Below are 72,089 nucleotides of genomic sequence, written 5' to 3'. Positions count from 1 at the left end.
CAAAGAACTTAAGAAATCAGACCGCAAGGAGACAAATAACCCTATAAAAATGGGGTTCAGAGCTAAACAAAGAATTCACAGCTGAGGAATGCCGAATGGCTGAGAAACACCTAAAGAAATGTTCAACGTCTTTAGTCATAAGGGAAATGCAAATCAAAACAACCCTGAGATTTCACCTCACACCAGTGAGAATGGCTAAGATCAAAAACTCAGGTGACAGCAGATGCTGGCGAGGATGTGGAGAAAGAGGAACACTCCGCCATTGTTGGTGGGATTGCAGACTGGTACAATCATTCTGGAAATAAGTCTGGAGATTCCTCAGAAAATTGGACATTGAACTGCCTGAGGATCCAGCTATACCTCTCTTGGGCATATACCCAAAAGATGCCCCAACATATCAAAAAGACACGTGCTCCACTATGTTCATAGCAGCCTTATTTATAATAGCCAGAAGCTGGAAAGAACCCAGATGCCCTTCAATAGAGGAATGGATACAGAAAATGTGGTACATCCACAATGGAATATTACTCAGCTATCAAAAACAATGACTTTATGAAATTCGTAGGCAAATTGTTGGAACTAGAAAATATCATCCTGAGTGAGGTAACACAATCACAGAAAAGCACACATGGTATGCACTCATTGATAAGTGGCTATTAGCCCAAATGCTTGAATTACCCTAGATGCCTAGAACACATGAAGCTCAAGACGGATGATCAAAATGTGAATGCTTCACTCCTTCTTTAAAAGGGGAACAAGAATACCCTTGGCAGGGAATAGGGAGGCAAAGATTAAAACAGAGGCAGAAGGAACACTTATTCACAGCCTGCCCCACATGTGGCCCATACATGTACAGCCACCCAATTAGACAAGATGGATGATGCAAAAAAATTCAGGCAGACAGGAGCCGGATGTAGATCTCTCCTGAGAGACACAGTCAGAATACAGCAAATACAGAGGCGAATGCCAGCAGCAAACCACTGAACTGAGAATAGGAACTCCGTTGAAGGAATCAGAGAAAGAACTGGAAGAGCTTGAAGGGGCTTGAGACCCCATATGTACAACAATGCCAAGCAACCAGAGCTTCCAGGCACTAAGCCACTACCTAAAGACTATACATGGACTGACCCTGGACTCTGACCTCATAGGTAGCAATGAATATCCTAGTAAGATCTCCAGTGTAAGGGGAAGCCCTGGGTCCTGCTAAGACTGAACCCCCAGTGAACGTGATTGTTGGGGGGAGGGAGGCAATGGGGGGAGAATGGGGAGGGGAACACCCATAAAGAAGAGGAGGGGGAGGGGTTAGGTGTATGTTGGCCCGTAAACCGGGAAAGGGAATAATACTCGAAATGTAAATAAGAAATACTCAAGTTAAAAAAAAAAGAAAAAAGAAAAAGAAAATGTGGTACATTGAAACAGTGGAATACTATTTGTTTATTAAAAAATGAGGACATTGTGAATTTTGCAGGCAAATGGATGGAACTAAAAAATATCATCCTGAGATAAGTAACCCAGCCCTAAAGGAGATGCATAGTATGTCCTAAGTAACAAGTTGATATTAGCCAAAAAGTCCAGAATATTTAGGAACCAATTCATAGACTTAAAATTTTTTATTTAATTTTACATGGATATTTTATGTATTTACATTTCAAATAAAATTTCCCCTTCTCCAATACCCCCTCCCCTCGCACACTACTTCTATGAGATGATCTCACTCCTACCCAACTCCTCCAAACTGAACACCCTGGCATTACCCTACATTGGGGAAACAAACCTTCACAGGACCAAGGGCTTTTTTCCTCCTATTAATGCTGAATAATGGCATCCTCGGGTACATATGTGGCTGGAGTCATGGGTCCCTCCATGTGTACTCATGCATTGGTGGCTTAGTACCTGGGAACTCTGGTGGGGCCTGATTGGTTGATATTATTCTTCATATGTGGTTGCAACCCTTTCAGTTCCTTCAGTCTTTTCTCTAACTCCTACTATGCGGCCCCTTGTTTAGTCCAGTGATTAGTTGCAACCATCCTCTTCTGTATAAGTAGGATTCTGGCAGAGTCTCTCAGGAGACACCCATATCTGGCACCTGTCACCAAGCATTTCTTAGAATCAGCAGTAGTGACTGGGTTTAGTTGCTATATACGGCATGGATCCCCAGGCAAGGAAGCCTCTGGATGATCTTTACTTCATTCTCCGGTCCACTCTTTGTCCCTGTATTTCCTCCAGTGAGTATTTTGTTCTTGCTCCTAAGTAGGAATGAATCATGCACATTTTGTGATTTTCCTTCTTCTTGAGCTTCATATGATCTGCGAATTTTTTTCCTTAGGTTTCCCAAGCTTTTGAGCTAATATTCACTTATCAGTGAGCGAATGCCATGTGGGTTCTTTTTAACTGGTTTACCTCCCTCAGGGTGACATTTTCTAGGTCTATCCATTTGCCTAAGAATTTCACTAGGTCATTGTTTCTAATAGCTGAGTGGTACTCATTTGGGTAAATGTACCACATTTTCTATATCCATAACTCTGTTGAGGGATATCTGGGTTCTTTCTAGCTTCTGGCTATTATAAACAAGGCTGCTATGAACATAGTGGACCATATGTCCTTGTCGTATGTTGGAGCATCATTTGGGTGTATGCCCAGGAGTGATATACCTGGGTCCTCAACAAGCACTAGGCCCAATTTTCTGAAGAACTCCCAGACTGATTTCCAGAGTGTATAGTTCTTTCAGTTTCTACTTGATGGATTTCAGCTCTCTGTTTGATTATTTTCTGCCCTCTACTCTTCTTGGGTGCATTTGTTACTTTTTGCTCTAGAACTTTTAGGTGTGCTGCCAAGCTGCTGATGTATACTCTCTCCAATTTCTTTTGGGCAATACTCAGAGCTAGGAATTTTCCTCTTAGCACTGATTTCGTTGTATCGCGTAAGCTTGTGTATGTTGTGCCTTCATTTTCATTAAATTCTAAAAAGTCTTTAATTTTTTTCTTTATTTCTTCCTTGACCAAGTTATCAATGAGTAGAGTTTTGTTCAACTTCCATGTGTATTCGGACTTTCCTTTGTTTTGTTGTTATTGAAGACCAGCCTTACTCCATGGTTATCTGATAGAATGCATGGAATGATTCAATCTTCTTGAATCTATTGAGGCCTGTTTTGTAACCAATTAGATGTTCAGTTTTGGAGAAGGCACTATGAGGTGCTAAGAAGTAGGTATATTCTTTTTTTATAGGATGAATTGTTCTATTCATGTCTGATAAATATATTTGGTTCACTACTTCTGTTAGTTTCACTCTGTCCCTGTCTAGTTTCAGTTTCCATGATTTGTCCATTGATCAGAGTCAGGTGTTGAAGTCTCCTACTATTATTTTGTATGGTCCAATGTATGCTTTCCGCTTTAGTAAAGTTTTTTTTTCTTTTTATGAATTTGGGTGCTCTTGCATTTGGAGCATAGATGTTCAGAATTGAGAATTTATCTTGGTAGATTTTTTTTTTGATGAGTATGAAGTGTCCTTTCGCATCTTTTTTGATAACTTTTGGTTGAAAGACTATTTTTTTTCTATTAGAATGGCTACTCCAGATTGTTTCTTGGGATTATTTGCTTGGAAACTTTTTTCCCAGCCTTTTATTCTTAGGTAGTGTCTGTTATTGCTAATGAGGTATCTTTCCTGTATGCAGCAAACTGCTGGGTTCTGTTTACATATCCAGTCTGCTAGTCTATGTCTTTTATTGGAGATTTGAGTACACTGATGTCAAGAAATATTAAGGAATAGTGATTTTTTTCTTTTATTTTTGTTGTTAAATGTGGAATCGTGTTTGAGTGGCTATCCTCTTTGTTCATTGTTTGTTGCAAGATTATTTTCTTGCTTTCTCTAGGATGTAGTTTCCCTCCTTCTGTTGGAGTTATCCATCTATTATCCTTAGTAGGGATGGATTTGTGGAAAGATATTGTGTAAATTTTGTTTTGTCATAAAATATCTTGGTTTCTTCATCTATGGATATTGAGAGTTTTGCTGGATATAGCAGCTTGGGCAGGCATTTTTGTTCTTTTTGTGTCCTTATGACATCTGTCCAGGATCTTCTGGCTTTCATAGTCTCTGCTGAGAAGTCTGGTGTAATTCTTATAGGTCTGCCTTATATGTCACTAGACCTTTTTCCCTTACTACTTTTAATATTCTTTCTTTGTTTTGTGTATTTGGTGTTTTGACTACTATGTGATGGGAGGAGTTTCTTTTCCATTCTAATCTTTTTGGAGTTTTGTAGAATTCTTGTATGTTTGTGAGCATCTCTCTCTTTAGGTTAGGGAAGTTTTCTTCTATAATTTTGTTTAAAATTTACTGGTTCTTTTTTATTCTTTTCTCCATCTTTTTTAAATTGGTTACTTCTTATTTACATTTTAATTGTTATTACCTTTTCTGGTTTCCAAGCAAACATCCCCCAACCCCCCCCCCACTTCTATATGGGCGTTCCCCTCCCCATCCTCCTCCCCTTACAGCCCTTCCCCCAACAATCCTGTTCACTGGGAGTTCAGTCTTCGCAGAACCAAGGGCTTCCCCTTCCACTGGTGCTCTTACTAGGATATTCATTGCTACCTATGCAGTTGGAGCCCAGGGTCAGTCCATGTATAGTCTTTGGGTAGTGGCTTAGTCCCTGGAAGCTCTTGTTGGTTGGCATTGTTGTTCATATGGGGTCTCAAGCCACTTCAAGCTCTTTCAGTCCTTTCTCTGATTCCTTCAATGGGAGTCCTATTTTCAGTTCAGTGGTTTGCTGCTGGCTCCTTAAGTTAGGAATCCTCATTCCCTTCTATACCTATTATTCTTAGGTTTGGTGTTGACATTTTGTTCTGGATTTCCTGGATGTTTTGGACTAGGAGTTTTTTTTTTGTTTGTTTGTTTGGTTTTTTTTGCACTCCTTTGACTACTGTGTCAATGTTTTCTATGGTGTCATCTTGAGATTCTCTCTTTCAGTCACTTTTATTCCTTGTGATACTTGTGTCTATGAGTTCCGATCTCTTTCCTAGGGTTTCTATCTCCAGGTTTGTCTCCCTTTGTGATTTCTTTATTGTTAGATTCTAGATGTTTTTGCTCAATTCCTTCACCTGTTTAGTTGTGTTTTCCTATAATTCTTTAAGGAATTTCTGTATTCCCTCTTTAAGGGCTTCTACCTGTTTACCTGTGTTGTCCTATATTTCTTTTTTTTTCTCTCCATCTTCGTTAACTTGGGTATTTTCTTTTTTTTCATTTTTCCTTTTTTCATCTTTATTAACTTGGGTATTTCTTATTTATATTTCAATTGTTATTCCCTTTCCCTGTTTCCTGGCCAACATCCCCCTAACCCCTCCCAATTGGAATGGGGATTATCCAGAAAGCTGTTGCCTGTCCATAGGATATGTTCTAGCTGGGCTGCCTTGTTTGGTCTCAGTGACAAAGGATTCACGAAGATCCCAACAGACTTGATGTAGATTGATTGGGGAATGCCATTGGGGGAGGTGCTACCTTCTCAGAGGAGAAAGAGATTGGTGAAGAATTGTGAGAAGGGGTAATTGGGAGGACACAGTGAGCAGAATGTGAAGTGAATAAATAAATACAAAAAGTGATATTTTAAATAGAAAAGGAAAATATTTCTATAACTTAGTGACAAGCCAAGGAAATTATAAAAACATTGTCCTCCCTATTCTTTGTATACTCGACTAAGTAACCCTAAAGGTTACTAAAGAAATGAAATTTGACAGATGGTTGTCTTTCATTTTGTATTGTTTGAAAAATTAAATTTATATGTATCATATAGTTGATATTTCTTCTGCATATTAGAGGTTCTCTGTTTCGAGTTTTCTGAAGAACAACTATGTAATCATACTTTTAGTAGAAATGATTCTTATCTTAGGGATACATTTACAGATTATAACATAATGCTCTACCAGTGCAAGGGGAAGCCCTAGGTCCTGCTAAGACTGAACCCCCAGAGGTCCCCTGGGCTCCGGACACTGCCGGGACCTGAAAGGACCGGATCAAGAGTTCTCTGCACCCAAATCCCTTAGGAGGGAGAGCTAAACCTTCAGAGAGACAGACACACCTGGGAAGCCATAAGAGACTACACTCTGCCCACATTTCTGAATCCAGAGGAAAACACCTAATGCCATCTGGGACCCCAGTGCATGGGGGCTCCTGAAAAAGGCAGTGCAGGCCCTCCTTGTTGCCGCCCTCACGGAGAGCTCAAAAGCAACACCCCACGAGTAAACTTAAGCCAGGGGACCACAGGTAAGATCAACTTTTCTGCTCCAAGCAAGCTGCCTAGTGAACTCAGGACACAGGCCCACAGGAACAGTGGAAGACCAGTAGATAGGAAAAACTACAGGCCCCAAACCAAAACACTCTGTTCCCATAACTGGGTGAAAGAAAACAGAAAAAAAGGTCTACAGCATGCCTGACACACAGGCCTATAGGACAGTCTAGCCACTGTCAGAAATAGCAGAACAAAGTAACACCAGAGATAATCTGTTGGTGAGAGACAAGCACAGAAACCCAAGCAACAAAAACCAAGACTACATGGCAACATTGGAGCCCAATTCTCCCACCAAAGCAAACACTGAATATCCAAACACACCAGAAAAGCAAGATCTAGATTTAAAATCATATTTGATCATGATGCTGGAGGACTTCAACAAAGACATGAATAACTCCATTAGAGAAACGCAGGAAAGCATGAATAAAAAAGTAGAAGCCTATGGAGAGGAATCACAAAAAAATCCCTGAAAGAATTCCAGGAAAACACAATCAAACAGTTGAAGGAATTAAAAATGGAAATAGAAGCAATGAAGAAAGAACACAGGGAAACAACCCAGTATATAGAAAACCAAAGGGAGAGACAAGGAGCCTTAGATACAATTATCACCAACAGAATACAAGAGATGGAAGAGAGAATCTCAGGAGCAGAAAATTCCATAGAAATCATCGACACAACTGTCAAAGATAATGTAAAACAAAAAAGGCTATTGGTCCAAAACATACAGGAAATCCAGGACTCAATGAGAAGATCAAATCTAAGGATAATAGGCATAGAAGAGAGTGAAGACTCCCAGCTCAAAGGACCAGTAAATATCTTCAACAAAATCATAGAAGAAAACTTCCCTAACCTAAAGAAAGTGATGCCCATAAACATAGAAGAAGCCTATGGAACTCCAAATAGATTGGACCAGAAAAGAAACTCCTCCAATCATATAATAGTCAAATCACCAAATGCATGAAATAAAGAAAGAATATTAAAAGCAGTAAGGGAAAAATGTCAAGTAACATATAAAGGCAGACCTATCAGAATTACACCAGACTTCTCGACAGAGACTATGAAAGCCAGAAGATCCTGGAGAGATGCCATACAGACCCTAAGAGAACACAAATGCCAGCACAGGTTACTGTATCCTACAAAACTCTCAATTAACATAGATGGAGAAACCAAGATTTTCCATGATAAAACCAAATTTACACAATATCTTTCTACAAATCCAGCGCTACAACGGATAATAAATGGTAAAGCCCAACATAAGGAGGCAAGCTACACCCTAGAAAAAGCAAGAAACTAATCGTCTTGGCAACAAAAAAAGAGAAGAAAAACACACAAACATAACCTCACATCCAAAATGAATATAACAGGAAGCAATAATCACTATTCCTTAATATCTCTCAACATCAATGGTCTCAACTCCCGAATAAAAGACATACATTAACAAACTGGATACGCAATGAGGACCCGGCATTCTGCTGCCTACAGGAAATACACCTCAGAGACAAAGACAGACACTACCTCAGAATGAAAGGCTGGAAAACAACTTTCCAAGCAAATGGTCAGAAGAAGCAAGCTGTAGTACCCATTCTAATATTGAATAAAATCAATTTTCAACTAAAAGTCATCAAAAAAGATAAGGAAGGACACTTCCTATTCATCAAAGGAAAAATCCACCAAGATGAACACTCAATCCTAAATATCTATGCTCCAAATACAAGGGCACCTACATACATAAAAGAAACCTTACTAAAGCTCAAAACACACATTGCACATCACATAATAATAGTAGGAGATTTCAACACCCCACTCTCATCAATGGACAGATCATGGAAACAGAAATTAAACAGAGACTTATACAGACTAAGAGAAGTCATGAACCAAATGGACTTAACAAATATTTATAGAATATTCTATTCTAAAGCAAAAGGATATACATTTTCTCACCACCTCATAGTACTTTCTCCAAAATTGACCATATACTTGGTCAAAAAACAGGATTCAATAGATGCAGAAAGATAGAAATAATCCTATGCGTCCTATCAGACCACCACAGGCTAAAGCTAGTCTTCAATATCAATGAGAAACAACAACCACATATACATGGAAGTTGACCAATGCTCTACTCAATGATAACGTGGTCAAGGAAGAAATAAAGAAAGAAATTAAAGAATTCTTATAATTTAAGGAAAATGAAGGTACAATATGTCCAAACTTATGGGAGACAGTGAAAGCTGTGCTAAGAGGAAAACTCATAGCTCTGAGTGCCTGCAGAAAGAAACAGGAGAGAGCATGTGTCAGCAGCTTGACAGCACATCTAAAAGCTCTAGAACAAAAAGAAGCAAATACACCCAGAAGGAGTAGAAGGCAGGAAATAATCAAACTCAGAGCTGAAATCAACCAAGTAGAAACAAAAAGGACCATACAAAGAATCAACAGAACCAAAAGTTAGTTCATTGAGAAAATCAACAAGATAGATAAACCCTTAGCCAGACTAATGAGAGGGCACACAGAGTGTGTACAAATTAACAAAATCAGAAATGAAAAGGGAGACATAACTACAGATTCAGAGGAAATTCAAAAAATCATCAGATCTTACTACAAAAGCCTATATTCAACAAAACTTGAAAAACTGCAGGAAATGGACAATTTCCTGGACAGATACGAGGTACCGAAGTTAAATTAGGAACAGAAAAACCATTTTATAAACTCTATAGCTGCTAATGAAATAGAAGCAGTCATTAAAGGTCTCCCAACCAAAAAGAGCCCAGGTCCAGATGGGTTCAGTGCAGAATACTGTCAGACCTTCATAGAAGACCTCATACCAATACTATCAAAATATTCCACAAAATTGAAATAGATGGAGTGCTAGTTAATTCCTTCTATGAAGCCACAATTGCTCTTATTCCTAAAAAACACAAAGACCCAAAAAAGAAATAGAACTTCAGACAAATTTCCCTTATGAATATCGACACAAAAATACTCAATAAAATTCTGGCAAACCGAATCCAAGAGCACATCAAAACAATCATCCACATGATCAAGTAGGCTTCATCCCAGACATGCAGGGATGATTTAATATATGGAAAACCATCATAGTGATCCATTATATAAACAAACTGAAAGAACAAAACCACAGGATCATTGCATTAGATGCCGAGAAAACATTTGACAAAATTCAACACACCTTCATGATAAAAGTTCTGGAAAGAATAGGAATTCAAGGCCCATACCTAAACATAGTAAAAGCCATATACAGCAAACCAGTCGCTAACATTAAACTAAATGGAGAGAAGCTTGAAGCAATCCCACTAAAATCAGGGACTAGACAAGGCTGCCCACTCTCTCCCTACTTATTCAATATAGTTCTTGAAGTTCTAGCCAGAGCAATCAGACAACAAAAGGAGGTCAAGGGGATACAGACTGGAAAAGAAGAAGTCAAAATATCACTATTTGCAGATGATATGATAGTATATTTAAGTGATACCAAAAGTTCAACCAGAGAACTACTAAACCTGATAAACACCTTCAGCAAAATGGCTGTGTATAAAATTAACTCAAATAAATCATTAGCCTTCATCTCCCCAAAGGGAAACAAGCCAAGAAAGAAATTAGGGAAACGACACCCTTCATAATAGACCCAAATAATATAAAATACCTCGGTGTGACTTTAACCAAGCAAGTAAAAGATCTGTACAATAAGAACTTCAAGACACTGAAGAAAGAAATTGAAGAAGACCTCAGAAGATGGAAAGATCTCCCATGCTCATGGATTGGCAGGATTAATATAGTAAAAATGGCCATTTTACCAAAAGCGATCTACAGATTCAATGCAATCCCCATCAAAATATCAAACCAATTCTTCAAAGAGTTAAACAGAACAATTTGCAAATTCATCTGGAATAACAAAAAACCCAGGATAGCTAAAACTATCCTCAACAATAAAAGGACTTCTGGGGAATCACTGTCCCTGAACTCAAGCAGTATTACAGGGCAATAGTGATAAAAACTGCATGGTATTGGTAGAGAGACAGACAGATAGACCAATGGAATAGAATTGAAGACCCAAAAATGAACCCACACACCTATGGTCACTTGATTTATGACAAAGGAGCCAAAAACATCCAATCGAAAAAAGATACCATTTTCAGCAAATGGTGCTGGTTCAACTGGAGGTCAACATGTAGAAGAATGCAGATCGATCCATTCTTATCATCCTGTACAAAGCTTAAGTGCAAGTGGATCAAGGACCTCCACTTCAAACCAGATCCACTCAAACTAATAGAAGAAAACGAGGGGAAGCATCTCAAACACATGGACACTGGAGAAAATTTCCTGAACAAAACACCAATGGCTTATGCTCTAAGATCAAGAATCGACAAATGGGATCTCATAAAACTGCAAAGCTTCTGTAAGGCAAAGGACACTGTGGTTAGGACAAAACGGCAACCAACAGATTGGGGAAAGATCTTTACCAATCCCACAACTGATAGAGGGCTTATATCCAAAATATACAAAGAACTCAAGAAGTTAGACCTCAGGGAGACAAATAACCCTATTAAAAATGGGGTTCAGAGCTAAACAAAGAATTCACAACTGAGGAATGCCGAATGGCTGAGAAACACCTAAAGAAATGTTCAACATCTTTAGTCAAAAGGGAAATCCAAATCAAAACAACCTTGAAATTTCACCTCACACCAATGAGAATGACTAAGATCAAAAACTCAGATGACAGCAGATGCTGGCGAGGATGGGGAGAAAGAGGAACACTCCTCCATTGCTGGTGCGATTGCAGACTGGTACAACCATTCTGGAAATAAGTCTGGAGATTCCTCAGAAAATTGGATATTGAACTACCTGAGGACCCAGCTATACCCCTCTTGGACATATACCCAAAGATGCCCCAACATATAACAAAGACATGTGCTCCACTATGTTCATAGCAGCCTTATTTATAATAGTCAGAATCTGGAACGAACCCAGAAGAATGGATACAGAAAATGTGGTAAATCTACACAGTGGAATATTACTCAGTTATCAAAAACAATGACTTTATGAAATTCATAGGCAAATGGATGAAACTGAAAAATATCATCCTGAGTAAGGTAACCCAATCACAGAAAAACACACGTGGCATGCACTCATTGATAAGTGGCTATTAGCCCAAATGCTTGAATTGCCCTAGATGCACAGAACACATGAAACTCAAGACGGATGATCAAAATGTGAATGCTTCACTCCTTCTTTAAAAGGGGAACAAGAATACCCTTGGCAGGGAATATGGAGACAAAATTTAGAACAGAGGCAGAAGGAACACCCATTCAGAGCCTGCTGCACATGTGGCCCTCACATATACAGCCACCCAATTAGACAAGTTGGATGAAGCAATGTAGTGCAGGCCAACAGTTACCGGATGTAGATCTCTCCTGAGAGACACAGCCAGAATACAGCAAATACATAGGTGAATGCCAGCAGCAAACCACTGAACTGAGAATGGGACCCCTGTTGAAGGAATCAGAGAAAGGACTGGAAGAGCTTGAAGGGGCTTCAGACCCCATATGATCAACAATGCCAACCAACCAGAGCTTCCAGGACTAAGCCACTACCCAAAGACTATACATGGACTGACCCTGGGCTCCAACTGCAGAGATAGCAATGAATAGTCTAGTAAGAGCACCAGTGGAAGGGAAAGCCCTTGGTCCTGCTAAGACTGTACCCCCAGTGAACATGATTGTTGGGGGGAGGGCGATAATTGGGGGAGGGTAGGGAGGGGAACACCCATATCGAATGGGAGGGGGAGGGGTTAGGGGAATGTTAGACTGGAAACCGGGAAAGGGAATAACAATATAAATGTAAATAAGAAATACTCAAGTTAATAAAGAAATAAAAATAAATGAAATGTAAGAACTCAAAAAAACATAATGCTCTGACATAAGTATCCAGTAAAATACAATAATTCCATAGATATTATAATATAAAGCATGTTATTGATGTACCTTACAATCGTGCAGATCTAGCAGTTGTAGAAATATCTAAATGTACTTTATAAAATATGCTTCTAAAACATAATAGTGTTAATGATGTCCCAGAAATAGATTTAAAAAATTGACATTAAATTTGTAAATGTCATTGAAACTGGCAGCATAACTACTGAAAAGTACTGGATTTTAGAAATGACTGTTGAATTAAATCAAGCCATATAAGGATGTTGCAACTACAAAATGAATGCCAGTAATTGTGTGGCATCATGGGAGATTATTTGTTCTTGTTTCAACTGGAGGTGAAAAGTTGTGGATTCCTTCAAAATTAATAGACTATTGTGACAAAGGAAATACACCTGAATATCTTAATTCAAGACATGGAAGAAAAGACTCAGAAGAACAACAAAACAAGTGATAGAAAAACTGATCCACTTACATAGGAACAGCTCAGGAAACTAGTTGAGACATTCCTGCTGAAACCAGTATATCTTGTTGGCTATCTAGTCCTCAGGACAGTCCAAAAGGACCAGTAAACCTTTATTCATTTCTCTCCTCAAATATAGAGCAGAGAATCATATCATCTTTATTTGATATGTGCACACTGAACATTCTGCACTTATGTTAATGTAAAAAATACATGTTATCTTTTTTATCTTTTTTCCTCCATCTTTATTAAATTGGATATTTCTTATTTACATTTCAAATGTTATTCTTATTCCCTTTCTCTAAAAGTTTATGTGTACTCCTCCTCTCACACATTTAGTAAGACAATGGTCTTGAAAGTACCAAACGTAAAATTTTTCCTAAACTTTAACTTCTGTTTCTAGTCTTTATCTACCACTTTGTCCTGTTAATAGTGTTCTTTGGCTTGAAAAAGCTTTTCAAATTCATGAGTTCATATTTACTAATTGTTGATCTTAGTGCCAGAGCTCTTGCTGTTTCTGTTCAAGAGTTTGTTTCCCATGCTAATGATTTTAAGGCAGTTCCCAATTTATATTCAATTAGATTTAGTGTGTTAGGATTTAGGTAGAACCTGTTCATGCAGTCACTCTATTAGCATGTGGGGTTTTATCAGTAAATTGATTCCATTGATACTGAGAGACATAAATGACTAATAATTGCTAGTTCCTTTAATTTTTATGTTGGTGGTATTAGTGTGTGTGTGTGTGTGTGTGTGTGTGTGTGTGTGTGCACGTGTCTGTATATTGAGAGAAACAGGGAGAGAGATTCTTTTCTTCTGACTTTGCTGTAAGATTATAAATTTCTTCAGTGTAATTATCTTTCTTGTGTTGAAGTTTTCCTTGTAGTATCCTCTGTAGGGCTAGACTAGTGGAAAGACATTCTTTGTTTCTCCATCTTTATTAAATTGTGTATTTATTTACATTTCAAATGTTATTCCCTTTCCCGGTTTCCAGGCCAACATCCCCATAACCCCTCTCCCTCCCCTTCTATGTGGGTGTTCCCCCTACCCATGTGCCCCCCATTACCTCCCTCCCCCGAACAATCCTGTTCACTGGGGGTCCAGCCTTGGCATGGCCAAGGGCTTCCCCTTCCACTGGTGCCCCTACTAGGCTATTCTTTGCTACCTATGCAGTTGGAGCCCAGGGTCAGTCCATGTATAGTCTTTGTGTAGTGGCTTAGTCCCTGGTAGCTCTGGTTGGTTGGCATTGTTGTTCATATGGGGTCTCCAGCCCCTTCAAGCTCTTCCAGTCCTTTCTCTGATTCCTTCAACGGGGGTCTTGTTCTCAGTTCAGTGGTTTGTTGCTGGCATTCGCTTATGTATTTGCCATATTCTAGCTGTGTCTCTCAGGAGAGATATACATCCAGTTCATATTGGCCTGCACTTCTTTGCTTCATCCATCTTATCTAGTTTGGTGGCTGTATATGTATGAGCCACATGTGGGGCAGGCTCTGAATGGGTATTCCTTCTTAAATTTGTTTCTGTCAGTGCATATCTTGTTTTTTCATCTATAATGACTGAAAGTTTTGCTGTTTACAATAGTTTGGGCTGACATCCGTGTTCTCTAAGGATCTGAAATACTACTGTTTAGGCCCTTTTCATTTTTTAGAACCTCTATTGAGAATCACGTGTTATTCTGATGGGTCTTGTCCTTGTCCTTTATGTTCCTTGTCCTTTTTCCCTTGCACCTTCTAATATTCACTCCTTTTCTGTACATGTGTTGTTTTAACTGTTATGTGGCAGGCTGACTTTTCCTTTCTAGTCCAATCAATGTGGTGTACTTTACGCTACTTTAACCTTTATAACAATCTTTTCTTTTAGGTTAGGAAAAATTCCCTCTATGATTTTGTTAAAGATAATTCCTGGCCTTTAATACAGGACTCTTCTCCTTCTCTTCCTGTTATTATTAGGTTTGGTCTTTTCAAACTGTCACAAAGTTCCTGGATGTTTTATGCTAGAAATTTTTATATTTCACATTTTTTGATTGATTTATCAGTGCTTTCTTTTTTGTTGGTGCTCTTACTCATATTGTTCCTGTTTTCTTCCTAGGTTTTCTACCTCCAGGGTTGTCTCTGTATTTTCCTAATGTTACTATTTACATATTCATGTGTTAAACAGTTTTATTCTTTTCCTTCACCTGCTTTTATTTATTCATATCCTGTTTAAAGACCTGTACCTTTATTATTATGTTTCCTGTATTTCTTTTTAAAGGATTTATTTATTTGTTCTTTAAAGCCTCTATAATTTTCCTTAGATGAGATTTAAGGTAATTGTCTTGCTCTTCAGGTATTTTAGGATATCCAAGGCTTGCCATAGTAGGAGATTTCAGTTCTGATGGAGAGATTTTGCACTGGCTTTTAGACATCTGGTTGTCTCTGGTGCTAGATAGCCTCAGAGTCCCTGGTGGTATCAGTCTTCTTGGACTATGATGTTGGATAGCTAGTAGTCCCTAATAGCAATAGACACCTTTTCTAAAAATATGTTTTTATTGGATATATTTTTTATTTACATTTCAAATGTTATTCCCTTTCTTGGTTTCCTGGACATAAGGATCCTATCCAACCCTCTACCCTTATTCTATAAGGGTGTTTCCCTCCCCATCCACTCCATCTTCCCACCCCCATGACATTCCCCTACACTAGGGGTCCAAAGGCTTCTCCTTCTATTGATACTCTAAAGGGCCATCCTTTGCTACATATGCAGTTGGAACCATGGGTCTTTCCATGTGTAGTCTTTGGGTAGTGGTTTAGTCCCTGGGAGCTCTTGTTGGTTGGCATTGTTGTTCTTATGGGGTTGCAAGCCCCTTCATCTCTTTCAATCATTTGTCTAATTCCTCCAACAGGGGTCCCATTCTCAGTTCAGTGGTTTGATGTTAGCATTTGCCTCTGTATTTGAAGTGTTCTCGCTGTGTCTCTCAGGAGACATCTATATCCTGTCAGCATTCATTTTTAGCTTCATCTATCTTATCTAGTTTTGTTGGCTGTATATATATGGACTACATGTGGGGCAGGCTCTGGATGGCTGTTCCTTCAGTCTCTGCTCCAAACGTTGCCTCCATATCCCCTCCAATGAATATTTTTCTTCCCCGTTTTAAGAAGGAGTGAAGTATCAGCATTTTGGTCATCCTTTTTCTTGAGCTTCATGTGGTTTGTGGATTGTTTCTTGAATAATTGGAGCTTTGGGCTAATATTCATTTGTCAGTGAGTGCAGACAATGTGTATTTTTCTGTGATTGGGTTACCTCACTCAAGACAATATTTTCTAGTTTCAATCCATTTTCCTATGAATTTCATGAAGTCATTGTTTTTGATAGCTGACTAGAACTCCATTGTGAAATGGACCAAATTTTTTGTACTCATTCCCCTGATGAAAGGCATCTAGGTTCTTTCCAGCTTCTGGCTATTATTAATAAGGCTGCTATGAACATAGTGCAGCATGTTTCTTTGTTGTATGTTGGAGCATATTTTGGGTATATGCCCAAGAGAGGATAGCTGGGTCCTCAGGTAATATGATGTCCAATTATCTGAGGAACATCCAGACTGATTTCCAAAGAGCTTGTAACAGGTTGCAATCCCACCAACAATGGAGGAATGCTCCTCTTCCTCCACATACTCTACATTATCTGTTGTCCTCTGAGTTTTTATTTTAGCCATTGTGACTGGTGTGAGGTGGAAACTCAGGGTTTTTTCGATTTGCATTTCCCTGATGACTAAGGATGTTGAGCATTTCTTTAGGTAATTCTCAGTCATTCAATATTCCTCAGCTGAGAATTGTTTGTTTAGGTCTATACTCCATTTTTAATAGGGTTATATGGCTCTCTAGAGTCTAATTTCTTGAGTTCTTTGTATATTTTGGATATTAGCCCTCTATCAGATGTAGGATTGGTAAAGTTCTTTTCCCAATCTGTTGGTTGCTGTTTCATCCTAATGACAGTGCCCTTTGCCTTACAGAAGCTTTTCAATTTTATGAGGTCCCATTTGTCAATTCTTGATCTTAGAGCATAAGCCACCGATGTTTTGTCTAGGAAATTTTCCGCAGTGCCCAGGTGATAAAGACCCTTCCCCACTTTTTCTTCTATTAGATTGAGTATATCTAGTTTGATGTGCAGGCTCTTGATCCACTTGGAATTAAGCTTTGAACAGGGAATAAAAAGGGATCAATTTGCATTCTTCTACATGATGACCTCCAGTTGAACCAGCACCAATTGTTGAAAATGCTATTTTTTTTTCCATTGGATGGTTTTAGCTCCTTTGTCAAAGAGCAAGTGACCATAGGTATGGGGGTTCCTTTCTTCTCAGTGTGCCCTGGCTTTCTTGGATATTCTGGGCTAGGAGCTTTTTATGTTTTACATTATCTTTGATGGTTATGTCAATGCTTTCTATGGTATCTTCTGCCTCTGAGAATCTTTCTTCTATCTCTTATATTCTGTTTATGATGCTTACATCTATGACTCCTAATCTCTAGGTTTTTCTATCTCCAGGGTTATCTTCTTTTGCGATTTCTTTATTGTTTCTATTTCCATTTTTTTTTCCAGAGCTGAGGACCGAACCCAGGGCCTTGCGCTTGCTAGGCAAGCGCTCTACCACTGAGCCAAATCCCCAACCCCTCTATTTCCATTTTTAAATCCTGGTTGGCTGTGTTCAATTCCTTTACCTGTTGCTTGTGTTTTTCAGTAATTCTTTAAGGTGTTGTTCTGTATTTCTTTAAGGGTGTCATTTAGGTCCATCTTAAAGTCCTCCATCATCATCATAAAATGTGATTTTATATCTACATCTTGCTTTTGGATATCCCATGTGTTTGGATATCCAGTATTTGCTTTGGTGGGAGAGCTGGGCTCTCATGATGCCTTGTAGTCTTGGTTTCTGTTGCTTAGGTTCCTGCACTTGTTTCTTGCCATCAGGTTATCTCTGGTGTTAGCTTGTCCTGCTGTGTCTGACAGTGGCTTGAAACCTCCTGAAGGTTTGTGTCTCAGCACTTCTGTATATCTGTTTTCTTTCAGCCATATCTGGAAATATAGAGCTCTGCTCTTAGGTGTGTAGGCATTCCTGGTGACTGGCTTTCAGCTCTCAGTGCAGGCAGAAACCCAAAGGGTCCTGCCCCTAACTGCTCATAGGTCCCTGTGCCCAGGGATCACAGATGGCACTAGGCAATTTCCTCAATGGTCAGGAAAATGGCCAGAGAGTAGGCTCCTCTGAGTTCTCAGGAGTGTATGCACTTCTGAGGGTTCAGCTATCTCCCTCTCGGGATTTAGGTGAAGGGAGCTGTGCAGTTCAGTTCAGTTCAGTTCTGGGCAAAGGCCTGACCCAAACAATAGACATTTTGTTGTCCTCAGTGGCAGCAGGCCTCCGGGAAGGCTAGATGAGCTGATTGTTTTGTGTAGGAATAGTCCTCCAAGTATTTAGGCTGAGCTTTGGCCCAAGGAGTAGAGTACAGATTCACTATTACAGGTAGAGGTATGGACCAGAAAGATAGATTATAGAAGGGATGTGGTGTACCTCACAGAATCTGAGCAGGTTTATATGGAAAGTGCTCTTAGGTGGGCAAGTTCACTGGTCCCAAAGACCAAGGTAAGTTTTATACATTAACTAAGGAAGAAGGTTCAAATTAAAGGTTGTGATTAGAGAGTCAAACACTAAACACTAGACCACCAACGAAGGATGTGTAAATCTCACTCTTAAGACTAAACAAGAGGAAAAAAATAATCCTGAGAGGAGTATGACTAGAGAGAACTAGGTGGATGATAGAATGAGGAGGGGAAAGGGAATGGGAATTGGTGTAGGGGGAGGTGTTGTAGAAATGGGTTGTGAGTGAGAATGGAAATTGATGGGATACATCTCTGTAGCTGGGGACCTTGGACTGGGGATGTTTTAGGGAACCTATGGTGATGACTCCATCTGGGATTTCTACAAGTTTTGGATATGAAAACTGAAGTGGCCACCTCCTTTAGCTAGGTGGGACTTCCAGTGGAGGGAGGGGACATCATTCCACTCACAAAACCTTCAAAGCAAAATTTGTCCTGCCTACAAAATACACAGGGGGAAAGTGGGGACAGATATTGAGGGAATAATGAATGTCCCAATTTTAATCAGATCCCATGTAAGATAGCCAATCCCTGACATTTTATTTATTTACATACTTATTAACTTACCTATAGACTTTACAAGACAGTATCAGCCCTTCCTCTTCTCCTAGTATCCCTTCATGAAAGTCCTCCCCTCATTTTACATTCTTCTTCTGTTTTGAGAATGGACATACCCTTTCTAGGTGTCACTCCCTACTTTGTTGATCTTCCTGTTCAGAACTTTTCCTCTTCAGGTTCCCCAGTTTTTCTCCCAACTCTTCCATAAGACTGTCCAAGCTCCATTTAGTGTTCTCAGAAGATATACCTGAAGATCCAGCTATAACACTTATGGACACAGATCCAAAAGATGTTCTGCCATGCCACAAGGACACTTGAAAAACTATGTTGATAGAAGTTTTATTTGTAATAGTCAAAACACCCTAGATGTCCCTCAACTGAAGGATGTGGTTATATGAAGGAATGCTTCCCTGACTCTATTGACAAAACTCTGTTGTGCTTACAGATAGAAACCTAGCTTAATTGTCTTATAAAATGATTCATCCATGAAGGGATAGAAACAGTTCTTGAGACCCACAGCCAAGCATGAGACAGAGCTCAAGTAGTCTTGTGGAAAACTGAAGGATAGAAATGAACCAGGTAGAGGTTTAAGGACACCATAAGAAGACCTACAGAGTGAACTAACAAGGATCCATAGGAGACTACAGAGATTCTTCAACCAAGCCCTGGATCTAGGCCCCCTACACATTGTAACAGATGTGCAGCCTAGACTTTATATAGGTACCCTGACAAGTAGGGCGGCCTCCAAATTGGAGAATCTTGGAGAGTTCATGCAGCTTGACCATACAGGCCATACCAGTTCCCCAGGCTACTAATCAGCTCCTCTCCCAGACTTCTGGAGAAAACATAGTATGCTTAACCTTCCTAGTTTCCCCTAGTACTTATCTGCAAGCAGAAGTAACTGCATGTCTCCTACATCTCTCCCATTTTAATTTTTCCAAAAGAAAATTATAGCTTTAATAGAGACCAATATTTAATGCTCACTACATGGCTAGTCTATTAGAGATATTCATAGGACAATTGCAAGAACAATTAATACCCTCTATCTGATGTAGATATGGTAAACATCTTTCTCGATCTGTGGGGTGCCATTTTGTTCTATTGACAGTTTCCTTACAGAGCCTTCCCAATTTTAGGGGGTTCTATTTATCAACTGTTGATCTTAGAGCACAAGCCACTAATTTTCTGTTCAGTAAATTTTCCACTGTGCTGATATGTTCGAGGCTCTTCCTCACTTTCTATTCTATTAAATTCAGCATATTTGCTTTTATGTGGAAATTCTTGATCAACTTGGACTCGAGCTTTGTACAAGGAGATAAGAATGGATCAATTTGCACAGTTCTACATGCTGACTGCCTGTTGAACTAGCACCATTTGTTGAAAATACTCTTTTTTTCCAATAGCTGGTTTGGCTTTTTTGTCAATGATCTGATGACCATAGGTGTGTGTGTGCGTGTGTGTGTGTGTGTGTGTGTGTGTGTGTGTGTGTGTGTGTGTGTGGTTTATTTCTGGGTCTTCAATTCAATTTCATTGATCTACCTGCCATTCTCTGTACACTCTTTACCAAATCTGCATTCAATAGAAGGCTAAAAATTTCAAAATATACAAACAACTCAAGAAGTTAGACTCCAGAGAACCAAATAACCCTATTAATACTTGGGATATAGACGACATCGGGCATGTTCAGAAGGAAAAGCTGGGGGAAGCTAAGAAGGAGGGCAACCTCTTAGGAGGAACAGCAATCTCAATTACCCTGGACCCCTGAGATCTTTTAGACACTGGATCATCAACCAAGCAGCGTACACCAGCTGAGATGAGGCCTCCAACACATAAATAGCAGAGAACTCTGGGTCTGGCCTCTGTCAGAGAAGACCCATATAACCCTCAAGAAACTGGAGGCCCCAGGAAGTTTAGAGTCTGGTGGGGTGGGTGGGGTAAGGACATCTTTGTGGAGATGTGGAAGGTGTAAGAGGGAGGTATGGGATGTGGAACTCTTGGGAGGTAGACCAGGGGCAGAATAGAATTTGGAGTATAAAATGAAAGAAAAAGGAAAGAAAGAAAGAAAGAAAGAAAAGAAGGAAGGAGAGAAAGAAAGAAAGAGAAAGGAAAGGAAAGAAAAGAAAAGAAAAAGAAAACAAAAGAAAAGAGAAGAGAAGAAAAATGGGTATAGAGCTAAAAAATAAATTCTCAACTGAGGAATCTCCAATAACTGAGAAGCATTTAAAGAAACGTTCACTTCAAAAGAGGAATGGATACAGAAAATGTGGTACATCTACACAATGGAATACTACTCAGCTATAAAAAACAATGACTTTATGAAATTCATAGGCAAGTGGATGGAACTGGAAAATATCATCCTGAGTAAGGTAGCCCAATCACAGAAAAATACACATGTTATGCACTCATTGATAAATGGATATTAGCCCAAATGTTCAAATTACCCTAGATCCACAGAACACATCAAACTCAAGGATTGCCAAAATGTAAATGTTTCGTTCATTCTTAAAAAGGGGAACAATAATACCCTTGGGAGGGAATAGGGAGGCAAAGTTTAGAACAGAGGCAGAAGGAACACCCATTCAGAGACTGCCCCACATCTGGGCCACACATATACAGACACCAAACTAGATAAGATAGATGAAACAAAGAAGTGCAGGCTGACAGGAACTGGATGTATATCTCTCCTGAGAGACACAGCCAGAATGTGACAAATACATAGGTGAATGCCAGCAGCAAACCACTGAAATGAGAACGGGACCCCCATTGAAGGAATCAGAGAAAGGACAGGAAGAGCTTGAAGGGGCTTGAGACCCCATATGAACAACAATGCCAACCAACCAGAGCTTCCAGGGACTAAGCCACTACCCAAAGACTATACATGGACTGACCCTGGGCTCCAACTGCATAGGTAGCAATGAATAGTCTAGTAAGAGCACCAGTGGAGGGGGAAGCCCTTGGTCCTGACAAGACTGAACCCCCAGTGAACGTGATTGTTGCGGGGTGGGCGGTAATGGGGGGAGGATGAGGAGGGGAACACCCATATAGAAGGGGAGGGGGAGGAGCTAGGGGGATGTTGGCCTGGAAATGCGAGGAAGGGGAATAACAATTGAAATGTAAATAAGAAATATCCAATTTAATAAAGATGGAGGAAAAAAGAAAAAAGAAAAAAAATGTTCAACATCCTTAGTCATCAGAGAAATGCAAATCAAAACAACCCTGAGATTCCTCCTCATGCAAATCAGAATGGCTAAGAACAGAAAACAAAGGTGTCAGCAGATGCTGGTGAGAATGTGGAGAAAGAGGAACATCCCTCCATTGCTGGTGGGATTGTAAACTGGTATAATCACTTTTGAAATCAATCTTGGGATTCCTCAAAATCACTGGAAATATTTCTAACTAAAGACCTATGTATACTCCTCTTGGGCATATATCCAAAAGACACTCCAACATATCAAAAGGACACATGCTCCACTATTTTCATAGCAGCTTTATTTATCATAGACAGACGCTGGAAACAATATGTTCCTCAAGAGAAGAATGGATAAGCTTTTAGGTATCCATTTACAATGTGTCCCTCAACAAAAGAATGGATATATTTACACAATTTGATACACTTATATAATGGAGAACTACTCAGTTATTAAAAACAATGACTTCTTGAAATTCTTAGGCAAATGGATGGTACTAGAAAATATCATCCAGAGTAAGGTAACCCAGACACAGTACAACATATAAATATGTACTCAATGGTAAATGGATATTGGCCAACAAGCTCAGAATATCCATGATATGCCATACAAACCATTTGGAACTTAAGAAGAAGAAAGACCAAAGTATAGATGCTTCAATCCTACCAAAAAAAAACAAAACAAAACAAAAAAAAAGAAACAAGGTAAAACGTTAATCATAGGAGGTAAAGGAAGTGAGGTACCTGGGAGGGAAAGAAGAAGGGGAGGGAAATATGGGTCAGGATCAGGAATTGGAAGGGATAGAAAAGAAGTGCAGAGGGCAGGAAATGAAATAGAAATATGTAGTATTGTGAGATGGGGAACTGGTAATAGTCACTAGAAAGTCCCTGATGGCAGGAAAGCTGGAGGCTTCCAGGACACAGTGGGGATGACTATAACCAAAATATCTGATGAAGAGGAGATAGAACTTGTATATACCACTTCCAGTAGATAGGCACGGCCAATAGTTGAGGGATAGAACCACACCTATCTCAAAACTGTTTACCCAAATAATGTTCCTGTTCATGGAAAAGACAAGGACAAAAAATGGAACAGAGACTGAAGGAAAGGCCATCCAGAGACTGCCCTACTTAGGGATCCATTCCATCTGCAGACACCAAACCAAGTACTATTGCTGGTGCCAAAAAGTGCTTGCTGACATGAGCCTTGTAGGGGTGTTCCTTAAAAGGTTCTACCAGCACTGACCAATACAAATATTACAGCCAATCATTGGACTGAGCCCGGGGACCACAATGGAAGAGCTACAGGAAGGACAGAAAGATCTGAAGGGCATTACAACCCCAAAGGAAGAACATTGTAAAATAACTGGACCAACCAGAGTTCCCAGAATAAACCACCAACCAATGAGTATACCTGGAGGGATCAATAGATCCAGATATATATGTAGCAAAGGATAGACTTATCTTACATTAATGGGAGGGGAGAAACTTGGTCCTGTGGGGGGCCTGATGCCCCAGCATAGGTGGATGCTAGAAGAGTGAGGCAGGAGTTTTTGAGTGGGTGGAGAAGTACCCTCATAGCGGAGGGGAGGAGAGTAGGGACTGAATGGGTTGTGTGTGGAGGAGAAGGGAGATATCATTTGAAATGTAAACAAATAAAATTAATAAGAAAGAGAAAAAGAATAGTTAATAGAGGACCAAGGAAAAGGGAAAGTCATTTTATTTTGTTCTCACTGTTTCTTCAAGGTCTTGGTTTAATGAGCTAAAATCTTAATGTCTCTCCAAGTTATAAGCTTTGTCTTCTTTATTAAAACATCTCCTCTATATGAGCTTGTTGTACACATTTCTATGATTCATTTGTATCATGGTCTCTGGAATGTTTTCTTGGTTGGAGGCATTGATGCAGGTGCCATTTGGGATTTTGTTCATTTTCTGGAAAGACAAAAGTATAAACTTAAACTGAAGTTTCTAAAACAGGAGACACTTTCTATTGATTGGTTTTTAGAGCTCTTCACTTAACTTAAAGGTGTGTCTCCTTTGCAAAAAAATGCTTTGGACAGCAGAAAATATATTATCCTTTAAAGTGAAAACAAAGTTAACATAGATAAATATAGCATAGTATATAGGGATTTAGGTGGGTGTACGGATATACTTTTTATTTTTAAAACATGCTGTTAAGTGTTTGATGGTACCATTCCACAATAGTTTGATCCTGTGAAATGTAAGGGGTTTCAGTAACATGAGTAGAATTTTGTATATTGTAAAATGTTTTAGAGCATTTGTTAGTATAAGCAGAATCATTATCTGCATGTAGTTATAATGAGAGCCTTAGAACATTCATACATAAAGAGCTATTTGGCAAAATTAAGTTTCACATGTGACACAATGGTATTCTCCTGAAGCCTCCAGTACTGCATATTATGCCTGGAACAATAATATGCATTTGATTATTTAGGAGGTGGCACTATGCATGCCTCAAGTGCATTCCAAGCACAGGTCTCTACACATCTGACAGTAGGGAAGTCCCCAGATATAGAGAGCTATAGTTCCAGATATTATGTGAGAACCACCCATTAATTATGAGTTATGCACGAAAAACTTGAAACCCTTTGTAAAATATGCCTTAGATATAGAATAGGCTCTTGTGACTATCCTTTAACTTTCTACTTTGCCAACATCTTATTTGTTCTTGTCAGAGATAGGGAAAGCACAAAAGTAAAATAAATAAATAAATAAATAAATCGTCCTAATTAGCAAATTAATCAGCATTAATTTCTTTCTTTTTTTTTATTAACTTGAGTATTTCTTATGTACATTTCGATTGTTATTCCCTTTCCCGGTTTCCGACAAACATCCCCTCCACCTCCCTTCCTTATGGGTGTTCCCCTCCCAACCCCCCATTGCCGCCCCTCCCCCACAGTCTAGTTCACTGGGGTTCCCAGTCTTAACAGGACAGGGCTTCCCCTTCCACTGTGCTCTTACTAGGATATTCATTTGCTACATATGAGGTCAGGTCCAGGGTCAGTCCATGTATATAGTCTTTAGGTAGTGGCTTAGTCCGTGGAAGCTCTGGTTGCTTAGCAAGCATTAATTTCTAAAGAGCTAAGTCTAAGCTTTTATATAACACTTACGACTTTTAAAATTTAAGGAAACTTAATTTTGAGCTTAAGAATATTTCCTTCAAGGTAAAAGAATATTCAAAAATACCTGAGAAATAATCCCAGAAACTCCTGAAAGATTGGGTTCTTTTTTTATACAAGCATGAAAGTAAATTTTCACCTTATACTGTAAATCAGCCTTTTTCAACCTGCCCAATGCATTATTGAATATGCTCAAAATCTGCTCTGCATTAGTGTTCTTTTAATGTAGTTTAAGTAGGAGTCTCCAGAAAGCAATTTAAAAAGTTGTGCCAAATCCTCAGTAATTATAGGCAAATAAGAATGAACCCAATTGACAAGGACCAATTTTTCTGTTAATACTTGAGGGTACATTGTTTGTAAAGTTTTAAGTTCAGAGGATAATGAAGAATTTGGTTTTTTTTTTTTAGTAGTAATAAAACCTAAGTAATTATAAAGTTATAGCTTTGGCATTTATTCTGGAGCTATATTTAAATTTTCTCTTTTAGTTTACTTACCAAAAAAAGCTAAACAGTTATTTAAGTATTGATTGAACAACCAGGAGAGGAGAATGCTATTCAACACCTCAAGAAATTCATTCAGCACTGGCTTAAATACTTTATATATATATATATAATATTGACAGATATGTGTGCTATTTTCCTTCTTCTATTTTAAAACTTTCAATTGATATTAGGTCATTGGTTGTCGATTTTTTAAAGAGGGAACACAGAATGAAAAAATATTCCTTACCCACAGAATGTGAAGAAATAGAGAAAAAGTCTTTTAATTTGAATACAATAATATAATGTCCTTGAGGAGTCATAATAGGAACAGAGAGCCTGCCCAGATTTTCCCCATTGTTTCCATACAAGTATTTATGTCCCTCAAACCATGTAATAAGGCAAAACTTATTCTTTATCTTTTTATTAATTACAAAAATAGGAAATTTCATGAACTAACTGAAGGTTCTTTATGTCCTAGTTGCAATTATTCCTGTAATAAAATAAATTATGTTTCAATTTTTTTGATATTGGGACCTTTGATCAATATATTCCAGAACATTCCAGCTGTGTGGGAAAACACAAAGCTAAGCACAGAGTCAGCTAAGCTCTGAAACTCAAGTGTAGGTTTTGGAGCCCCACCCACCATTCCCTAGAACTCAAGTGTTGTAACAGATGCTGATCTGGCTGGACCTTAACAGTTAGAAGAAAGAATGAGGCTATCAAGACTTGTCAAGATATATCTGAAAGTAAATTTTCTTTCTCATCTATCTTTTAAAATGATCCTTCTGAGAAGATCCAAGCAATACATTACTGTACTCCAGTTTACAAAGTAATTGACAGGAATTTTATCTCACTTTTCATGAGTTCTCTTCACATTGCCTCTATTTTGCTTCAAATTATCAACAACTATGGTTCCTTGTTTAGGAAACCAATGATTGAATTTAATAGTAACTTGTACAGAGTTGCAGAACTGTTGCTCTGATAATTTTGCTCCTATGAATCTTAACAGACATTTTGATAACTGTATAAAGTGCTTGTTTCAATGTACTGAGGAAAAACGATGTTTATTTTGTTTTCTTACTTATAGTTTTGATCTCTTGGGTGAAAAGAACTCCTACCCACTGTTTCTATTTAATGTCATTTACTTATCTCCTCTGAAGGTCCAGGTCCTCACACTGGGTAACAGATGTGTGTTGGGGTGTCTTGACTAACACTGTTGATGTGTATCAGATAAGAAGTTGCTTTGGTTCAATACAACTGAGTACTTGATGTTGGATCAATCTGAAACCATTTAGTTTATTTAATGCATGTGTAAGAACAGCTCAATTTGGAAAATGTCTTCTGGAGATAATGTGTCCCATGTGCACAACAGAGCCTAAGACATAATTACATCAAAATTCTTGCAATGTACAGAAGACATTTTCTATGAAGATGGACTATATTACTTAAACTAGGAAGTATGGTCTGGGGGATGATAGTGGTATGGATTGCCTGAGATAAACAGGCACAAGAAAAGAACTTTGAAAAGCTGGTGCTAAAACTATCATAGTTTTATATTTTAAAACCACATACATACTCTTAAAGGCCAGAACAGCAATATTTATAAATTTGTGTCTAGGAAGGCTTTATCTTTGGGGATGACTTTAGCTATGACTCACAGCATTAGGGCTATCAATCCTGTAGCTAGGTAGAAACCCTACTGGAGTGATGGGAACACCAAACTACCCACAAAACTTTCAAGCCAAAATTTATCCTGTCTACAAGAAATGCAAGATCAGGGAATGGAGCAAAGCCTGAAGGAATGACCAACCAATGACCAGCTCGATTTGAGACCCATTCCATGGGCAAGTACCAATCCCTGGCACTATTAATGATGCTCTTGTTATGCTTGAAGACAGGAGTCTAGCATGGTTGTCCTCTGAGAAGCTCTACCAGGCAGTATCTCAGATAGGTGCAAACACCTATAGCCATACAGAAGAGGGAGTTCAGGGACTCTTATGGAAGGATAGGGGATAGGATTGCAGGCCTAAGAGGATAGGAACTCAGCAGGAAGGCCAATATAGTCAACTACCTTGGATCTTTGGGGCTCTTAGAAAATATAGCACCAACCAAAGAACATACATAGGGGAGACCTAGGTTTCCCCACAGATGTGTAACAGATGTGCAGCTTGGTCTAAATTTTTTAAAATTAATGTTTGTAGCCTTTAAATTTTTAATCTAAACTGTAATTGGTTAAATCTTTTAAAAATTATAAATTTCTTGCAAAAGCTCAATATACAGAGGCTTTCCAGGATGTGTAGATAAAATAACTGCCTACCTATATATGAGTGTTACCATAATTGTATATTAAGAGCTGAGATAGTCATTAATCTAAGAGACATTCACACCAATACCAGTAAAAGTCCTAATATTTCCAAAATGAAAATTACAATCTACCAGCCTTTATTCAACACAGTTTTTCATTTAGTTTTTCTTATAATTACTAGTGAAAAGGGATGAGAATTGTCACCCTCTAGACATCTGTGCATTAGTCCCATGAAACAGATTTTCTAAGTTGCTACCATCACCATCATATTTACCTTCTAATCTGAAGTAAATAAATGAAATGAGCTTGATGATAAACACTATCAGCACACACAGGATCACACTAATATCTTCAAGCCACAAAGTGTTCAATTCAAAGTGTTGATCTGAAACTTGGGCTGAGAAAAGAGTAAAGACTCAGGATAGTTGCAAACAATAGAGGAACAATAGATTACATATTGAAGGTAGGCTTGCTTTCTGGTCCCATTGCTCGATACTTCCTATATATACAAGAACAATAGAGAAGAAATTGGCCTACATGTTTTTGAGATGAGCCTGTTTGTGTCAAGCCTAATAGAGGCTATGAGAAGGAAGGTACCCTTTCTCCTCAAGAAATATGACTCTTGCTTTACTAATCTATCTGAAGATCACATAGGTATATTATTTGTTTACTTGTTTTATGAATTTTGACCCATGTAGAATCTAGTTAAACAGAACATTCTTAGATGATCAAGATGAAATGGAAGAGGTCTTCTACTGCTCAAGCATCATATTCCCTGTGAAATATTCTCTCTCCATCCTCATTTGTTTTGACAAAAGTCAAGACAAGATGAGAAATGATGGTTTTCCCAGTTATCTTTTGAGAGAAAACATAAAATATTCTAGATTTCTTCTGTTTATCAATGTGTTTATAAATAATTTTTTCTAGCCTATAATTTTAGTTTTCATGTGTATAACAGACCCATTGTAAAGCTGAAATATATTGTTTTTATTAGTTTATTAATTTTATGATAAAGCTATCTGATATTAAATTACCACTATAGCCATTTTCTACTTTATAGTTTTATGACATTAAATACATTCATATTATACAACTCCCATCACCATTCATCTCTGTAAATGCTTTTAGCTCCCCAAATTAAATTCTGTATTCATCAAACAAAAATTCTACCTCTTTTTCTACCTCTAGCTCTTGCAAATTTCTATTCCTCTCTCTCTCTCTCTCTCTCTCTCTCTCTCTCTCATATATATATATATATATATATATATATGGATGGTCTGGAATATTCAAGGGCTCTATATAAGTTAAAATTACATCTCATTCATTTTAAGGCTGTTGGTATGTTAATTTCACAGGAGGAAATGAATTAAAAACTTCTCTAAAATGTTCGATTCAGCCTTGTGATTCTACAGTGTGACTGGGGATATAGATCTGGCTTAAAATAATGAAGCAGTTCTCAACTCTTGGGGCATGACCATCAGAAAACATATATCTCAAATGATTTAGGAACACATAATCATAAATTTATTTTTGTTTCTACTTCATAACAGTACTTTTGGCACTTAGTGACATCTCAATCCCTGAGTCCATGGGAAATATGTGTGATCCAATGGTCATGACTCATAAGTTGAGAACCTCTACAGTGAATAGGATTACTTCATCTCATTGATCTAAAATTCTAAAATAAATATTTGAACTTAAAATGATCTTTTTGCAATGAAGATTTGTTATAAAATTTATGTTTGAATCATAACTCATTAAACTATTTAACTTTGAAAATTATTATGTGTACTTATTTTGCTTTTGTGAATATATTTTATTTTCACTTTAGTTTTGAAAATTCAGTTTTAATTGAATATACATCTTTTCTTATAATATATTCTGAATGCAAGTTTTTTGTCCTCCCCCAACAGTTTTCAGCTTCTCATCTGACTACCAAATCTAAGCCTTCTTTATTCTCTCGTTTTACAAAAGTTCATATTTGATACAATCTATAATGATCATCCCCTTGCCCCCTACTTCAACATCCTCTGAGTTCTTGAACATTCTCTGAGTTCTCCAACATATCTCCCTCCCAAAATCATGTCCTCGCTGTTTTGATTGATTGATTAGTAAACCACTGAACTTATAATATTGCCCATTTGTAAGGTTTCAGGTCATAAACTGAGGTATAGGCAACCTACCAATGATACCTGATACCCCCCTACCACACCACAACATCTCTTAACTCCTTAACTAGAGTTTCAGCTCAAGAAGCTCTTGTTCTTTTAATGCTAGGATTTTTAAAGGTTTGATCTAGACTTTAAGCCCTTAAGATACCGGAGTTAGAGAGATGTCTCAGCAGTTGAGAGGATGGACTGCTCATTTTGAGTACAAATAATTCACATGGTGGATAATAACCGTCTTGAGGAATCTAACACCATCTTTTGGCTTTAACTGGGACTATACATAAAGACAAAAAACCCTATGCACCTAAATAATATTTTAAAAGATAAGAAGCTTAATGTATGAACTATTGTCTCTTTTACATTAAATGTATAAAATATTCAGAACAATTTACTAGGTAATGACGAATGCTGAATTTGTGACAAAACACTATGAATTTGAAAGATTTCTTTCTCTGGAATAGAATAATTAGCTAAATCTACTATTATGCTTACAAAATTCAGGGCTCTGGAATCTAGACATTGTGGCTATTCTTTAATGGCTTATTAATGCTAAGGTTCAAGAAACAATCATTTCTTCTTTTACTAAATGTCTTACTGGGAAGTTGGGATAATATTTTAACATGATGGCATCTGCCTGTATCATACATACCTCTTTGATCTCGGTGCAAAAATAGCATGACTACTGTAACTGCAAGCACTGAAAACATGAGTACCATTGCACACTTTAACCAATAGCATATTTCCTCAGAGAAGCTACCTACAGAAAAAAAAAGTTACATTCACATGATAGTTGTATGGAGTTACTCTACATTGAAAAAATACAACAAGAAATCAAGATCTTGTGTGTGTGTGTGTGTGTGTGTGTGTATGCATTTGTGTGTGTGTGTGTGTGTGTGTGTGTGTGTACAGTACCTCATCAGTGTACAGGTGTAAGGGCTACCTTTTCATGCTGTCTTCTTATATTTATAGAATGAGAGATTTAATGTTAAAATAAAAGAGGATAGGAATAAAAGGAATAAAATTTTTAGGGTGTTGCATATTGGAGTTGAGACAAAGCTGGCCAAGTGGAAAGAACCTAATGGTATCTTTACTCCATCTCACTTGTCATTAGTATGCATTATTAAAAGCAAAAGATACAATCATTTCTTACTGGTTATCATTTTTCTCAGGTTTAAGGATACAGAAAAGAGGATAGTTCTGAAGACCTCTAAACTGTGCGATAGACTCTAATTTACATAATGTGAGTATTTACTGCCACAGGTAGTTTCCATTCTTCTGCAAGAAAGTTTTAGTCACTGTGGTTGTTTGAAGGAAAATGGCCCCTATAGGCTCATATTTATTGGTCTTCAGTTGGAATTTGGGGGGAAGTATCAAAAGGTGTGTTGTTGTGTGAGGAGATATATCACTGGCCTTTGAGATTCCAAAAGATTCCCTCCATTTTCTCTCTGTCTCTATCTCTACCCCTGTCTCTCTGTCTCTGTCTCTGTCACTGTCTCAGTCTCGATCTGTGTATCTGTATATGTGTGTCTGTCTGTCTCTTAATTGCAAGTACGTATATAAAAATCATGGATAATATCAATAAAAAGAAAACTCCTGAAACTTGTGAAATTGTGGCTTACAAAAGTGTGAAGACACACTATATCCCACAGGGGATGTTGAAAATGTCACCTGTTTCAGTCATATAGCAGTGTTCAGAAGAGGAGTTAAAGGAAGAATCAAAACTTCAGAGAACTGCAGAAGCATTCATTTCTAGATGATTAGGAGGTGGCCATACTCCATTCATTGTAGGAGATCTAAAGGGTGTGAATGTGTTCTAGAAAGATAGAACTGTGGCAAAAATATACATGAGTTTGAGAATACTAATTTTATTGGCACATATCCATCCCCACATATCATCACCTACAGTGGTGAGTTTATTTGACATATTTTCATTCAGATATGTATTAATCATTTGCTATATTGTCACCCCCATAGAATCTTTTGTCTTCTCCGTGATTCCTTTACCTCTCAGAGAATTTTGCTTTAGCATTAATATCATGCATATTTTAATAGTTTTTGTATCTATATAAACTCTACCATCTACAAATGAGCAAAAGGGTGATAACTGTATTTCTGAATTTATTAGTTAAAATATTAATATCCTGGTTACATTCATTTTATACTTTACAAATGACAATTTTATTCTTGATAACTAAATAAAATTTTACCATCAACATATATCACATTCTAATATATTTTTTATGCTCCTTTGTTTACAGACAAAATCTGATCTCACAGTTGATTGACTATTTTAAGAAGTGCCCTAATAAATCAGTATGAGCAATTATCTTGTGTATACTGACTTGGAATCTTTGGGAGAATCCACCAAGTACTAGTAACATTAGATACATCAAAGTTCTAATTTTAGATTTCTGACAGACATTGCTATATGTTTTGTCACAGGGATATATGAACAAATAATCCCATATACAACATCTATAATATAACTAAAAAAGAATTCCATCCAAATCCAATTTGGTGGACCAATAAGTTTCTTGGAGTTACTTGGAAAAACATGCATGACTCAAGGACAACATTATAACTAAAAGATCATTTACAGGGTAGATGATGAACCATGAAAATTGCTTCATAGGAGATCTGTGCTCAACATGCAACTTCCGCTGAAATAATCTTTTCCTCAAAAGTATTTGTACTGATTTTATAAACAGTATTGAGAATAAGAATAATGAGTTACATAAGTTGCATGATCTACTTGATCCTTTCAAGTTTCATTAGCTTCCTCAAGTTTATGAGTCTTCCTTCAATCTCTAAGAAGGACTGTGTCTATTTAAAGGAAAGAACTACATAATCTTTCACCCTTTCACCCATATTTATATTCTTTGAATCATTTTGAAAACATTTTTGAATGTTGGAGATAGTTGTATAAATGTATACTACTTTTACTTTATAGGTAACAATTGAGTCACTATTTTTATAACAAAAGTCACTTTTGTTCAGGAGCTTGAAAGGATAGCTAAATTCACATAGATTGAAGAAGTCAGAATTCCCTCTACATTCTGGTAGGTGAACTATGCTATGAGTAGAAACACAAGTGTTTTAAATGTGATTTGATGGGCACTCTAAAACTATTTATTGCATCTCTGGCACTATGAAAGTAAGAATTATACCAGACTTCTCAACAGAGGCTGTGGAAACTAAAGATTCTGGGTAGATGTCACACAGACCTGAATAGAACACAAATACAAGCCCAGGATAGTATACTAAGCAAAACTCACAATTACCATAAATGGAGAAAACAAGATATTCCATCACAAAACCAAATTTATACAATATCTTTTCACAAATTCAGCCCTACAAAGGATAATATATGTAAAACATCAACACAAGGAGGAAAACCACACCCACAAAAAAGCAAGAAATTATACTTCTGTCAACAAACTCAAAAGATAGCCACATAAACATAATTCCATCTCTCACAACAAAAGTAGCAGGAAATAACAATCACTATTCTTTAATATCTCTTAACATCAATGGACTCAATTCCCCTAAAAAGTTTGTAGACTGTATACAAAAACAGGACCCAGAATTTTGGTGTATACAGTAAATGCACGTCAATAACAACAACAGACACTACTTCAGAGTAAAAGGATGGAAATTTTTTCCAAGTAAATGGTCCCAAGAAACCAGCTGGAGTACCCATACAAATAGGAAATAAAATAGACTTTCAACCAAAACTTATCAAAAAGATAAGGAAGGACACTTCATATTTATCAAAGGAAAAATATACCAAGATGAACTCTCAATTCTGAACATCTATGCTCCAAATATAATAGCACCCACATTTGTAAAAGAAACTTTACTGAAGCTCAAAGCATACACTGCACTACACACAATAATAGTGGGAGAATTCAAAACCCTACTCTCATCAATGGACAGATCACAGAAACAGAACCTAAATAGAGAAACGGTGAGATTAACAGAAGTTATGAACCAAATGTACTTAAAGGATATCTATAGAACATTACATCCTAAAATGAAAGAATAAACTTTTTCTTAACACTTCACGGTACCTTCTCTAAAATTTGCCATATTAATTGGTCACAACACAGGCCTCAACTGAAACAAGAAGATTGCAATAATTCCATGCATCTGAAGAGATCACCACACACCAAGGCTGGTCTTCAATAATAACAAAAACAACAGAAAGTCCACACACACATGGAAGTTGAACAATGCTCTACTCAATGACAACATGGTTAAGGAAGAAATAAAGAAAGAAATTAAAGGATTTTTAGAATTTAATGCAAATGAAGGCATATCATACCCAAACTTTGGGATACAATGAAAGCAGTTCTAAGAGGAAAACTCATAGCTTTTAGTGCCTCGAAAAAGAAGCTGGAGAGAACATACACTAACAGCACAGCAGCACACCTAAATTCTCTAGAACAAAAAGAAGCAAGTACACCCAGGAGGAGTAGAGGTCAGGAAATAACCAAACTCAGAGCTGAAATCAACCATGTAGAAACAAAAAGAACTATAGAATCAAAAAATCAGGACTTGCCTCTTTGAGAAAATCAATAAGATAGATAAACCCTTAGCCAGACTAACCAGAGGACACAGAGATAGGATCCAAATTAACAATAACAGAAAGGAAAAGGGTGACATAACAACATAAACTAGGACATGCAGAAAGTCATCAGATAATACAAAAACAGCCTGTACTCAACAAAACTGGAAACTCTGGAGGAAATGGCCAATTATCTAGACAGATACCAGGTGCCAAAGTTAAATCAGAATCAGATAACTGACCTAATAAGTCCCATGACACCTAAAGAAATAGAAGCACTCATTAAAAGTCTCCCAAGGAAACATAGCCCAGAACCAGACAGGTTTATTGCAGAATTCTATCAGACTTTCACAGAAGAATAAATACCAATATTCTTCAAACTATTTCACAAAATAGAAACAGAAGGAACATGACCAAACTTGTACTTTGAAGCACCGATTATGCTTACACCTAAACCATACAAAGACTGTGCAAAGGAAGAGAACTTCAGACAAATTCCTCTCCTGAATATTGATAGAAAAGTATCCAACAAAATTCTCCCAAACCTAATCCAAAGATCACATCCTAATAAACATTGAATGTGATCAAGTAGGCTTCATCCCAGCAATGCAAGGGATGGTTCAATATATGAAAATCCATCAACATAATCTACTATATAAACAAACTCAAAGAACAAAACCACATGATCATCTCATAGGTGCTGAGAAGTCATTTGACAAAATTCAACAACCCTGTACAATACAAGTATTGAAAAGATCAGGAATTCAACCATACTTAAACATATTAAAGCAGTATACAGCAAAGCAGTAGCCAACCTCAAGCTATATGAAGAAAAACTTGAAGCAATCCCACAAAAACAAGGCCTGAACAAGTCAGCACACTCTTCCTCTCTATTGATTATAGTACTTGAAGTCCTAGGCAAAACAATTAGACAACAAAAGGACGTCAAAGGAATACAAATCAGAAAGAAGTAAAACAAAATATAACTATTTGCAGACAATATGATCATATAATTAAGTGATCCCAAAAATTCCACCAGAGAACTCCTAAACCTGATATACAACTTCAGAAAAGTGGTAGGATATAAATTAATTCACACGAATCAGTAGCCTTCCTCTAGTCAAAGAATAAACAGACTGAGAAAGAAATTAGGGAAACAACACCCATCACAATAGTCATAAATATTATAAACTACCTTTGTGTGACTCTAAGCAAGCAAGTATATGACAAGTACTTCAAGTCTCTGAAGAAAGAAATGAAAGACGATCTCAGAAGATGGAAAGATCTCCCAACCTCACATATTGACAACATTAATATGGTAAAAATGGTCATTATGCAGAAAGCAATCTACAGACTCAATGCAATCCTCATCAAAGTTCCAACTCACTTCTTTGTATAGATAGAAAGAGCAATTTGCAAATTCATTTGGAAAAACAAAAACCCAGGATAGTGAAAATTATTTTCAACAATGAAAGAATTTCTGGGGGAATCTCCATCCCTGACCTCAAACTGTATTATAGAGTAATCACGATAGAAACTGCATGGTAATGGTACAGAGACAGACAGGTAGATCAATGAAATAAAATTAAAGACACAGAAATGGACCCCCATGTCTATGGTCAATCGATCTCTGACAAAGGAACTAAAACCAACCAATGGAAAAAAGAAAGCATCTTCACCAAATGGTGCTAGATCAACTGGAGGTCAGCATGTAGAAGAATGCAAACCAATTCATTCTAATCACTTGTACTAAGCTCAAGTACAAGTGGATCAAGGACTTCCACATAAAACCAGACACTCTGAATCTAATAGAAAAGCAAGTGGGAAAGAATCTTGAACACGTAGGCACAGGGGAAATTTTCCTGAACAAAATACCAATGGCTTATATTATAAGATCAAGAGTCGACAAATAGGATTTCATAAAATTGCAAAGCTTTTGTAAGGCTAAGAACACAGTCAATAGGACAGAATGGCAATGAACAGATTTTGAAAATATCTTTAACAATCCTACATCTGATAGAGTGCTAACGACAAATATATACAAACACCTCAAGAAGATAGACTTCAGAGAATCAAATTACCTTATTAAAAAATGGGGTACAGAGCTAAACAAAGAATTCTCAATTGAGGATTATTGAATGGCCAAGAAGCACCTAAAAATGTTCAACATCTTTAGTCATCAGAGAAATGCAAATCAAAACAACCCTGAAATTCCACCTCAGACCAGTCAGAATGGCAAGACCAAAACCTCAAGTGACAGCAGGTGTGAGGATGTGTAGAAAGGGGAATACTCCTCCATTGCAGGAGGGATTTTAAGCTTGAGCAACCACTCTAGAAATCAGTCTGGTGGTTTCTCAGAAAATTGGACATAGTACTACCTGAGGACCCAACTATACCATACCTAGGCATATACCAAAAAGATGCTCAAACATATAACAAGGACACATGCTCCACTTTATTCATAGGAGCCTTATTTGCATTAGCCAAAAGCTGGAAACAACAAAAATGTCTCTCAACAGAAGAATGGATATAGAAAAATGTGGTACATTTAAACTATGGAGTACAAGTCAGCAACAAAAATCAATGAAAAAAAATCATGAAATATACAAGCAAATGGATGGATCTTGAAAATATCATCCTATAGCAGATACAGGATTAGTAAAGATTTCTTCCCAATCTTTTGGTTGCCATTTTGTCCTAATGACAGTGTCCTTTGCCTTATAGAGGCTTTGCAATTTTATGAAGTCCCACTTGTCTATTCTGGATCTTAAAGCATAAGCCACTGGTGTTCTCTTCAGGAAATTTTCCCCAGTAACCATGTGTCTGATGCTCTTCTGCACTTTATCTTCTATTAGTTTCAGTGTATGTCGTTTTTGTGGAGGTCCATGATCCACTTTGATTTGAGATTCATACATGCCAATAAGAAATGATTGATTTGCATTCTTCTACATGCTGACCTTCAGGTGAACAGCACCATGTGTTGAAAATGATATCTTTTTTCCACTAGGTAGTTTTAGCTCCTTTGTCAAAGGTCAAATGACCATAGGTGTATGGGTTTATTTCTGGGTCTTCAATTCTATTCCACTGATCTACCTGTCTATCTCTGTACAAATACCATACAATTTTTATGACTATTGCTCTATAATACAACTTGAGGTTGTATTACAGGGATGGTGGTTCACCCAGAAGTTCTTTTATTGTTGGGGATAGCTTTTGCTCTCCTGGGTTTTTTTTTTAATTTGGAAAATAAATTTGCAAATTGCTCTAACTCTGTGTAAAATTAAGTTGGAATTTTGATGGGGATTGTATTGAGTGTGCAAGATTTCTTTTGGTAAGATATCCATTTTTAAAATATTAATTCTGCCAATTCAAGAACATGGGAGATCTTTCCATCTTCTGAGAACTTCTTCAATTTCTTCTTCAGCGACTTGAAGTTGTTTTCATAAAGATCTTTCATTTGCTTCACTTGAGTCACATGGAGCTTTTTTGTATTATTTATGACTATTGTGAAGGGTGTTGTTACTCTAATTTCTTTCTCAGCCTGTCGATCCTTCGATTAGAGGATGGCAAATGATTTGTGTGAGTTAATTTTATATCCAGCCACTTTTCTGAAGTTGTTTATAACTTTTAGGAGTTCTCTGGTGGAACTTTTGGGTTCACTTAAGTATACTACCATAACATCTACTAATGGTGATTTTTTTACTTCTTTCCAATTTGTTTCCCTTTGACCTCCTTTTGTCACCTGATTCTCTAAGACTTCAAACACTATATTGAATAGGTATGGAGAAAGTGAGCAACCTTGACTACTCCATGATTTTAGTGGGATTGCTTCAAGTTTCTCTCATTTAGTTTGGTGGTGGCTATTGGTTTGCTGTATGTTACTTTTACTATGTTTAGTTATGAGTCTTGAATTCCTGATATTTAGAAGACTTTTAACCTTAAAACATCTTAAATTCTTTAAATTTATTTTTTACATCTTTTTTAACTTGAGTATTTCTTATTTACATTTCGAGTGTTATTCCCCTTTCCCGTTTCCAAGCGAACATCCACCCTAACCCTTCCCCCTCCCCTTCTATATGGGCTTCCCCTTCCCATCCTCCCCCCATTACCACCCTCCCCCAACAATCACGTTCACTGGGGGTTCAGTCTTGGCAGAACCAAGGGCTTCCCCTTCCACTGGTGCTCTTACTAGGCTATTCATTCCTACCTATGCGTTTGGAGCCCAGGGTCAGTCCATGAATAGTCTTTGGGTAGTGGCTTAGTCCTGGAAGCTCTGGTTGGTTGGCATTGTTGTTCATATGGGTCTCAAGCCCCTTCAAGCTCTTCCAGTCCTTTCTCTGATTCCTTCAACGGGGGTCCCGTTCTCAGTTCAGTGGTTTAATGATGGCATTTGCCTATGTATTTGCTGTATTCTGGCTGTGTCTCTCAGGAGAGATCTACATCCAGTTCCTGTTGGCCTGCACTTCTTTGCTTCATCCATCTTATCTAGTTTGGTGGCTGTATATGTATGGGCCACATGTGGGGCAAGTTCTGAATGGATGTTCCTTCTGCCTCTGTTCTAAACTTTGTCTCCCTATTCCCTCCCAAGGGTATTCTTGTTCCCCTTTTAAAGAAGGAATGAAACATGCACATTTTGGTCATCCTTCTTGAGTTTCATGTGTTAGGTGCATCTCGGGTAATTCGAGCATTTGGGCTAATACCCACTTATAAATGAGGGCATACCATGTGTGTTTTTCTGTGATTGAGTTACCTCACTCAAATTGATTTTTTCCAGTTCCATCCATTTGCCTATGAATTTCATAAAGTCATTGTTTTTGATACCTAAGTAATATTCCATTGTGTAGATGTACCACATTTTCTGTATCCATTCCACTGTTGAAGGGCATCTGGGTTCTTTCCAACTTCTGGCTATTATAAATAAGGCTGCTATGAACATAGTGGAGCACGTGTCTTTTTTATATGTTGGGGAATCTTCTGGGTATATGCCCAAGAGAGGTATAGCTGGGTCCTCAGGCAGTTCAATGTCCAATTTTCTGAGGAATCTCCAGACTGATTTCCAGAATGGTTGTATCAGTCTGCAATCCCACCAACAATGGAGGAGTGTTCCTCTTTCTCCACATCCTTGTCAGCATTTGCTGTCACCTGAGTTTTTGATCTTAGCCATTCTCACTGGTGTGAGGTGAAATCTCAGGGTTGTTTTGATTTGCATTTCCCTTATGACTAAAGATGTAGAACATTTTTTAGGTGTTTCTCAGCCATTCAGCATTCCTCAGCTGTGAATTCTTTGTTTAGCTCTGAACCCCATTTTTAATAGGGTTATTTGTCTCCCTGTGGTCTAACTTCTTGAGTTCTTTGTATATTTTGGATATAAGCACTCTATCAGTTGTAGGATTGGTAAAGATCTTTTCCCAATCTGTTGGTTGTCACTTTGTCCTAACAACAGTGTCTTTTGCCTTACAGAAGCTTTGCAGTTTTATGAGATCCCATTTGTTGATTCTTGATCTTAGAGCAGAAGCCATTGGTGTTCTGTTCAGGAAATTTTCTCCAGGCCCCATGTATTCGAGATGCTTCCCCACTTTTTCTTCTCTTAGTTTAAGTGTATCTGGTTTGATGTGGAGATCTTTGATCTACTTGCACTTAAGCTTTGTACAGAGTGATAAGCGTGGATTGATCTGCATTCTTCTACATGCTGACCTTCAGTAGAACCCGCACCATTTGCTGAAAATGCTTTTTTCTATTGGATGGTTTTGGCTCCTTTGTCAAAAATCAAGTGCCCATAGGTGTGTGGGTTCATTTCTGCGTCTTCAATTCTGTTCCATTGGTCTATCTGTCTGTCTCTATTCCAATACTATGCAGTTTTTATCACTATTGCTCTGTAATACTTCTTGAGTTCAGGGATAGTGATTCCCCCAGAAGTACTTTTATTGTTGAGGATAGTTTTAGCTATCCTGGGTTTTTTCTTATTCCAGATGAATTTGCAAATTGTTCTGTCTAACTCTCTGAACAATTGGATTGGTATTTTGATGGAGATTGCATTGAATCTGTAGATAGATTTCCTGTATGTTTTGGACTTGTAGCTTTTCCCATTTTACATTATCTTTGACAGTTGTGTCGATGATTTCTATGGAATCTTCTGCTCCTGAGATTCTCTTCTCTATCTCTTGTATTCTGTTGGTGATGCTTGTACCTAAGGCTCCTTGTCTCTCCCTTTGGTTTTCTATATCCAGGGTTGTCTCCCTTTGTGCTTTTTCTATTGCTTCTATTTCCATTTTTAATTCCTTCACCTGTTTGATTGTGTTTTCCTGGAATTCTTTTAGGGATTTTTGTGATTCCTCTCTATAGGCTTCTATTTGTTTATTTATATTTTCCTCCATTTCTCTAAGGGAGTTCTTGATGTCTTTCTTGAAGTCCTTCATCATCATGATCAAATGTGAATTTAAATCTAGATCTTGCTTTTCTGGTGTGTTTGGATATTCAGTGTTTGCTTTGGTGGGAGAATTTGCCATGTAGTCTTGGTTTCTGTTGCTTGTGTTCCTGCACTTGCCTTTTGCCATCGGGTTGTTTCTGGTGTTACCTTGTTCTGCTATTTCTGCCAGTGGCTAGACTGTCCTATAGGCCTGTGTGTCAGGAGTCTTGTAGACCTGTTTTCCTGTTTTCTTTCAGCCAGTTATGGGAACAGAGTGTTCTGCTTTCAGGCGTGTAGTCCTTCCTGTCTACTGGTCTTCAGCTGTTCCTGTGGGCCTGTGTCCTGAGTCCACCAGGCAGGTCTCCTGGAGCAGAAATGTCGGTCTTACCTGTGGTCCCACAGCTGAAGTTGCTCGTGGGGGACTGCTTTTGAGCTCTCCGTGATGGCGCAAACCAGGAAGGCCTGCGCTGCCTTTTCACAGTGCCCCCATGTACCGGGGTCCCAGATGGAGTTAGGTGTTTTCTTCTGGAGTTAGAAATGTGGGCAGAGTGTAGTCTCTTCTGGCTTTCCAGGCATGTCTGCCCCTTAAATTTTATCAAATGATTTCTCAGCATCTAATGAGATGGTCATGTGGTTTTTATTTGAGTTGGTTTAAATGGTGGATTATGTTGGTGGATTTCCATATATTGAACCATCCCTGCATCCCTGGGATAAATCCTCCTTTATCATGATGGCTTTTAGTTTTGATGCTTTCTTGGATTTGGTTTGCAAGAATTTTATTGAGTATTTTTATGTCAATATTCATAAGGTAAATTGGTTTGATTCTCTTTTTCTCTGAAGGGTCTATGTGTGGTTTAGGTTAACAATAATTGTGTCTTCATAGAAGGAATTGGGTAATGTATTTTCTGTTTGTTTTTCATTTGTTTGTTTTTTTGTTGGGAGACTTTCAATAACTGCTTCTATTTCTTTAGGTGTTATGAGACTATGGGACTCTTTAGATGTTTTATCTGATTCTGATTTAGCTTTCTTACCTGGTATTTGTCTAGAAAATTTTCCACTTCCTCCAGATTTTCCAGATTTCTTGATTATAGCCTTTTGTAGTAGGATCTGATGATTTTTTAAAAAAATTCCTCAATTTCTGTTGCTATGTCTCCCTTTTCCTTTCTGATTTTGTTAATTTAGATACTCTCTGTGTGTTCTCCAGTTATCCTGGCTATGGGTTCATCTATCTTATTTATTTTCTCAAAGAACAATGTCCCAGTTTTATTAATTCTTTTTATAGTTCTTTTTGTTTCTACTTGGTTGATTTCAGTCCTGAGTTTGATTTCCTGCCCTAACCCTCATGCATCCAATAGAGGGATAAAATACAATATATACAAAACAATTTTTAAAAAGGTTAGAATCCAGAGAGTTAAAACTGGGGTAGAGATCTAAACAAAGATTCCTCAACTGAGGAATATCAAATGGCTGAGGAATACTTAATATATGTTCAACATCCTTATTCATCAGGGATATATATGCAGATCAAAACTACTCTGAAATTCCACCTCACACCAGTCAGAATGGCTAACATCTAAATCTCAGGTGACAACAGACACTGGAGAGGATGTGGAGACAGAGGAACACCCCTCCATTTTTGTGGAAATACAAGCTGGTACAATCATTCTGGAAATCAGTCTGGAGGTTCCTCTGAAAATTGGATATACTGCTACCTGAGGACCCAGCTATACCATTCCTGGGCATATACCCAAAAGATGCTCCAACATATAACAAGGACACATGCTCCATTATGTTCATAGCTGCTTCATTTATAAAAGCCAGAAGCTGGAAAGAACCCAGATGTCCTTCCACAGAGAACTGCATACAGAAAATGTGGTACATCCACACAATGGATTAGTCAGCTATTAAAAGCAATGACTTCATGAAATTCATAGGCAAATGTTTAGAACTAGAAAATATCATCCTGAATGAGGTAACGCAATCACACTAACACAAAAAACCCCCATGATATGCACTCACTGATAAGTGGATATTAGAAAAAACTTCAGATCACACAAGATACAATCCACAGACCACATGAAGCTCAAGAAGAAGGGCCACCAAAGTGTGGATACTTCAATCCTTGTTAGAAGTGGGAATAAAAATAATCATAGCAAGAAACACAGACACAAAGTTTGGAGAAGAGACTTGAGAAAAAGCCATTCACAGACTGCCCCACCTGGGAATCCAGCTCATATACATACAGTCAGCAAATCCAGACAATATTGCTGATGACAAGAAGTGCATGCTGACAGAAGCCTGATATAGCTGTTTTCTGAGAGGCTCTGCCAGAGCATCACCAACACATAGAGGAATGCTCACAGACAACCATTGATCTGAGAATGGGGTCTCCATTGGAGGAGTTAGAGAAAGGATCGAAGGAGCTTAAAGTGTTTGCAACCCCATAAGACCAACAATATCAGCCAACCAGAGCTGCTACTAGGGACTAAATCACCTTCCAAAAAATACACATGGACAGTCCCATGGCTCCAGCTGCATATGTAGCAGAGGATGACCTTGTTGGGAGGAGAAGACATTGGTCCTATCAAGGATCAACCATGCATTGTAGGGAATTGTCAGGACAGAGACAGGAAGGAGTGAGTGGATGGGTTGGAGAAGACCCTCATAGAAGAAGTGGGAAAGTGTATGGGATGCGGTTTTATGAATGGGAAACTGGGAAAGGGGATAACATTTGAAATGTGAATTTAAAAATATGCAATAAAACCAATTTAAAAAAATAATCTGAGTGAGGTAACCTACTAATGAAAAAAACACATATGATATGTACTCAATAATAAGTAGATATTATCCCCAAAGCTCAGAATACTCCAGAATCAATGCAGAGGCCATATGAAGCTCAAGAAGGAAGACCAAAATGTAGATGCTTCAGTCCTTCTTTCAAGGGGAAATAAAATTCACATGCTAGGATATACAGGGAGAAACAGTGGAACAAGGAGTGAAGGAAAGGTTATCCAGAGACTGCCCCACCTGGGGATCCATCCCATATGCAGCCACCTATCCCAGACACTATTGCTGAGGCCATGAAGTACTTGATGACAGGAGTTTGATGTGGATGTCTTTCAAGAGGCTCTGTCAGTGCTTTACTGATACGGATGAGAATGCTTGCAGCATCAGACTGAGCATGGGGACCCCAATGCAGAAGTTAGAGAAAGGACTGAAGGAACTGAAAGGGTTTTCACCCCCATAGGAAGAACAACAGTATCAACCAACTAGATCCCCAGAGCTCCCTTGGTTAGAGCATCAACCAAAGAGTACACATGAAGGGACCCATGGCTCCAAGTGCAAATGTAGTAGAGGGTAGCTTTGTCTGTCATCAACAGAAGGTGAAGCCCTGGTCCTGTGAAGGCTTCTTTCCCCAGTCTAGGGAAATACCAGGGTGTTGAGATGGGAATGGGTGGGTGGAAGTGGGAGCATCTCCTTAGAATCAGGGTCAGTTTTGGAGGAGGGATGAAAGAGCACAGAAAGGTGATAACATTTGAAATGTAAATACATAAAATATCCAATAACAAAAAATAAAAAACAAAAAAAAAGAAAGCCAACACTTAGGCAAGGAACTTCCATTTTTCTCCTATCCTGATTTTTTTCATATTATATAGCCAAAGGTTGCAATGTACTTGGTAACATGCATTTATCATCAAGTTTTGGCACAACCAACAGTAGCAGAAATAGTCTTGTGGTTTGTGAAATCTTTCGGGCATCTTTGGCCTCAGAGACATTCTAGAGAGTTAGTTCCCCCATTCATTAAGAATTTCATCTACCATCCTTTTAGATCCTTTCAATGTCTTTCTTGCTTGTTTTTGCTTACATGTGTTGGCTTGACATACACTCCCTAATTGTTTTCACAGACACAAATCTATTAGACACTTATGAATTAGCCTTACATAATGAACTACATTTTGCATGGGGTGAACAGGATCTTTAAATGCTCACTAATATTCACTTTAAGCAAGAGTCAATTGGTTTTGGAGGGGTAAAAGACTAGTAATAGAGAAACATGAACAAGAATGAATACTGCATGAAAAATCTCATTCTTTATATCAATTATTGATTAGAATAATCCATATTTGTACAAGTGCATGAATGTAAGAGACTAATCATATAGCCATCTACAATCCAATCATATTCCATATTCCATTTGGCTTCCACATTCTGAGATGCCACTATGTCCCTCACTATGTCACTATGTTCCTTATCCTAAGGAAGAGTAGGGTAATATTTAGCCTGTTGTGTTTACCACTTCACCTGGCTCTGTGGTTCTAACCAGCTCTGAGCCAACACTAAAACCTCTTTACTTCTTTAAGCCATATCTGGTTATTGAAAGATGATAGGTGAAAATATTTACTTCTCGTTTACTTATTTGCAGGGAAGAAACACATATACTCTTCTAGGGGATAACTACCTATCTCTATAAAAAGCTCAATAATTTCTCTTTGTTGTTTTTAATCATTTATGGATTCAATGAACTGTTTCTAAGGGGTAAAATCCTGCTAGAAACTTACTGATATATAACATTTTATATTTTGGTGAAAAGGTCCCCTAGCATCCCAGTTGTCACATTTGTCTTTGAGTTAACTTAGCAGACCCTTTTATCTACTTTGCCCCTATTTGTCCAATCTTGATTTCATTTGATTTTAAACAACCCAATCTAAATAACAATGTAAGTCACTCAAATCTATCAAAGCCTCTTCTATTTCACAAAGTTCTCATCCCACCATGAGGCTCAGGAGAGCTACAACTGTGCCATACCAGGAATTTATGTAGTATTGTGTGTTTGTGTGTGTATAGGTGTAGGTGTACATGTATGTATATGTATATGTATATGTATATGTATGTGTATGTGTATGTGTATGTGTATGTGTATATGTATATGTATATGTATATATAACTTAGAACAGTGGGTTCTAAGTTTTCTATTATAAGGGAGATCTCTTTACTTAAGATTCAACTAGTTCCTCCCCACCAGCTGTGGGAAATTGCAAGCTAAGATATCCTTTTCATCTTCCTTTTGTTTCTCTTTTCCTGTCAAATCTGAGTGTAGCGTGAAGGATATCAACTTCCCTGTCTTTTTATATCATTACTCATGTGAGAAAATTCTTTCTAGATAAGCAGATAAGCCTCAGTTTCATGGCATCATCACCAAAAGAATAGACAAGTGACTGCTTACAGAGCTTTCTTATAATTTTCCATAATATCCGATATTTTTAGAGATTGCAGTATATAGTCACCCAGGCATTTGGAATTCATCTCCATAAACCCAGGAAACACATCATAATTACCAATGAAGCATTCCACTTGATGCACTGTAAGGAAAAATTTCCATTCTAAGGCTGTCATTCTCAAATGATAATCTACTCTCAGATAACTCAATCTCTTTCCAAAGCACATCATCATTCCAGATTTCAGAGGGAAAGTGTAGATATGGTGTTTGACTTGGACAGCTGCGGTATCCTCAGATTGATTGATCAGACTCACATTGACCATCCCATAGTGTAGGTAGCCCCTCCTCCCCAATTTTTTGGTTAGACAAAACAAAACAAAACAAAAAAATCCAAAGCCAAAACAAACAAACAAACAAAAGAAGTTTATTAATTCAGCAATGTAACCATGAAAAAGAATCAATGATTCTATCTAGGTCTATATTAGTGAACAAATGAGCTTATTTGGGATTACTTACAATAAACTGAGTGACAGGTTAATTATTTTTATCCTTTATAATTCAAAGATAAGGAACCGAACAGGTGAAACAGCTCCCTGCACTAAAATTCTGTGGGGGTGGGAGGAGGTGGAACCTCAAAAGTGTGGACACTCCTGAGAAGTCAGAGGAGACTACCCTCTGCCCACATTCCAGACCCAAGAGGGAATCACCTAGTGCCAATTGTGCCCCCTGGGTGCAGGGACCTAGGAGCAATTGGAGGCAGAGACTTCTGATTCCTGTCCTTGCCTATAACTGGAAGACAGTATCCAGGATTGCCTACACACATGAGAACAGAGAAAAGACCCACTTTTCCACTACCAAATGAACTTCCTGATGGATTCAGAACACATAGAGGCAGGGACCTTGCGGTCACGGCACTTCCCATTTCTGGCTCTACCCAGAAGTGAACTGATACCATCCCACAGTTCCCTGCACCCAAATCCCATGGGGAAGTAAGCTGAACACCCAGACATCCTGAGACTGCAGGACAGACTGCCACTTCTGCACGCCTCTGGCCACATCCATGGTCCAAGGGGAAACTGCACAGTGCCTCTGCACACAGTAATATGGGAACAGACAGCCACCAGTACCTGCAGTTCTGGTCTGCATCCAGGACTGAGCTGAACCAGCCAAGCAGCTCCCTGTACCCAAATCCCATGGGGGAGAGAGCTGGACCCTCAGAAGTGTGGACACTCCTGAGAAGTCAGAGGAGACCAACCTCTACCCACATTCCAGACCCAAGAGGGAATTGCCTAGAGCCAAAAGTGACCCCTAGGTTCAAGGACCTAGGAGCAATCAGGGGCAGGACCTTTCTGATTCCTGATGGTGCCTAGAGCTAAAAGACAGTCACCAGGAATGCCTACACACCTGAAATCAAAACACCTGTTCTCAGAAAAAGCTGAAAGAAAACAGGAAAGCCATTCTACAAGAGTGCTGACACAGAGGCCTACAGGAGGGTAAAGACATTCTCAGAAGCAGCAAGACAACAAACACCAGAGACAACCCAATGGCTAGAGGCAAGCACAGGAATCTAAGCAACAGAAACCAGGACTACTTGGCATAATCCAAGACCACTTCTCCCACCAAAGAAAATACTGGATATCCAAACACATTGGAAAAGCAAGATTTAGATTTAAAATCACGTTTAATGATAATGATGGAGGACTTTAAGAAGGACATAAAGAACTCCCTTAAGGAAATGCAGGAAAACACAAGTAAACAAGTAGAAGCCCTTAAAGAGGAAACACAAAAATCCCTGAAAGAATTATAGGAAAACACATCCAAATAGGTGAAGGAATTGAACAAAACCATTCAGGATTTAAAAATTGAAATAGAAACAAACAAACAAAAAAAACACAAAGGGAGACAACTCTGGATATAGAAAACCTAAGGAAGAGAAAAGGAGTTGAAGAAACAAACATCACCAACAGAATACAAGAGATCGAAGAAAGAATCTCAGGGGCAGAAGATACCATAGAAAACATCAAAGAGAATGTAAAATGCAAAGGATCCTAGCCCAAAACATCCAGGAAATCCAGGACACAATGAGAACATCAAACCTAAGGATAATGGGTATAGAAGAAAGTGAAGGCTCTCAACTTAAAGGGCCAGTAAATATATTCAACAAAATTATAGAAGAAAACTTCGCTAACCTAAAGAAAGAGATGCCTATAAACATGCAAGAAACATACAGAACTCCAAATAGATTGGACAAGAAGAGAAATTCCTCCTGTCACATTGTAGTTAAAAATCCAATGCACAAAACAAAGAAAGAATATTAAAAGCAGTAAGGGAAAAAGGTCAAATGACACATAAAGGCTGACCTATAAGAATTACACCAGACTTCTCGCCAGAGACTATGAAAGCCAGAAGATCCTGGACTGATGTCATATGGACTACTAAGAGAACACAAATGCCAGCCCAAGCTACTGTATCCAGCAAAACTCTCAAGTAACCTAGATGACTAAACCAAGATATTCCATGACAAAACCAAATTTACACAATATCTTTCTACAAATCCAGCCCTAAAAAGGATAATAGATAGAAAACTTGAACACAAAGAGAGAAACTACAACATACAAAAATCAAGAATTTAATTTCCTTGTAATGAAACCAAAAGAGAGACACACAAACATAATCCCACCTCTAACGATGAAAATAACAGGAAGCGACAATCACTATTCCTTAATATCTCTCAACACCAATGGACACAATTCCCCAATAAAAAGACATAGACTAACAGACTGCATATGTAAAGAGGACCCAGCATTTTGCTGCATACAGGAAATACACCTGAGATTTAAAGGCAGACACTACCTCAGGGTAAATGGCTGGAAAAAATCTTTCCACACAAATTGCCCAAAGAAATAAGCTGGAGATGCTATTCTAATATCAAATAAAACTGACTTTCAACTAAAAGTCATTAAAAAGATCAGAAAGGACACTTCATTTTCATCAAAGGAAAAATCCACAAAGATGAACTTTCAATCTTAAATATCTATGCCCCAAAATCAAGGGCATCTACATTTATAAAAGAAACCTCACTAAAGCTCAAGGCACACATTACACCTCACACAATAATAGTAGGAAATTTCAGCACCCCACTCTCATGAATAGACAGATCATGGAAACAGAAATTAAACAGAGACATAGAGAAACTAACAGAAGTTATGAATCAAATGAACCTAACAGATATTTATAGAACATTCCATCCTAAAACAAAAGGAATGTATACATTCTTCTCTGCACCTCATGGTACCTTCTCCAAAATTGACCATATAATCTGGAACAAAACAGGCCTCAACAGATACAGGAAGATAGAAATAATCCCATGAATCCTGTCAGATCACCACAGCCTAAGACTGGTATTCAATAACAATAATGACAGAAAGCCCACATATACATGGAAGTTGAACAACAATCTACTCAATGACAACTTGGTCAGGAGAAATAAAGAAAGAAATCAATGACTTCTTAGAATTTAATGAAAATTAAGATACAACATACCCAAACATGTGGTACACAATGAAAGCTGTGCTGAAGAGGAAAACTCATAGCTCTGAGTACCTCCAAAAATAAACAGGAGAAAGCATATGTCAGCAGCTTGACATCACACTTAAAAGCTCTAGAACAAAAAGAAATATGTAAACCCAAAATGAGTAGAAGGCAGGAAATAATCAAACTCAGGGCTGAAATCAACCGAGTAGAAATGAAAAGGACCATACAAAGAATAAAACAGCCAGGAGCTGGTTCTATGAGAAAATCAACAAGATAGATAAACATTTAGCCAGACTAACGGGAGGTCACAGAGAGTGTATCCAAATTAACAAAATCAGAAGTGAAAAGGGAGACATAATATCAGATTCTGAGAAAATAAAAAAAAAATCAGATCCTACTACAAAAGCTTATATTCAACAAAACTGAAAAATCTGGAGGAAATGGTCAATTTTCTAGACAGATTCCAGGTACCAAAGTTAAATCAGGAACAAATAAACCATCTAAACAACCCCATAACTCCTAAAGAAATAGAAGCAGTTTTTAAAAGTCTCCCAAAAAAAAGAGCCCAGGATTAAATGGGTTTAGTGTAGAATTCTAGCAGACCTCCATAGAAGAGCTCATACCAATACTGTCTAAACTATTCCACTAAATAGAGCAGTACCAAATTCCTTCTATGAAGCCACAATTACTCTTATACCTAAACCACACAAAGACCCAACAAAGAAAAGGATCTTCAGACCAATTTCCCTTATGAATATTGACAAAAAATACTCAATAAAATTCTTCTAAACTGAATCCAAGAACACATCAAAATGATCATCGATCATGATCAAGTAGGCTTCATCCCAGGGATGTGTCCCAGGAGTTTTGAACTTCCTAAAAGAAATATGGCTTGGGAAGTAATGATTGATTAGCTTTAGCAACTTCCTTCCACTTATGCTTCCCACTCTCAAGCCCACTTACCATTTATGACATGACGCTGAACACAATAAATCATGCAGAAGACTATCAGCATGCATCCTGTTGTAGTCAGAATCATTATCCAAACAGTTTTCCATGAAAAGAGTTTACCTAAAACAGTGAAGATGATATGATAAGTATATATAAATGACCCAAAAAAATCAATGCAAGAAATCTTACAGCTGATAAGCAACCTCAGCAAAGTAGCTGGATAAAAATTAATTCAAACAAATCAGTGGCTTCTCTCTGCTATAAGGACAAATGGGTTGAGAATGAAATTAGGGAAATGATGCACTTTATAGTAGTCACAAATAATACAAAATATGTAGGAGTGATGCTAACCAAGCAAGTAAAAATCTGTATGACAAGAACTTCAAGTCTCCGGAGAAAAAAATCAAATATGTCAGAAGATGGAAAGATCTCTCATGCTCATGGATGGGCAGGATTAATATAGTAAAACTGGCCATTGTGCAGAAAGCAATCTACAGTTTCAATGCAATCCCCATCAAAATTCCAACTCAATTCTTCAGAGATAGAGCAAATTTCAAATTTATCTGGAATAACAAAAAAATCCAGGATGTCAAAAACCATTCTCAAAAATAAAAGAACATCTTGGGGAAAAACAATCACTGACCTCAAGCTATATTACAGAGAAATAGTGAAAAGACTATGGTACTGGTACAGAGACAAACAGGTAGATCAGTGGAATAGAATTGAATATTGGGAAATAAACCCACACACCTATGGTCACTTGATCTTTGACAAAGGAGCCAAAACCATCCAGTTGGAAAAAGACAGCATTTTCAACAAATGCTGGTTCAACTTCAGTCAGCATGTAAAAGAATGCAAATTGACCCATTCTAATCTCCTTGTACAAAGCTCATGTCTAAGTGGATCAAGGGCCTCCACATAAAACCAGATAAACTGAAACTAATAGAAAAGAAAGTTGAGATGAGGCTTGAACACATTGGCAAAGGAGAAAATTTCCTGAACAGAACATCAATGGCTTATGCTCTAAGATCAAGATTTGACAATTGGGACTTCTTAAAATTGAAAAGCTATGTAAGGAGAAGAACACTGTCAATAGAACAAAATGGAAACCAACAGATTTGGAAAAGGTCATTATCAATCCTACATCTGATAGAGGGCTAATATCCAAAATATAGAAAGACTTCAAGAACTCCATAGAACCAAATAATCCTATTGAAAATGGGGTGTAGAGCTAAACAAATATTTCTAAACTGAGTAGCATCAAACGGCTGAGAATCACTTAAAAAGTGCTCAACATCCTTGGTCATAAGGAAAACGCAAATCGAAACAACCCTGAGATTCCACCTCACACCAGTCAGAATGTCAAAGATCAAAAACCCAGGTGACAGCAGATGCTGGCAAAGATGTGCTGAAAGGCAAAGACATTGCTGGTGGGATTGCTAGCTTGTGCAACCACTCTAGAAATCAGTCTGGCAGTTCCTCAGAAAATTGGATATAGTACTACCTAAGGACCCAACTCCTGGGCATATACACAAAAGATGCTCCAACATATAACGAGGATATGAGCTTCTCTATAGCAGCCTTATTTATATTAGCCAAAAGCTGGGAGGAATCCAGGGGTCTCTCAACAGAGGAATGGATACAGAAAAATGTGGTATGTTTAAACTATGGAGTACAACACAGCTATAATTGATGATTTCGTGAAATTAGCAGGCAAATGGAGGGAACTTGAAAATACCATCCCGAATGAGGTAACCCAGTAACAAAAGAACACACAGGGTATATACTCAATGCTAAGTGGATATTAGCCTAAACGAGGCTCAGAATTTCCAAGATACATCTCACAGACTCAATAATAAAGAAGATCACACCAAAGTAGGATTGCTACAGTCCTACTCATTAAAGGGAAGCAAATAATCTATGGGAAGGAGTGGGAGTGAATTATCTGGGAAGGAGAGAGGACAGGGACAGGAAAAGGGGGACCAGTTCAGATATGAGAGGAGGTGGGGGGGCAGTAAAGAGGGTCAGAATAATCTCACCCTTTCTAATTTTTGTTTGCTTGCTTGTTTGTTCGTTTCCTTTTTAATTCTGGCTGGCTGATTTAATTCAATTGTTGTGCTCAAAACTTCTCTACAAGCTGATTGTTTCAAACTGTCTTCTCTCAGTTTCCTACTGAACTGATCTGATTCAAAAAACTGCCTCTGAATTACATGATCTGAACTTCAGTGACAGCAAATACTGGATGATACTGAATGGAACTGCAGGAAATCAATAGAACTTACTCTCTTCCTATGTGCTGCTTTTTAAGTCACCTCTTTTCAATGTCTCTTCTCATGAGAGTTGGGACTCATTCTCTCAAATCTTTCTCTGATAGATTACTTTGTTTCCTCCTGAATTAGCAAACCTGGCTACTTCTTTCTACAAACTAATTTTACCTCCATTGTTTGGGATTGTGCTTAGGGAGCATCTATATTTTAGAAAGAAGGATTAAAACTGTGTCGTTTTAGTCAGATCATGCATATCTAGAAGGTCTTTGGATGTGAACTCTTGCCAGAGCAGCCATATTCCTGGATTAAAATCCCTCTACAATATGTGACTAAACATGAATCATTGCTATCACCAGTGTCTGGGAACCTAACTCATACATCTGTCTTAATACTCCAGTAACACCAAGAATCTGTAAGTGTTGTAAAGTTAGACTTAGCATTATTTCTCAGTATATGTGAATATGATAAAAATGGAAGTCAAGTATGACTTTAATGGTTTGGTTATGAGAAACTGACAATATGAAATTTTACCGTAAAGCATAAGCATTAAGCTAGCTTGGAGTTAACCAAAAGTTATTGATATACTTATTTTATGATAATTATTAGACTTTTGGATTGACTTTTGAGTTTTTGGATGAGAGAGAAGAGAGGAGTTATAACTCAAGCAAACCTTAGAATTCTGGTGATCTTTAAACCCATGAGTTAAAAAGAAATCAATTAGAAGAGAATAAGATCTCAAAAGTTTAGCCTTGTAAATTTTAAAGACAGAGTTCCAGTTAATTTTCCTGACTTGACACAAACACGAGTTATCTTAGGAAAAAGAAAACTGAACTGAGGAATTGCCTTCATCACATTGGCCTGTGGCCAAGTATGGAGAGCATATTTTGATTGATGATTATTTTGGTAGTGGCCAGGTCACTGGGGGTATGTGGTACCACCACTTGGGCAGGTGATCCTGAGTTCTTTCAGAAAGCAAGCTGAAAAATCCACAGAGAGAAAGCCAGTGTTCCTCTGAGGTCTCTTTTAGTTTCTGCCTCCAAGTTTCTACTTTGAGCTCTTGTTCTGGTTTCCTTTGGTGGTGAACAATGATGTAGTAGTATATTCCAAATAGACTCTTCTCCTAACCCAACTTGTTTATGATCGTAATGTTTTATTACAATGACAGAAATATGAACTACAATAGTCAAGGATATAGAGTGGGAAAATAATTACACCAAAAAAGTCAGAGACAACAAACCAAGTGAGGAGTGAGGTCTTGAGAAAGAACCAAGTCAAAGAAGAAGCTAATAATAAGTATATGTGACAATGATTGTTACAGAAGAACTAACACAAGATTTACCTGATAGGACAATGCTTATGTTTTCTTCTTGGTGAGTTAGACGGTTTTGAAGATAGCAAGTGACATTCCTGTAAGAGCTGGCTTCAATAAGAAGGGTCATTGTCATGTTGAACAATTTGTTTTCATCCTGTGAATGGGATTTCGATGCAGCTGGAATGACCTTTCCCTTGCTGTCTCTCCATTCCATATGAGGCTGTGGGAACCAACCTCCTGAATGACACTCCAACACCACACCTTTGATATTAGGGGGATGCATGAGAATCTGGATGTCTGAACTTGTGGCTGGTTAAAAACCAAAGAGGATAGTGATATTATTAGGTGTAAGTGGAAGAGAAAGCAACAGAATCATAAAAGCCCTTCTAAGTTTTAATCATAGTTTCAAAGGCAAATTAATAGTCAAAAACGTATGAGACCCTGGTTGCCATAAGAAAGTCACAAAAATATCATGAACCAGGTGGAAATTTTATAATACCATTAGCAATATGTCTGATTTTATCACTTTTACTAGCTACTTTTCAGCCACAGTAAGTAGATTATAAATATGAATTTTATTGTCAACATTACTGAGAAACATTAGCTTAATAGATACTTTGTTTATTTCAATAATATATATTTTCAAAAATATGTATCATGTAAAAAGTTAATGTATTAATAGTATAAAAGTACATATTAATTTAGAGAAAATAATCATTTAGAGAAATCATTCAAGATCATAATAAAACTTGAGTAATATATACGCAAAGAAATAAAATAAGAGATTTCAAATATAGTATCAAAATGTATCTATTAAAATGTCCTTGGAATAACAAAAACATTTTATATCTGTGCCACCATAGTTGTTGTTTGGCTTGGTTTTAGACTACAGAGTTGAGTGTCACCTGACATCTAAAGAAGATTAGTCATCTGGGTCTAGAGTCCTATACATATATACACACATTTATGGATCTTTTTAGTTCCTTTTTAACTCTCCAGTTTCTCTCCACATGTTTTTATTTTGAATAATTCAAGTGAGTAAAGTAGCACAAAGGCCATAAAGTTCTCTATATTTCCCACTGAGTATTATATCTGTATATAGTTATGATTGTATTTAAAATCCTTTGACAAAGACTTAGGAACATTAATTTGACACTAAGTAGTCAGTGAAATGATTTGGAGATAAATGGAAATAAGTATTACTAAAAAGGAATGTTTTTCTTTCTTTAAAACCTTTTTATACAATGTATTTAATCACTCCCCACTTTACATCCTCTATCCTATCATCTTGACCTCCCTACACACCCAATTTTATAGTAAAAAGCACATTTTAAAGATATAGTACTTTATAAAAATTACTAAATGATTGTTAGAATTATTTAAAAAGATAATAAAAATCTTAAATGTATCTGATGATATGTTAGAAATCTAACATCACATGTTGACATAACAAGAAAATATTTATTAATATAGCCAATTTCCTCACTGTAGTAATTTTATCTTTTATCTTTCACAGCATCTAATTCAGAAACTAAATTTGCAGAATTCAGCTTGCTATTTGAAATTTTCAATAAAAGTTAAACAACTAAGAATCTTCCAGTGGAAGAGGAAGCCCTTGGTCCTGACAATGTTGGACCTCCAGTGCAGGGGAATGTCGGGTGTTGTGGTAAGGGGGATGGATGGGGAGGAACACCTGTATGCGGGAGGAGGAGAGGATAGGTGGCTTATGGGCAGGAAACCAGAAAAGGAAAAAAATATTTGAAATGTAAATAAAGAAATATATCTAATAAAACAAAAGAATCTTCCAACCAGTCAACCCTAGATAGACTTTGGACGCACAGCAATCTGAGAAGGACACATGCTTACCTGTGACCTTGACCTCTGTGATATGCTCTTCATAAAACTCCCCAACTTTGAAAACACAATGGTATGACCCATCATCATCAGCAGTCACTTTAAAGATCCTGAGGGTCACTTTCCCCTCTCCAATGGCATCTTTCAGGAGTTCAGTCCGCTCCACATACTTGGAGATAGTTTCCCCATGCAGGTCTTTACCATTCCTGTACAGGTGCACAGGCTCTGTATAGCGATTCCGAAACCAACGAATCTCCATATGTTGTGCTTGTTGTGGTGGAGACAACTGACAACTCAAGTCAACATTTCCACCCAATGAGGCCAGGACTGGCCTCTGTAAGCCAGTCACTGTGAATTGTTCTGTGAAGAATTACAATAATCAAAGGACAAGAGTGTAAATTAGTAAACATGTTCACACCATTTGTTAAAAATAATTCTGTTTATCCCATTTCTTTCTTCTCTCACAAATTTCTACATGTACTTCACTTAGATCACTTTACTCATTCTGAAAACATTTCAGTAATTGATACAGAAACATAAAGTGTTACTAGAAATGGTGAAGGAAATTTTTAAGGAACTATTGGTGATTCTAAGGCTCTTCAAAACAGGCCAGATTCAAAATAAATCAAGGCAATGAGCAAGACAGAGTCAGGAAAATGTCACAATGTCATGTAGTGGGGGTTTTGATGAACAGATGCTTTAGGGACAGTAGATAATCAACAGCCATGGATCTTGTGATACATACAGTGTTTGTAGATGAGAGTGTGGCAGGCACTGCTGTCCCTTTGTGTTAAATCTCCACTGCTTATGTGATATAGATGAGTGGGGTGATCTTGTGTGCTCTATAACAGGCCTGGGTTTTATGATTTATTCTCAATATAACCATGCACCCAGATGGTCATGATCTGACGTGTAGCTATTTTCTTTACATGTATGATTAATTAGCAGACACAGAAGATTTGCTAACTGGACATGGAATGGATAGATGTGAAAATTAGCAAAGAGTTAGATCTAACCATGTGGTGGGACATGGAGCCCAGACTATTTTGTTGGAGTAGCTGAGAATCTGCCTAGCTAAAGGTCAATGCTATAATAAATATTAATAAATATTATAAATCTTATGTCATTATTTAACTGATTGAAAGTCCAGTAAGTACTGCTATATTTGGTGTACATTTGTGGGGCAGAAATCCAAATTTAGAACAGTAGATTTAAGATTAGGCCAAAAGATCAGGACATGGGAGCCAGATGACATTTCTTAGGAACCATAACTCACTCTGTGAGCAGCTAATACCAGAACTGCCGAGTGGCTTTAGAGCCTCTGGGTAGCTGATCCAGCACAGCAGCACATGCTTTGGGACATGTGGTGGTGGCACAGTGCAATGTGCAATAAGATTCAGCCTAAGATATGCCAGCTGCTATGCAGGCCAGCATCCTCCCACAGTGGGTGAGTGACAGAAACCATGGAGTGGCTTCAGTTCAGTTAACTACACAAGTCACTTGTAGCTGTAGGTGAGTGGGGCTTTAGAAGACCTGAACAGCAGGAAGGCCCTTGGTTCTCATAGCACACAGAAGTACAGCCCCAGGTGCCAGACAGAAGATGTGGCTCTGTAGTACATAGGACGCTGAAACCTTGAATTTCAGAAAACAAACAAGCTGAGCTGCTAACGGATGCTTATTGGCAACTCCCCAGAAAAAGAGTTTAGAGAAACTAAGATAAAGAGAGAAATATTAATTTTGAAAATAATAAGGTGAAGTCTCTGAAGGAAGGAGAGATGAGGAGATTAAAAAGAAAATATTTTAAAATGCAGAACACAATGGAAGAGGGAATTTGGACCTTATTTAACTTTGTTTAAACTATTAACATGGAATTAGTGACAATATGTTTGGTAAGGATTGCAATGTTCTATGTCCTCTAAGAAAAATCAAAATAAAGCAGATTAAAATAAGGGGAAGTGTCCCCAAGCTTGATCCACAATTTGGTTATAGAGGTGTGTCTGAGTCAGTTGTTCAGTCAGGCCTCTCAAAGGACAGCCACGCTAAACTCCTGTCTGCAACACAACAGAATACAATTAAGAATATCAGGGATTGGGGCTTTTCAACAGAATGGTCTCAGTTTGGGTTAGTTATTGGTTGGCTGTTCCCTCAGTCTCTGCTCAATCCCCAGTACTTTAATTTTTATAGACAGGATAAGTTTTGGGTCAAAGTTTTGTGGGTGGTTTGGTGTCCCTATTTCTCCACTAGCGTTCCTACCAGACCAAAGGAGGCAGCCTCCCCAGGCTCCATATCTCCAGTGCTATGAGTCACAGCTAAGGGTACTCCCATTGATTCTTGGACACCTCCACTATTCCACATCTCTCTTTCTTCTTGGAGATGCCCTCTATCTTCACCAGATTTCCATTCATTCTTACAGTCATTCAGCTCCTCTGCAAAACTGACCATGAATAGGAGGAAGGATTAAAGCCCCTGAGCAGATTAAAACTCCACAGGAAGATCAATTATTGGGGCTCTCAGAAACTGAACCACCAACCACAGAACATATATGGCTGGACCTAGACCTCCCTGCACATATGTAACAGATGTGAAACTTAGTCTTTGTGATGATTTGTATATGCTTGTGCAGGAATTAGCACTATTTAGGGTTTTGGCCTTGTTGAAATAGGTGTGTCACTGTGGACATGGGCTTTAAAATTCTTGTCCTAGCTACCTGGAAGGCAGCCTTCTCCTAGTGGCTTTCAGATGAATATGTACAACCCTCACTAATATAAAAGACAAATGTAATAAATGTTGAAAATTAAACCTTAAAACTAAGGAAAATTCCATTTTATTTTAACTCCCTTATAAAAAACCCTGGAAACCCACTTGTAAGGAAATCAAATAGGAGCCTTCAAACTCCCAAATCTGACATCTATTCCCAGTCCTCCAGAATCACCTTCATCACTGTAACAGACCACTTGTTAGACCCCCACTTTCATCCCTAGCCCTATGCTTAGCAGGTCATGCAAATCTTGTCCTATAGCCTACCTGTGCCACCCCATCCTTTTGTTTCAACTTCCAATTTCCACAGGCACCCACTGAAAAGAGACTGGAGATGACAGGAAATCAAATAGTCCATGTCTGGTCTCCCTTTTCTCTTCAAATTACAATGTCCGAGCCTTACTAAAATCTCTGCAGCAAAACACTTGTTACAGAAAAAGAGTCTATGCAGACCTTAGCATCATGTCCTCATTTGATACCTCATTTGATAATTTCAGCTTTTCCCCTTCACCTCATTTACACTCCTAAGTTTCAGATTCCAATACTTAGAAACATTAAGAGCCCCAGTGACCATAAGTGGAAAAATCTCAGAAAACATTCCAAACATCCAACTCACAATATGACACTCTCCTAAAAACCAGAGACAGCAGGAAGCAAGGAATGGGACACAGATACATTCCACAAAGACAAACCACATATCAGAAGCTACACTTACAATTATGCTACTCCACTGTCTACATATCAGCATAAAAACATAATCAATAAGACTCAAGACCATGTTTCCACTAGAGCCCAGTGACCCTAGTATACAGGATGCTAGAATTGGAATATAACTGAGACACAAGACAAAAAAAAGTGAAAATAGCTTTAATGAATACATTCAAGTTCTTTAGAGAAAAATGAAAAAAAAATATTAATGAAATCTATGAAGACTCAAACAGTGAAAATAAATAAAGAAAATAGGTCAAGCCATAAGATGTGGAAACACATAAACTGAGGGGAAATGGAAGTGAAAAGTTCAGGAGCTCAAGCATGAGCCTTAGAGGTAAGACTTGCCAGCATAATATAAGAGATAGAAGACAATTTTAGGCATTGAAGAGAAGATATGAGAGGGAAACTTCGGTCAAAGAAAATGGGAAATTCTACAAGAAAACTCTTGTAGCTGATAAACAACTTTAGCAAAATGGCTAGATATAGAATTAACTCAAATCAGTAGCCTTCATCTACTCAAAGCATAAATAGGCTGAGAAAGAAATTAGGGAAACAACACCCTTCACAATAGTGACAAATGATATAAAATACCTTAGGGGACTCTAACCAAGCAAGTGAAGGATCTCTATGCCGATAACTTCAAGTCTCTGAAGAAAGAAATGGAAGAAGATCCAAGAAGATGGAAAGATTTCATATGCTCATGGATTGGCAGGATTAATATAGTAAAAATGGCCTTCTTGCTGAAATCAATTTACAGATTCAAAGCAATCCTCATCAAAATCCCAAGACACTTCTTATGAAAATGAAAATGTTCTGCACATCAAAGGACATTATCACTTAAAGAAATATTTTTAGCTTTACATATTTGCAGAGGGTTAACATCTAAAATACATAAAAATTAAAAAGTCTAGAAATAAGAAAACAAGAGCCAAATTAAAAATAACCCATAGATCTGAGTATTCTTAAATGAAATACTTGAAGAAATGCTTGACATATGTCACCACAAGTGAAATGCAAATAAAGTTATGTTTATAGTTCATCTTAGACCTATCAATTAAAATTGCCAATAAGAGAAATGATAAATTATGCTGAAGAGAATTCAAAAAGGCACAAATATTCATTGATAATTTGAGTGCAAACTTGACTAGCCACTAAAGAAAGAGGTGTGGTAGTTTCTTAGGAAACTCAGAATAGGTCTTTCTCAAGATCTAGCTATACTAGTATTGAGCATACACTCAGAGGACACTTTATTATAATAATGAGATACTTGTACATCATGTTAATTGATCTTCTATTTATAATATTCAGAAATTGGAAACAGCCTAGATGTCTTTCAATGGATGAATGAATAAAGAAATTGTTATACAGAATATGATGGAATATTATTACCCAGTCATAAAACAGTATGAAATCATGAAATTCACGGGTAAATGGTTGAAGTGTGGGAAAAAAGCATCTGAGCGATGTATTCCAGCCCCAGAAAGACAAGTATGATATGTATTAACAACTTTGTAGATGCTAGCTTTTAAGTCTTCAATAAGAAAACTATAATCCATATAACTACAAAGATTAGGTATAGAATATTGGTGACCATGATAGACCTCTCTAAAAAGGGGAAATAATACATGTAGCTATGGATGTACAATTAATGTAAGGGGAGAACCAAAATTGGAAGGGGAGTGAAGAGAGCCAAGAGGAGAAATAGAGGGAGGGACAGCCTGTTGCTATGAAACCTAATATAGTAGAGGATTGCTAAAATTACACACACACACACACACACACACACACACACACACACACACACACACCATATATATTTCAGAACATTTTCATTTTCATAAGGTACAAGGTTAAATTTGGTATTTGTTTTTCTTTGTACCTATGCTAATGGTATTATGTTCATATATGTAGCTTTTAGAACCAATAATGACTCTAACCAGAGTGGAACACAAGTAAATGTGAGATGTCTATCATCGGACAATCATTTATTGCTAAAATAATCTACACTTTTTACATAGCTTACTTTCTAAGCCCTTTCTTTCAAATATCTCTAAGAATCTATATGAATTTGTGCTTCGTACAAAATGTTACTACAACGTCAAATTCCCCCTCACCTATCCTGTTTCATCTTCCCTTTTTTTCCCCTACTATATTTTAACTCAGACAGTGTAATAGATATCTGCAGTCTATACAATTCCACAATTTAAAAATGTTATATATGTCCTGTGCATTTAGTATGAATATTGGTTCCTGAAGGCAAACATTTGATCTCTTTCATTGTACTCTCTTCATGGAAGCTGGAACAAATCCAAGGAAAAAGTACTTGCTTATTAGACATTATTATTTGTTTCTCTAAGCTGGGTACTCTTATGACAGTCTTCACTTCATTGCTACATCCAAACGTTAGGAACAATGGTTTAAGTAGTCTCTTATTTGTTTTATACTTTCACTTTCCTGGGGTAGTTTACATTGCTAGGACTTAACAGCAGTTACAAGATTCATACCTGAACTCAGTGCTTCCTTACGAAGGAAGCACAAGATAACACAGTGTGTAGCAAGTACGCCTGTAGCTCCCATTATACCTGTGATGAGACACAAGTTAATGATCAGTGAAAACACAAGTAAAAGATACAGAAATCAAATTACTCCCTTCTTTTCTACTGGCATCCAAGTAGAGTTACTATTAGGTCACAATTTCAGACAATGAATAACTGCACAGCAACATCATTTATCGAATGATATATATCATCCTTAAATTTGTATTTACGAAATAAGGTTGTCCTAGTTTTAGGAATGTTCCATGTAATGACTAGATTCTCCAGATATTTATTCCTCGTTAAAAGATCTCATCTTCCCAGACATGATGTTTTCTGGCTTGCCAACTTTCTTAAGTCTCCTCTCTCTACAAGGTTGTTGAACTGTCAAAAAGATCCAAGTCTCAAAGACCCTGTTGTGTAAATGTCAGTCACATTTAACTATATTTAATTACTTGAAAAAGTATAAAATAGATTTGACCTTATAATTATTAGAGTATTCATGTAGTCTTGTACAAGAGTACATGAGTTTTTTTCTTGGACTAATTGTTTTGAATTTTATTCTTATGTAGAACTTTTAAGTAGAGACATGTTTGTGGGACTTGATATTTAATAAAAATTTAAGAGGAAAAATTGTCGTAGTCAAATGTGAAAGTCTTTTTTCACTACTGAGCATTTTGGCCTTTTATTCAGTAGTCAATGTAATAATTTTTTTAATTCTGTCACCCAGTAGGCTATATACTAGGGTTATAAATGCTAAACTGAATGGGAAGTTAAATCTGATCTATACCTTCATTTATTATATTCTTTACCTTAAAAAATATAAAACTGTTTATGGTATATCTTTCTTGAATTTTGAGTAAATAAAAAGTTTTTATATACATGTTATATATGTTTTATAATATTTTAATAAATTATTTTATTTATGTGTGTGTTTTACCTGCATATGTGTATGTCAGTGATTCTGAAACTTCCTAATATTGTGACACATTAATAAAGTTTCTAATATTGAGTTGAGCCTCAAACATAAAATTATTTTGAACTTTTATAACTGAAATTTTACTACGTTTATGAATTGTAAATAGCTGTGTTTTCCAATTGTCTTAGGTATCCTTGGCAAAAATGTTGGTCAATCTCTAAAGGAGCCATAATCCAAAGTTTGAGAACCTTTGATGTATGTATATGAGTTTCATTCCTGTTGCCTATGGAGGCCAGAAGAGATTGTGAAATCTTCTGAAACTGAAATTAAATTAAAGATGGTTGTGAACTACCATGTGGGTGCCAGAATTGAACCCAGATCCTCTTTGAGACCAACACATACTTTTAAATACTAAGTCATTTCTTCCACTCTTTCTTTTACATATAAGTATTATATATATATATATATATCGTATATATATATATCGTATTCACCTCCATTGTTATGGTAAAGGTGTGTTTATGAGAAAACAACTCATTGTGGTTACATCACTAAAAAGCATCTCTCACCCTACCCAACAGTTACTAGCTTCATATATAAAACCACAAAATGGGATGAGATCGGGTGAATGTTTTCTGACTTCCACAATAGCCGATGGTGGGATTAATCCTGTGCATGTCTTTTGAAGGTAACCACAGTTACTAAGAGTTAAAATGTTTTCAAGGAGAATTTAATCTTCTACTCAGAAAATATAATTTTCATTTTTACCATTCTATTAATTGAATTATGATAACTGTGTGTTTCTAAGTGTGATATTTCGATATGCAAACTTTTCAAGTTACCATCTATTGCTTATATATTCTAGTTTTAAGTAATACTGTAAATAGTCTTAAATTAGATTTGCCCTACTAGAACTATTTCTCCTAGATAATTATATTTTGGTATATTTTCAAAAGATTAATTAACTCATTTCTCCACTTTCCTTTTTCTAGAATCTAGTGATGACAATGTTAATCTTTATTATGAAAGCAACTTTTAATTTTTTTAAAAGCTTGAAATAAACATATTATTTACCCTGATCATTTCCTCCCTCCAACTTATCTCACATCACCCAGATGTGAGCAGATTTTTCTTTATTATTGTTACACACACCTATGTGTTATGTAAAATACATATATTTATGTATAACATAATATAAATATATAAATATATTAAAATATATAAATATATCATATATACAAGTATGTAAGTAGACATGTATGTCTGTGTACATAATGCACAAATAAACATAAAAACTGCATGCTGAGTGTGTTTTTTTTTAGTTTTTGTAAGTTTTCTAGGCTGACCACTCTGTATTGGACAACTATATGGAAGCTCATTCCTTGGAGAATTGAATTTTCCTTTTCCCGAGTCAATAGCTGTTTGTAGTTCCCTGTTGAGGATGGAATCCCTGAAAAAATTACCCCTTCCATATTAACATGTCCAATAATTACATTGTTCCAGTCCTGTTTGTTCAGCTATTTCTAGGATATCAACTTTTTAGACTTCTATGTATGACTGAGAACATGAAGTATTTGTCTTTTTCTGATAACCTCTTTTAGAAATAGAATTTTTAAAGATGCATCTTAAAGACTCAGCAGTGGCATCTCATACATTCTCTTTCTGATTTTGTTTATCACAGCAGAACACAACATAGGAATTATTCTGGCTGAGAAAAATTATGGGATGGGTGCAAGTCTCACTATTATGTGGCTGAGAAATAAGTTATAAGGGTATATATATATATATATATATATATATATATATATATATATATATATATATCAGCCCTTTAGATCAAACTCAGAATATCAGAATATGAGCTCAGTATTTTCCAAGATTAAATTTCTATCTCAACCATTAAAAAAACTTGGGGATTTTTCCTCCCTAGAAAGTATTAACTTTCCATTCTTCTGAATCCGAAAGGAATAAAAAATTTAGTAGAAATAAAAATTATCTATGAAGATAAAACCATATCCTAAAATCCCCTTACTTACCTAAGCCAGATGATTCCTCATCAGCTCTCTGTTGTCCCTATGAAAGCATAAGTTGAGACATATGAGTTTTGATAACACTTCAGTAGTTCTTCTGAAGCTATAAACATGTCAGAGTTAGGCAGAGATCAGGGAAATTATCTATCAACACCCCTACTCCTACCCTGAAAGTCTGACTACATGATTCTGCAAGCCTGACAGTTAGGTCTCTTTACCAGGGAAGTTCCTACAGGGCCGGTCACATCAACTCATAAATCAAGTCTTTGTTTAACTCAGCGATTGCATCAAATATTACTCAATCACAATTAAGACTTTCCTCCCCCTGAGAAGAAGCAAAATGAAATATGACACTTACCTATCATGCATTAAGTGCTGAAAAAAATCCTGAATTTTGAATACTCAACATGTACACAGAAAAGGGAAATTTAGAAACACAAGTAAACATCCTTAAGTTCAAATGAGGCATTCAAGGAAGCTTCAAGTAAATAATAAATGACAGTAACCTCAAAACAGAACAACCAGTTAGACCAGTTAACCAAAAGATCACAATAGTTTCCCAGGCTGACAGAACAACTATATCTTGAAGGCATAAAATAAAGTAATAAATTCAAAAAATAGTCCCAGTAGTATTCAGTAGCTTTACTGGGAGTAAAGTTGGGTTGAAAGAACAAGATATGAGCTTCAGAAAGAAATAAGAGAAGTTTGGGATCTTTAGCAAACCTAAATGATATAATAATTAATTTTATGTGTGTATTCACTCATATCCTAATATATAGATGTATATATTAATGTTTAATATAGATGCCATACTTATAAATGTATAGACTAGCTAATAAAAGCATATAGAAACTAGTACATACATGTTTACAAAGATGTGCAGATACTTAAGACAAGCATGTGCATATATATGTAAAATTTTAGTTCAGTGATTGTGTCATTATATCTCTACAATATTTTATATATTTATGTGCACACTTATATGTAAGAGATGAAATATATATACATGTAAATGTTTATAGATATATTTATTAGTTCTTTGAGATATTTATACAAAGTAGTATGATGATATTCATCTGCAATTCTTCCCAGACCCATTATCCTTCACTGCCCAATCAACTTTATGTCCCTTATATAAAAACAAAAACTAACAATAAAAACTGTAACATTTTTATTGCTGTGACAAAATCCCATGGCCAAAGCAACACAGGTAGGAAAAACTTTACTTCAGTCATAATTCAAATAATTCTCTACATTGTGATTGAAACAAACACAGGAACTCAAGAAGTGGGGGATCCTGGAGGCAGGAACTAAAGCAGAAACCTTGGAGGGAAGACTGCTTCCTGGCTTAATCATTATGAATTGTTTAGTGTGAATTCTTATTGAATGCCCCAGGCTTTCACAACCTAGAGTGTTCGTGGGTCTCTCACATAAATAATCAACCAAGACTGTAGCACACAGTCTTGTTTATATGTGTGTGTGTGTGTGTGTGTGTTTGTATGCTATTGAATGGTTTTAGAATGCATTCTTCTATGGAAATATTGTTGCCTTATAAAAGATTGCACTCTTAAGACTCCCTCTCCCTCTCTTAGCAGCTATCAGTTGTCAATGACTCCTCAACTATGAGGGCAACTTCAAACCAAACTCCCTTCTCCATGATGGAATTTGTTCTGGCTTGAACTTGCATAGGTCTTGCATATGATGTTATCAGCACTGTGAGATCAAATGTGCAAGTGTCCTGCTATGTCCAGAAGACATTTTTTCCTTGTGTTACTCTATCATCTCTGGCACATACACTCCCCACTTTTTCCCTCAATGATCCCTAAGCTTTAAGAGGAAGCAGAATAGTATAGATGTCTCATTTAAGGTTGAGTATTTCTCAGTCTCGTATTCTCTGTAATTTTGCCACTTCTGGGTCCCTGTGTTAATTATTGTCTACTATAAAGAGAAGCTTCTCTCTTGTTGGCTAAGATGTGGCTTAATTCATGGTTATAGACAGGAGTCATTAAGAGTCAGTTTAGCACTCTGGCTTTTACCAAACTAATAGGAGTGAGTTCTCTACTAACCAATGTGGACTATCTGGCCATAAGTCCTAACCCAGTAATGGCTCCATATAACTATTCCATAAAACTGAAAAAGGTAAAATAAATGGATAGATTTAGTGATATATAGTACCTAAATAAGTAACACAAGATAAAATAACCAACCTACCTACAATGCTCAGCAAGGTAAAAGTTATCATTAAAAACCTCCCACTTATTACAAATAATAAACCCAAGGTTAGACAGATTCAGCACAGAATTTTAGCAGGCCTCCAAAGGAGAACTAATATATGACAATCTGTCAAATTACTTTACAAACTAGAAAAAAAGAAGCAGTTTCATATTCCTTCTATGAATCCAATGTTACCCTGGTACGAAAACCAGACAAAGAAAAGAAAATTAAAAGTCAATAATTTTGATGAACAAAGAAGCAAAATTTCTAATACTAGCAAACGAATTTGAGCTCATCATACTTAAATAATCTTCTATAATTAAATACCCACCAATATTTGCTCTTAACTTCACATTCTCTCTCTGTCTCTGTCTATCTCTGTTCTCTGGTTGTCTGTCTGTCTGTCTTACTGATTCTATTTAGTGATACATATATGTAGGAGTATAATAGTATTCAATGAAGCACAGGAAGTCTTGTTGGGACCATATTCATAAACAGTCTGACATTTACAAGCCATCTAAGCAAACAGGAGGTATCATTCGCTAATAGCTATTTAGTTAAATGTGGAGCTTCAGGAGTCCCTGACTCATCTATGGTGGAATTTTTGCTGCTTGATCTTGTACAGTCTTGTGTATACTGTCAAAGATGGTGTAAATTTGTGTGCTTACTGAGATAAAAATCTCTCACCTGGAGGAATATAAATAAATGGCTTAGTTTAATGATATATGTGATTTAACAATTTTAAACAAAAATGAAATAAGCATTTAAACAGAATCATAACCATCAACAAAATATGAGCAATAATTAAATATCCCTTAATAAAAAAAAAACAAAACAACCAAAAAACAAGAAAGAAAGAAAGAAAGAAAGAAAGAAAGAAAGAAAGGAAGAAAGAAAGAAAGGAAGGAAGGAAGGAAGAAAACAAACCAACCACATCCAGAGGACTTAGCCTATAAAACAGGAAAGAGAACTTGAAAAGTTTTTGTAAAGCACATATTACCTTTATACCCAAACCATACAAATGTTTAACTAAAAATGAACAACCTCAGGCCAAACTCCCTCATGAACATAGAGGAAAATTCTCAATAATATATTTGTAATTTAAACATAAGAACATATAAAGGATGATCTACCATGAACTGTTTTATTCTACAGATGGAGTGATGTTTGAATATGTATAAATCAATAAATGTAATTACCCAAAATGATCATTCCATTATATGCAAAGCCCTAAGGATGTTCCTGAAAAACCTGTTTACTTATTTCAATGCAAATGTCACATTAAGTGACAAATATGTACCCCCGAAATCATCAACAAAGAAAGGATGTACTCTCATCATAAGGTAATCATTGACCAGAAAATAAATCCTTCCACATAATAATCAAAACACTAAATGCACAAAATGAAGAAAGAATATTAAAAGCAGTAAGGGAAAAGGGTCAAGTAACATATAAAGGCAGACCTATCAGAATTACACCAGAGTTCTCAACAGAGACTGTGAAAGCCAGAAGATCCTGGGCAGATGTCATATAGACACTAAGAGTACAAAAAATGCCATCCCAGGCTACTATATCCCACAAAATACTCTATTACCATAGATGGAGAAACCAAGATATTCCATGACAAAAGCAAATTTACAGAATATCTTCCCAACAAAGAATAATAGATAGAAAACTCCAAGAAAAGGAGGGAACTATACCCTAGAAAAAGCAAGAAAGTAATCTCCTTGCAACAAACCCAAAAGAAGAGATTCACACAAGCATAATTCCACCCCTAATAATGAAAACAACAGGAAATGACAATCACTATCCCTTAATATCTCTCAACATCAACGGACTCAATTCCCCCAATAAAAAGCCATAAACTAACAGACTAGATATGGAAAGAGGACCCAACATTTTTCTGTAACAGGAAACACACCTCAGAGACGAAGACAGAAACTATCCCAGAGTAAAAAGTTGGAAAACAAGTTTCCAAGCAAATGGTCCAAAGAAGCAAGCTGGAGTTGCCATTCTAATATTGAATGAAATTGACTTTCAACTAAAAAGTCATTAAAAAAAAAAAGGAAGGACTCTCATATTCACTGGAGGAAAATTACCTAGAGAACTCTTCCTAAATATCTATGCTCCAAATACAAGGTCACCTACATACATAAAAGAAACCTTACTAAAGCACAAAGCACATATTTCACCTCACACAATAATACTAGGAGACTTCGAAACTACAATCTCATCAATAGACAGATCATGGAAACAGGAACAGAGACACAGAAAAACTAACAGAAGTTTTGAACCAAATGGATTTAACAGATATTGATAGAACATTTGATCCTAAAACAAAACAATATATATATATATATATATATATATATATATATATATACACACACACACTCTCAGTATGTCATAGTACCTTCTTCAAGATTGACCATCTAATTGGTCATATAATAGGCCTTGATGGATACAAGAAGAATAAAATCATCCCATGCATCCTACCATATCACTAAGAACAAAGGCTGATCTTCAATAACAACAATAACAACAGAAAGCCCACATATACATGGAAGTTGAACAATGTTCTACTCAATTATAACTTGGCCAAGGAAGAAATAAGGAAATAAATTAAAGACATTTTAAAATTTTAATGGAGATGAAGACACAACATAACGAAACACAATGTGTGTGACATAATGAAATCAGTGATAAGAAGGAAACTCAAAGCACTAAGTGCCTCCAAAAAGAAACTTGAAAGAGCATACACTAGCAGCTTGCCATAATAACTAAAAGCTCTAGAAAAAGAAGCAAACACACCCAAGAAGAGTAGATGGCAGGAAATAATCAAACTGAGGGCTAAAATCAGCCAAGTAGAAACAAAAAGAACTATACAAAGAATCAACAAAAGCAAGAGCAGATTATTTAAGAAAATTAACATGACAGATAAACCCTTAGAAACACTAAACAGAAGGCACAGAGAAAGCATCCAAATTAACAAAATCAGAAATGAAAATGGAGACATAACAACATAATCTGATGAAATTCAAAAAATCATCAGATCCTACTAAAAAGCCTGTATTCAAAAAAAACTAGAAAATGTGGATGAAATGGACAATTTTCTGGCCAAATACCAGGTAACAAATTTATATCAAGATTAGATATACCATCTAAACAGTCGCATAACTCTTAGTGGAATAAAAGCAGTTATTAAAAGTCTCCCAACCAAAAAGTCCAGGACCAAATGGGTTTAGTAGAGGATTTTGTCAGACCTCCATAGAAGACTTAATATCAATACTGTCCAAACTATTCCACAAAATAGAAACAGAAGGAAAACTGCCCAATTCCTTCTATGAAGCCACAATTATGCTTATACCTAAACTACACAAAGACCCAACATAGAAAGAGAACTTCAGAACAATTTCCCTTATGAATATTGACACAAAAATATTCAATAAAATTCTTGCAAACGGAATCCATGAACACATCAAAACAATCAACCTTCATGATCAAGTAGGCATCTTCCTAGGGAGGCATGGATAGTTCAATACACAGAAATACAAAAACTTATTCAATATATAAACAAACTCAAGAAAAAAACACACAGCCCTCTGATTAGATGCTGAGAAAGGATTTGACAAAATTCAACACCCCTTCATGATAAAAACTCTTGGAAAGATCAAGAATTCAAGAGCCATACCTAAACATAGTACAAGCAATAGACAGCAGAGCATTAGCCAACATCAAACTAAATGGAGAGGAACTTGAAACAATCCTACTAAAACCAGGGACTAGACAAGGCTGCCCACTCTCTCATTACTTACTATAGTACTCAAAGTCCCACCCAGAGCAAACAGACAACAAAAGGAGGTCAACTGGATGCAAATTGAAAAGGAAGAAGTAAAAACATCATTATTTGCAGATGATATGATAATATACTTAAGTGACATCAAAAGTTCAATAAAAGAACTTCTAATCCTGATTAGAAAAGAAAAGGAGAGCTCAAAAGCAGCCCCCCAGGAGCAACTTCAGCCACGGGACCTCAGGTAAGACCAACTTTTCTGCTCCAAGCAACCTGCCTGGTGGACTCAGGACACACAGAGGCAAAATTCCTCTGGGACCAGACATTTCCTGTTTTTAGCTGGAGCCCAAACCTCGCTGATCCCAGCCCTCCCTGCTCCCAAACACCTTGGGAGAGAGAGCTCACCGACTGGAAAGGTGGGCATCCCTAAGACTACAGAGAGGAAGAGACCACCAATACTGCCCACCACTGCCCACATCCCTAACCCAAGAGGAAACTGTATAGGGCCCCTGGGAACCGGAAGATAAGGGGACTCAAACGGCAGGTCCCCTGTGGTCCAGACATTGCCAGGACTTGAAAGGAACTGGTCAACAGCTCCCTGCACCCAAATCCCATGAAATGGAGAGCTAAACCTTCAGAGGGGGACAGACATGCCTGGGAAGCCAGAAAGACTACATTCTGCCCACATTTCTGACTCTAGAGGAAAACAACAAACACCATCTGGGACCCTAGTGAACGGGGGACTGTAGAAAAGGCAGCACAGACCCTCCTGATTGCCACCATCATGGAGAACACAAAAGGAGCCCCCCAGAGCCAACTTTAGCTGCGGGACCACAGGTAAGTCCAACTTTTCTGTTCCAAGCGACCTGCCTGGTAGACTCAGGACACACGCC

General features: G+C 37.2%; 1 protein-coding gene across 1 annotated transcript; it reads right to left on the bottom strand.

Annotated features, from left to right (window-relative positions):
- Window positions 1–28,161: 28,161 nt before the first annotated feature.
- LOC116896936 (selection and upkeep of intraepithelial T-cells protein 2-like) lies at window positions 28,162–62,283 on the bottom strand. Its single transcript, XM_032898535.1, has 6 exons — window positions 62,211–62,283; window positions 56,251–56,598; window positions 54,412–54,693; window positions 50,818–50,925; window positions 30,779–30,886; window positions 28,162–28,358 (listed from the first exon to the last, which is right to left on the bottom strand). The coding sequence occupies exons 1-6, from the start codon at window positions 62,281–62,283 to the stop codon at window positions 28,162–28,164; spliced, it is 1,116 nt and encodes a 371-aa protein (XP_032754426.1).
- Between the last annotated feature and the right edge of the window lie 9,806 nt (window positions 62,284–72,089).

Source organism: Rattus rattus, chromosome 1 (assembly GCF_011064425.1).
Source record: "Rattus rattus isolate New Zealand chromosome 1, Rrattus_CSIRO_v1, whole genome shotgun sequence".
Lineage (NCBI taxonomy): Eukaryota > Metazoa > Chordata > Mammalia > Rodentia > Muridae > Rattus > Rattus rattus.
The sequence above is the reverse complement of the archived record's forward strand: the minus strand, read 5'-3'. Positions and strand labels throughout refer to the sequence as shown.

Coding starts and splice junctions, on each gene's coding strand:
- LOC116896936 (XM_032898535.1), bottom strand. CDS start 62,283: ATGGGAGCTACAGGCGTACTTGCTACACACTGTGTTATCTTGTGCTTC. Junction 50,926..54,411: donor CATAAGCATTGTCCTATCAG/GTAAATCTTGTG, acceptor TCACTGTTTTAG/GTAAACTCTTTTCATGGAAA. Junction 28,359..30,778: donor TTTGCACCGAGATCAAAGAG/GTATGTATGATA, acceptor CTCTTTTCTCAG/CCCAAGTTTCAGATCAACAC.